At 47.1% G+C, this 72,089-nt stretch overlaps 1 pseudogene; it reads left to right on the top strand.

Annotated features, from left to right (window-relative positions):
• Window positions 1-18,805: 18,805 nt before the first annotated feature.
• On the top strand, window positions 18,806-61,602 carry LOC146188288 (uncharacterized; annotated as a pseudogene).
• The last annotated feature ends 10,487 nt before the right edge of the window (window positions 61,603-72,089 follow it).

Genomic DNA, 72,089 nt, shown 5'->3' with positions numbered 1-72,089 from the left:
GCCGTGGCTCTCGTTCGCGCATCATCAGCGCTTCGATGTCGTTCCAGCACAAATATGCTTGGCAGTACGGGGATGAAAGAAGGCCGGTACGCACCATGACGGCTGTACAAGATAAAAAATTCAACGCGCAGTACAACGGTACAACTACAGTGCGTACAACCAAACTGCCGCAGCAAAGAAACTGGCTAAAGTGCGACTTGGCTAGTTTTGGCTTCCGTGTAAAAAAAAAGCCTGAAAGTGTTTTTTAATTTTAAATCTAGATGTCGCCACCGTAGTTAGCGTTCGCGCTTTCGTACGGCTAACTAAAAGCGCCGATGCAACGCACGGAATAACGTCCCATAATTTGCTGGCGTTTATCGTACGAAACCGTCCGTACGCTGTACAAAAGTCTCTAATGAGGTATAAGCTCCGCTAAACCCGCTCAGCTAAACGCATAAGCATACTATCACCAATTCATTGGTGATGGTATAGCGAAGCGGAATTGTTTTGAAACATCTCCATCATAAAATTAAAAAAGACTGAGAATTTGTAATGTGGTTTTAACAGCAGGGAGCTGACACAAAATGTTGATGAAGATAAGTGTACTTACCACAGGCGCCATGGTGCAGAGTGAAGTTGCTCTGCCCCTCACTGGTATTTGTTCTAGTTGACACTGCCCAAAAGATTTGAGGAGGAGGAGGGGGGGGGGGGGATTGCAGATGTATTTGGCAGTGCAGGGAAGTACTGAAAACACTATTTCTTTGTCGAATTCCACCTTTCCAAGACAAGTTGAAACTGCTCTCTTCTAGACATTTTTCCTTCCCAATCAGATAGAACAAAAGGAAGGACGAAAACGCAGAGGAAAAAAGTACAAGTCAAGTCACACGTTTCCCATTGAAAACTGGCTCTTCCTCTCGAATAACTAACTCGGCATGCAATATGTCAAATTCATGTAACAAGTCTGCAGTCCGGAGCACCAGAGCTTCCTGGACCCGGTATATTTGTGCACTTCTCCCTTGCATGGTAAGCACTTGCACTCGCATTATTTGAAGGAGTGAGCAGCGGTAAACTTCCCTTTCTAAGTAAACTCTCGAATGTGAAGTTGACTTCAAGATGTCTCCTTGAGACATGTCAAAAAGGTACTATGGTTGAATACCACTCATTCATAAGTAAAAAAGAGGATGAAAGGGGTGGAGATTGTCCAGGGCCTTGCTGCACCAGTGTGACTGGTTTCGGCCCATTCCTCGCGCTCCCTTACTGTCTCACTTTCGCGAATCGACAGCATGAATGCGCCATTGAAAGGCTTCTGCCATTTTTCGTTTCAACAAAGACTGCGAGAGTGGAGTCTGGGAACAAGACCTTTTGGTTGGAAAACAAGTCTTGGAAAACAAACTCCCTCCCCCTACGTAAAAGCTACAATTGACATTATTGCAGTAGCGCAACTGTTTTGCGACCGCCAAGAAGATTATGCTTGACAGGACGGGTTACAGAGAAAATGCGCACAAATTCGTTTTCCAAGCAGTGGTTGAGTGCAGGGCCTCCAAAAAGTTTGCGGAGGGGGCTCGCAGTGGTGATGGAAACGCTGAACACAATTTCCAAAATTCATTGCCTGTCGAAACAACTTCTTTTGGTAGCAGATCCGGTTTCAAACACTCCACAGAGGAAGAATTTTGACAACTCTCTCACATGATGTAGAGACTACAATTCATGATCTAGAGGAAAGCAGAGAGTGTCAGTGGAGTGAAAGGAATGAATGAACACCTGGAAGCCCCACTCGATCGAGGACGTGGTGCGAAAAGCCCGAGATACCACTGATACTTAGCACAAGAAGACCATCTACTCAAAAGCGAAAACACAAACAGTCCATTAGGGAAGGACGGCGGAGTGAAAGTTCTTTTAGGTGATAAGACATGACACGCACGCTGCGTGCACGTGTTTTGCGCGCATACACTGTGGTTTATGCGGGGGCTATTCTCGCGCACGAAGATCCTGAACCGCATCACCCTTTGCACCTCTGCATTGTGTGCGAACACTGGACGCTAGCCTGCAGTGCTAAGCCGCTAAACTTCACGCGCACTCTCTGGGGAGCTTCGCGCCGTTTTGTGCTTTCCTGAATATACTTCTGGCCCTGTACTTTCTCTCTCAAGCATTCATATTTCGCTATCAGGCTCGGATAGCAAGTGACACGGCTAGCAAAAACCAAACAGAATACGCAGAATCTTCCGGTAAATTTACAAGAGTCGGGTGTGCTTTTCGGCTGGCGACAGAGGTGCAAATTTAACAAAATCAAGACATGCCTTGACAGATTGCAGATTGCTTCCTCGAGGTTCTTCATCCGTGCGCGTGCTTGGTAGCCAGTGGTATTTCTCGCAAAATCTAGACATTATGTGTTTGACAGCGAGTGCTACGGATGTGGTCACGTTATGCTGCATGGTGTGCTGGCAAAAGGCTTGCACGTGACATCACGATAAGCCAGCTTGCATACCACGCGTATGATCCACCGCTTAGGTGTTATGTGCGTCATGCGACTCTCAAATATTCGTTGAAAAAGGAATAGGACAGTGGGTCACAAGAAATAGTTTCGGCCAGCGGTATCGAGCTGTTGTCTCCTTCCCATCTTCGTTGGTGCGTGCTGTTTCCTAGAGCTTGCAGTGGAACACGTGCGCCTGTAACTGTCCTCTCGGATAGCACCGTTTTGAATGCAGCTTCGCAGCCGCTACAAGAAAATCGACTGCGAAAGGACGACTGCAAATGCCTAAGAAACAAAGAAAGAAAGTACAGATGAAAAAAAAGAAAAACGAGAGGACTCACGCTGCTGAACCGAATGTCGAGCGTTAGCTGAAGCGAGAATAGACAGTGTATTGGCTTATTTTCCCATTTATTTTATGCGTGCATGATGTCTCGCCCTCTTCCTAGCCAATTCCGTTTCGTGAAGTGTTCTGTCCCATGGATTAGTCGGAAGCATTGCGGCATCCACGGTCAACCACACATGCACAGGACCGAAAAGCTGGTTCGGCGTCCATTTTTTCACTAATACTAAATGCCTATAGCACCGCGTGGCCTCCGCTCTTAGCCGCAACGGCGACAGCTGTTGACGCGTGAGGAGCACTTGGTATAGTTTGTCTGGGCACGATGACGAAGATGACGATGTTTGCTGCACAGCGCGAGAGTGTGTTGAAATTTGACACAAGCTTTACCGGCGATAGCATAGCCACCGCAGAAAATATTTTGCAAATTCTAAAGCAGCACGGGGCACCCTAAAAGCAAAAGCCTTCTCCAGTGTTTGGCAGAAAACGGTTTGCATGACTTTCTTTAGTATGCTTTATGAAATTTAGCGAAATAAACAAAAAATGAGCACCCCCCTCCCCCCTTTCTCGCTGGTAATGACTGCCGAATGAGCACTGAAACATCTATAAAAAAACGATAATTGAGCAGTATGTTGTGACAGTGGGTATAAGGACGCGCCCTGGACGCCTCATGCCCACACGCAGTGACGCGGGTGAGGGTAAGTGGGTGCACATAAGCGACACGTCTCTAGTAATACGTACAGTACTCACGGATTGAAATAGGACACTCGGAGCGCGTGACCGTCGCTGCATCCAGCGCCGCCCGTGGATGCTCATGGAACCAAGGTGCTGCATTGTGGTATAGCGCGAGGGGGAGAACATCTAAAAAGCAGAACTGATCCTTCCGTTCGCCAATAAGCCGGCCTGTTGTTTACCACACTGCCTTGCATGCAGCGACGGCCACGCGCTCCGAGTGTCCTATTTCAATCCGTGAGTACTGTACGTCTCCGATACGCGAACAGAGTCCGTAATAGTATTAATAAGCAAAAATAGTTTCGATGTACATAATTAAGTCCTCATTGGTCGCTGCACCATGGGACAGGAGCAAAAATGAGAATAGGCATTCGTGTATACAAAAAAATTCTGCCATTGTACGCTCTCTTTCTCTCTCTCTCTCTCACTATTCATAGTGCGTGTGTGTTTTCTTGATTTGCAGGACTATCGGCTGAAGATTTATAGAATGACATCTTGGAAGAAGGCCGCAGAGCAGGCAACAAAACAGAAGAGGCACACACCGACACAAGTAATAGGCTGGTTGGTTGGTTGGTTTGTGGGGTTTAAAGTCCCAAAGCAACTCAGGCTATGAGAGACGCTGTAATGGAGGACTCCGGAAATTTCGACCACCTGGGGTTCTTTGACGTGCACTGACATCGCACAGCACACGGGCGCCTTGCTTTTCTCCTCCATCGAAAAGCGGCCCCGAGGCAGACACAAGGAAAACGCTACACTGGCAACTATATTGATCTCAACCCGCACATTTTAGACCAGCTAGCTCAACGTTCTAGTCTATTATTATAGAATGAAAGTATCAGGTGCTTCTTGCACGGAGATTCTGATACAGGGCTTTGGACATTCGAGGATTGTGGCACCGGGAAATCGTTACGGAGGCATTGCGAAGCTGATATAACAACGTGGGGTGTTGTGGACGGGTGTCTTCCATATGGGGCATTCGTGGTACAACAACCAGTATTTGTGTTCTAATTTCTTAAGAGTGGTTTCATACAGGTCCTTTTATTGACACTGCAACACACGGCGAAAGCGTGAGAAAAAAAAGGCGCATGGAATTGTGCGTAGAGGTTATGAGCGCTGCTCCTGATATGTGCCCCAGAATTGTCCATGCCGTCGTGATAAAAGGGTTCTCGCTCTGCAAACTAACAGACTACCACTTTCGAATTTTGGTAGACGGCCCAATGAGCAAGTAAATATAACCGCCAAAGATACTTTTCTTTTGGTGTTTAATTGAATCACTAGTCATGTATAAAAGACGTATCTCCGCTTGAAACAGGTGAGCCGAATGGAGTACACAGCCGTGCGAGGTGACGCGCTCAGCTACCGAACAAGCGAGGGCATTGAGACACGCTATAGCGCACCGAGTGCCAGTGCGCCCCCAGAGACGCATCTACTAGGAGTAAATTGAAAATGCTATGACCTTTTGTATCCGGTAGAGCACAGAGTGCAAACAGGAGCGGTCAATATTGGCATGCATACCGCGTACCGTTCTCATGTGCTCGTTCTGGATAAGGTGGTAATTATGCTTTGCTTCCGCTGTAGACGGTTACTCAAAAGCGTTTGAGAGGAGGGAGCATGACACAGCACACGTGTATTCATAAAAATACTTAGTCTGAATTCACATAACGATTAAAAACGAAAGGTTTGAGCAACATGCGGAAGTGAAAAATGAACTTGTACGCATACGTCCGGTGAACGTTATCGGGTACTGGAACGCCTATTAGTACGTGCTGAAAAGCCCGACCCGACACACGGTAGAGAGAAATATTGAAGTAAATAAACGAAACACAAACGTGCGTGTTTCGTGGTGCGCACCCACAGGACAAGCATTCTTGTATTTTTTTTCACTGCCTGCATGCCATGTCAATTGTAGAACGGTTTATTGTAGCCTAAGTTTTCAAAAACATTATTCGCTGAACGAAAGCGCAACATCAATTTCTTCAATCGCTGTTTTTTTTTTTTTTTTTTGGGGGGGGGGGGAGGCACTGCTTTTGCATATGGTTATGAACGGTATAAAATCCGTTCTCAGCAGATCATCAGAAGTGCCGGAATTCGCTTTTCTTATTTTTATTTTGATCACTTACAACGCTCAGCTTCTATGGTCAACTTTGCAGAAATGCTGCCGTGGACCGTACTGCACTGCGTGGAAATAACAGTTTCGAATGCAGACAACATAACATAAGCAAAGCGACGCCGCTGAGAGAACAGCTGGGAGCATTTCAGTGCGATAATAAAAAGACAGCATAGCAGAGAAGCGCTTGCCTAGAAGTAAACAGAATTACCGGATTCCTTCGGCCCACATGCAGTGGCAGTGATGGGGCTGTGTGTGTGTGTGTATGTGTGTTTGGGAAGGGGGGAGGGGGGGTTGATGTATGCAAGGAAATCGAGCAGCAAAGTACGTAGCGAGTACAGCTTCTCGGACTTCAGTTGTAAGACTTTTGAGTCACTTCGATTCTTTTTGTGAAAAAGCTGCTGTCATATTGACCATTTCCTATCACGCGCATGCTCAAGAAATTTTCAGCTCCCATACTTGCTCACCATTCGAGACGAGAGTGGAGAAGTTCGCTTCAAGAGCTTTTTACGAAATGTTTCCTTGATCATCGCGCTGACAAGTTGCTGGAGAATAATTAGGTGCACCGAAAGCCCATTCCAGGCTTTCAGAAATGTACATCGGGTCTCTCCGCCTGTACTTCTCAAGACTGAATGCCTGGTCAGGTTTGCCAGTGTCCTTTTGTGCCAGAATAACATATAGCGCGAAAGTGCTCTAAGGTGGTCCGCAGATATCTCACATGCCTGTGCGCACTCTAAATACTGGCTGGCAGGTTTTCGTGCCTCTGCAGCTGAAGGCAGGCAGGCGAAGGGAGACATGCCTTTGTCACACTGCCGTGGGATGCATTGTTTGGAGTAGGGGTCGGGTGGGGTGAAAGGGGGACTTGAATGAGGAGAACCAGTCAGAAAAGGAGGAAGAGAAGAGATGTACACCAGGATGACTGAGGTAGCCCATTGTCCACGGGCAAGGACTGAGGCCAATGACCTTCGCCAAGCCCACCGCCCCTTTGTAAATGAATTTTCGCCAAGGTGAGCTTGGGCAATACAGCCGGGCAAGCGGAATTTGTAGTGTGTTTTATTGACTAGTCTATCCACCTCAGGAGCAAAGTGATGCTCCGAAGCAAAATCTTCCCGAGGCAGTATAAGCAGATCAACAAAATTACTCATCATCATCATGACTATAAACAATACACAGTAAAAGTCTCTGATATCCTTCAGACATAATAATTTGCCATCTGCATCAAAACGAGGGTGCATAGCCCTCAGGACGAAGCGGCAGTTTGAGCCAGTTGGTAATACAAATGAAAACAGGACGTAATAGGAACACAGTGCTTGTCTTGTGTGCCTTTCATACCCTTGTTCCTTTTGAGCTAAAACTCTCTCTAAACATAATTCATCAAGCAGGCATGTTTAGCCGCATTCGTGCTACAAAATGTGTCAAAACGCGCTCTAAGAAATATCATTGTTTTTGTGAGTTGACAAACTTCTAATAATTACGAGCTGATCTGCTTGTGTACGCGACTGCTCCCTCCAAAATCTGCCACCTGTGGCAGGCTGAGATAAAACTTATGTATATGCATGTAATGTTTCGTTTTTTCTTTCTTATTTTTTGCAGTTCGAAGGCAAAACATTCATAATTCAACCTTACAGAACCGCGCACCATGTACACGTACCGCGCAGTGGTCGCCGATAGCCTACATAATGTCCTTGTTTTCGGTAAAAGGAGCCCCGCAAACTGTAAATTTCTTGCTTGTTTTGGTACGGTATGTCCACACCACTAACCAGGCCGGCTTACTCTTTTTCAACTCTGTCCAGGAGACGGTCACAGGCGCTAAGGCTAACGCAGGCACGCCTCGGGGCGTTTTTCCGTGCTTTTGTTGTGCAAGGTTTTACTGAGTTCTATCAGAAAATCCTTTTCCGTTGTTTGAAAGAGTACTGAACAAGGGTAGAGGGTTAGCCTCAGTTCGCAAGAGCAGCCAATGTTTCCACAGGTAGACTCGTGCAAAAAATCATTGGTACTTTACACATTTTTTTTTTCATAAGGATAGGAGCAGTGCCTTTCCCAATGGTGCAAATCTTTTGTTAGTATAAGTATAGTATACAAGGGCCACATAAATATTTTCCATCATATCGCACCTTTCCATTTTTGGTATCCACTTGAGCTATCGTGAATGTATGTCGACGACGTATCATCAACTCGCTCAAGCTTCCACTCTATCAAGAACAGTGAACAACAATAAAACGAGGTGACGATCAAGGTACTTTTCATTGATGTTACGCACATGCGGTCATGGCCGAATCGAGCGGCGGCGGTCCGCGTCGCTGCTCAAGGTCATCCCTGGTAAGGGAAGCTAGCACCCCGCAATCCTGCTATCTGCTGTAGTCAAGCTAAGAACAGGTGAACCCTTCCCCCTGCGCACGCGGGGAGAAGAATGGGGTTTTGAAAACCCACCCTCCAACAAAAGAAAGTTTCTCTACAAAGCAAAGCTTTGGTCGCTCGGCCAACTGGGGGCAAGGCCGGTAGGCACATTCTCAGTCCTGAAGCAGTGGCATAGCCTGGTGATGGGATTTGAACAAATACCACGATGGCCGCCGTGGGACCCCCGCCTTAACCCACGGCCGGTCACGAGAAAGAGCGCGCTCTCTCCCTCGAGACCGGCCGTGCTTAAGGCGGGGGTCCCACGGTGGCCATCTTGGAATTAGTTCAAATTCTGCCACCAGGCTACGCCACTGATTCAGGACTGAGAAAGTGCCTATCGGCCTTGCCCCCAGTTGGCCGAGGGCCCAACCATTGCTTTGTAGAGAAGCTTTCTTTTGTTGGAGGGTGGGTTTTCAAAGCCCCATTCTCCCCGCCGTGCGCAGGGGGAAGCGTTCACCTGTTCTTAGCTTGACTACTGCGGATAGCAGGACTGCGGGGTGCTAGCTTGCCTTACCACGGCTGAACTTGAGCGGCGACGCGGACCGCCGCCGCTCGATTCGGCCATGACCGAATGTGCGTAACGTAAATGAAAAGTACCACCTCGTTTTGTTGTTCACTGTTCTGGATAGAGTGGAAGCTTGAGCGAGTTGATGATACATCGTCGATATATGTTCAGGATAGCTCAAGTGTATACCAAAAATGGAAAAGTGCGATATGATGGAAGATATTTATGTGGCCTTTGTATACTATACTTTGACTCACAAGAGATTTGCACCACTGCTAAAGGCAGGGGCTCCCTGGCCCATTCAAATGCGCACTGTAATAGGTAATTGTGCTCCGACGCACCCCTCGAATCGGCAAGGGCGACAGTGGGAGCACAATTGCCTATTGTAGGTGGTGTGGATAGTGGTTATTCAAACAAAACGAAGAAAAAGAGTGCTGCCGGCCCCTTCAACTGCTATCTAAAATCTGAAGCGGCCAAGCTGCAGCCGGCGGGAAAGCAAAATGATGGGGAGAGGAAAGCGAGGGGAAGTGCAGAGGGGAGCTATAACAAGAAATTACAGGGGGAGCTTTGTACATTAGTTACAAAGTACAAAAAAAAAAAGGGAAACGCGTTTGCCTCGCTCGCGCGCATGTGTCCAAGTGCTCTTGGTCCATGGCGCCCCGGCCTTTCACAGTACTAAAAACATTTTGTGAGACGAAGTATACATCTTTGGTGGTTTCGTCATGAACTCTGGCTGAAATCGACACCTGTATTGTCTTTCCTTTGATACCCATCTTTTGAGCTGTTATCGCTTTTGAAGTTATGGCATTTATAGTAGGATATTCTTGCGAGCTCTCTGGTGCAGAACTACTTTTATCAAACGTTATTGCACATAATAAAATTGCAATAAAATCGGTTTCAATCAACAGTAATCATTTTCCTTTTTTTTTTTTAGTTCGGGCTTTTCTAACCATAGAAACTGACGTTGGTAACCTAATGAGCTGAGAAAAGGCCGATGGCCAATTTCATTTTACCTTAGAGAGGACAGTCGGCATTGCGAAATAGGTGTGAAATACCTACCAAAAGGGTAAGCACCACGCAGCTGCCGCAATGCATTCAGGCTAAATTTTGGGGGAAATGAATTGGAGAGGGGAGGGTAGCAGACAGTTATGAGGCAACGTCGCCAGTAGAAGCGGGTTAGTTTCGCAAGCGCGTTAGACCGCTCCTTCTCGACCCTTCCCCTTTGAATCTCCTCTGTACTCTTCATTGGTTAGATGTACGTCTTTGCTGCATTGCGAATCCAGTGTACTTTCTATATATTTATTTACTTATTTATTTATTCACTACCAGCGTCACCTGCTTTCATAACAAGCATAGAACGGCAATCACTCGTGCTAACCACGGTAAAATGCATAACTGGCTGCCACTGAGGCATTCTTTGGAGTGAAAGGATTTGTTTCTGTCCTTGTATGTGCAACAAAAGAATAATGCAAGACGCCCTTCGGTTACTTACTGCCCCTAGAATTTGTCCGGACATGTACTTCCTCGCGCTGCCCTGATGTGGCCATTTGGCGTGCTGAACAGCTTTCTTTTGTATTTTTTTTTTTTAGAGCCCAGCTCTTTGGCGCCCGTTCCTGCGTTTCGCGTCGCCGTCTGCGTTGTCCCTCGTAACCAGCTCCGCAGCCAGGGCAGCGCACGCTCCTGCCACCATTCGCCGCTGCGTGTCCCCCCCCCCCCCCCCCACCTTTTTCCTTTGTGGCGGCGACGGTGTTTTCCGGTGTAAGTGGATCGCGGTGCATACATCCTAAGCCGAAACGCAGAGCCACGTTGACTTGACTCGCTAGCGGCGTCAGCGGCATCAGTCAGTCGGTGCTATCTCTTCTCTGCGCAACGCTCCTACAGGTCCATACGCTGCATTACGCGAACTCCTGATCCACAAAGCTTCCTTCATGACAGTCAAGAACTGTTAGTGGAGTGTTTCTTGAAGAAATACGTGTGAAAAATAAAATAAAAAAGTTGTCTTTGCCTCAATCTATCGAAAAGCTGGAACAGCCAATGAGATATGCTCAAATTTCGCATTAGGAAGTAACGTAATCGTCGGTAATTTTTCTGTTGTAATAAAAGTAGAGAAAAAAAAACGCGCGCGCTGATATATGTGGGTGTGCGTACTTTCCTTTTCATAACGCGCTGACCGCTTTCTTTTTTCCCTGGTGGGGGTGGGGGGGTGGGGGGGGAGGCATTTCCATTGAAACACACGAGGCTATATAGTGTTGACGGTAAGCTAACCGCTCCTCCCCCTCCCCCATTTTTGTTTTTATTTAGAATAGCAGCTTGGGCGTGTTGCTTATGCATCTTGAGGTGACAGCGCGGAACGTGGACGGGAGCACAAGGTCAGAAGACGACACAACGAATAGATTGATGTTTTAGATTGAGCTCCTTGTGCTATATACAGCAACATGAGCAGGTGGGCTGAAGGCGAATGCACCAGCGCTGGTAGTAAGCGTACATTGGTAATGGTACTCCAGCTACAATAACTACCGCGAGCTCTAGTTTCAAGTCAGTCTGCGCTCTTGTTGCGACATTTTTAGCTATAAGGTGCATTGAGAAAGCGGACTGCCATACTAGCAGCACTCGAGAGCGTGAGTGCAACATATTTCTGAAATATATTCAAAATATATGTAATGCCTCACTGAAGGGTAATGTAAATAAAATAAATAAATAAACATATTCTGAGCAATAAGACGACCAGAAAAGTGCGACATCACGAGCAGTTATCTAAATATGCGCCGCTTTGCAACTAGCACATGTGTTTCTTGACAATGATTTCATAATTTGAAATTTGCCAGCCCCGGAATTCTTTTGACATGTCTGGGGATCGTACAATAAGATACCCTTTTTGGTTCATCTGCGGTTCCAATGAAGAAGAGGGGGGGGGGGGGGTGGGGGGGGGGGGGGGGATCGCCCCATTTAGACAAGTACTGGCGAAGCTACACCGTTTGCAAACATTGTCCCCACGAATGTGTGAAGGGTTTGTTTCATCATTGATGGAAAAAAGAAAAACAGCCCGAGGAAACAGTACGGAAAATCGAAGAACTGACAAACATGGCTGTCAATCCTCACATTCCTTCTGTAGGTAAACCCTCGTAACTGCCATAAATAAAGCGGGTACTCCAAAGCACTTTCCATGCGCCGCGACGTCAACGCCGCCGTCACGGCAGGCGTCGCAAAAGGGGAATGCACCTGCATGTTCGTGGTGCTGGCTCGCTCACCCTCTCGCGCGGACTGAGAAAATTTGAAAACCGTGAAGAAAACTATTCTGTGAAGAAAAGAAGCAGGGGAGCTAAGTGGACTTCAGGACGAGAAAACGGAGTAGGGGACAGCCGCGCGGTCCCAACCCCTCGCTAGTTTTCGACGCGTGTAGCACGCGCCAGATATCTGGCAAGGACAGATCACAGCATCAGAGCTCGCGATGCACGCAGGCGCTGCGCGCATGCGCAGACCGGCTTTGGCTGACGCGTGCGACGACGTTAGCGCGGCAGTGCATGACGCATGTGTGTTTGGAGTCGGGGCTTATGTATTCCAGTAGTTCCCTTCACCCCACGCCACTTCTACCCCCAACATGACGCAATTTTGGATGTACTTTGGGGAAGTGGTATGCCTTTATACTTTCTTCAATAGCCACACTGAGAGAAAAAACTTGACGAATGCTAAGCAGCAGAGGCATCGGAATGTATTCATTTTCATGTTAGGCAAAACATTTTCCCAGTGCATGCCCAGATTATTTTGGTCAATTTTGGTCAATCTAGTCTGAATTTACTAGCTTTTGTAGGCTTACAAAAAGCGGCTATGAGCTTTAGGCGCACTATCTCTCTGCAATGCTGTTTCTTGGGCTAGTTGGTGGAGTTTGCTCATTTTGACAAAGCGCAAAAAAGAGGCAGGGGTGGTCGAGAGACATGGGACAAAGCGCTTTGCCTGTCCCTCGTGCCTGTATATTTTTAGCCCTTGCCCAAAATGACCAGTCCCTGTCCTTCTCTCTTCCTCTATCATGAGATCAATCATGGTGGCAATTCGTTGACCTCACCCCAATGTTTTGTTGTTTCACTATGCCATGCAGCGTTTCAGCAGGATTAGAGTTGAACAATGGCAGAGCTGGTTCAGGGCCACTTGTTGCCCCTAACCCTTATCCTCCTGCTTTTTTTGTCCACACAAGAACTCCTTAGAATGACTTTCCAATCAGTCGGCTGAAGTATGCTCGCGAACGCTCAAGATGCAAGTTGATAGACCCTTGAAGCAATTTCTCTAAACCAAGAAAATGGCAGATGCTGCGAATATTTATGCAGTTTCTTCTGCGGCGATGCTGTTTCAAGTCATTTTGTTTTTTCAACATTATGTTTCCATTCCCTCCCATTTATTTCCGATTTTATCATTGCAAAGGAGTGGAAATTTGTTTTCCTATCACTAAAAAAAAAAAGTAGTCTGCAAGGCGTGGTCGCCATTTGTTATCTGTGCACAGCAAAAATGGGTGATGTTCGCTACACGTGGGAACGAAGCTATAGCGATAACTCGACGCGGTCAACTGTGGGTTTCACCGCAAGGTCTCGACATATAGCTGTCTACATCGAATTGACGTGGTATTGTTATCAAAAATCATTTCGAAACGGATTGAACAGGTTCAGCCCAGTTCGTGAATGCACCTTCGTGCAAGACTCAGGCTCCTATCTCCTGAGGGAAGCAACAACTGCTGCCTTGGTAGATATTGCCGCGTGTCTTCTGCGTGTTTGCTTGGAATTGCTTTCGCACTGCTAGCTGTGCTACTATGCTTATATTTCTGAATCTTTTTGAGTAAGACCACGTGGCTCCTTGATGCTAAGCAGTAAGGATTACAACTAGCGTTAGTCTTTCGTTTTATTTTCTTTTACTGCTTTGCATGTTTGTTATCGGAAATGCTTTCAGTAAAAAAAGAAAAATGCCGCTGGTGACCTCGACGTCAAAACTGCGCGCCGAATCAGACTGTCATGTGATTTCCGCTCCACACATCGTCGCATATTTCATTTCGGTGGTGTCAATCGATATTCAGCCATTCGGAGGCAAAAATTCTGAGCCTCCTCTACTTACTTTACTAAAACTAACTGACGTGTTCGAAGGTATGAAGAAAACGATGTCCATGTCAAAACCAAACGCGACGTTTATTTACTTTTTTTTTTTTCGGTACAAAACCGAAATGAGGTGCAAGAAACACCCAAAAAGCTTGGAATTTCACCGCGATGACTAATCGGGGATGACCATGTGCGCTCGTAAAGGGAGGCTGTCATTGTGCTAATAAATACGTTCGATTTTTATCATTGCGGCAGTCTAAAAACAGTGGCGATGTGCGTGTGCCGCTGTGGATAACAGTACTCTCTTCTGCACGACCGCTGGATACAGACACGCGCTTCATTCCGTCAACCCACCACATGCACTAAATGTCCGCGAAAGCGTTTACGGTGCATTGCATAATAATAATAATAATAATAATAATAATAATAATAATAATAATAATAATAATAATAATAATAATAATAATAATAATAATAATAATAATAATAATAATAATAATAATAATAATAATAATAATAATGATAATAATAATAATAATAATAATAATAATAATAATAATAATAATAATAATAATAATAATAATAATAATAATAATAATAATAATAAGTAATAATAATAATAATATTGGTATTATTATTATTATTATCATCATCATCATCATTATTATTATTATTATTATTATTATTATTATTATTATTATTATTATTATTATTATTATTATTATTATTATTATTATTATTATTATTATTAAAACAGACCCCTGGCCTTGAAACATGAATCCACGGCTTCGAGGCTTACTATTTTGAGCATAGCGTAGACGCACAGAGAAGTAGAGAGTGCCGGCTGCGCGCGCGCATTAGCCCTACTTGGCCCCACTAATGCCACTGCGTGTGCGCCGAAGGAATCCGGTAATTCGGTTTACATGTAGGCAAGCACTTTTCTCTTGTCACAGTGAAATGCGCCCAGCTGCCCTCTCGGTGTCACTTTGTTTATGTTACGCTGTCTGCAGTTGAAACTTCTCTCTTTCCACGCAGCGTCCCACCTTTGCGAAGATGTCCATATACGCTTCGTAAGTGACCAAATACAATTAGACAGACGTACAACGGCTGTTACGTTTCATTATCGTTTCATTACGGTGATTATCGGTGATGACGTCTGGTTTTTGATTATCTATGAGTACATATTTGTAATGTTTATAAGCATGAAAAGCACTGAACCAAAACAGTGTACATTCTCACTTCAGCTAACGCTCGACATTCGGTTCAGCAGCGTCGAATTCCTTCGTTTCTTTTTTTTTTTTTTTTTTTCATCTGTACTCCGTATGCGACGTCGTCCTTTTGCAGTTGTATTTCTTGTAGCGGCTGCGAAGCTACATTCAAAACGGTGCTTTCCGAGAGGACAGCTGCACCTAAGCACACGTGTGCCACTGAAAGCTCTAGGGAACAGAGCACGCACCAACGGAGATGTGAAGGAGACAACCACTCGATACCGCCGGCCGAAACTATTTATTTTGGTCTACTGTCCTATTCCTTTTTCGACCAATATTTGAGAGTCGCATGACGCACATAGCATCTAAACGGTGGATCATACGCGTGGTATGCCAGCTGGCGTATCGTGATGTCACGTGCGAGCATTTTGCCAGCACACCATGCAGCATAACGTGGCGATATCCGTAGCACTCGCTGTCAAACACATAATGTCTACATTTTGCGAGAAATACCACTGGACCAACTGCGCGCACGGATGAAGAACCTCGTCCAAGCAACCTGCAATCTGTCAAGGCATGTCTTAATTTTGATAAATTTGCACTTTTGTCGCCAGCCGAAAAGGAAGCCCGATACATGTAAATTTACCGGAAGATTCTGCGCATTCTGTTTGGATTTTGCTAGCCGTGTCACTTGCTATCCGAGCCTGAAGCGCCTGGCGAAATACGAATGCGTGAGGGAAAAAGTACAGGGCCAGAAGCATATTCAGAAAAGCACAAAATAGCGCAAAGCCCCTCAGCGATTGGGCGTGAAGGTTAGCGGCTTAGCACTGCAGGCGAGCGTCCACTGTTCGCACACAATGCAGGGGTGCAAAGGGTGATGCGGTGACCATGTGCAGGTTCTTCGTGGGAGCGAATAGCCCCCGCATAAACCACAGTGTATGCGCGCAAAACATGTGCACGCACGTAGTGTGCGTGTCATGTCTTGTCACCTAAAAAAAACTTTCACTCCGCGGTCCTTCCCTAATGAACTGTTTGTGTTTCCACTTTGAGTAGATGCGTCTCCTTGTGCTAAGAACCAGCGGTGTCTCGCACCACGTTCTCAATCGAGTGGTGCCTCCAGGTATCCATTCATTCCTTTCACTCCACTGACACTCCCTGCTTTCCTCTATATCATGAATTGTAGCCTCTGCATCAGGTGAGAGAGTTGTCGAAATTCTTCCTCTATGGGATGTTTGAAACCGGATCTGCTGCAGAAAGAAGTTGTTTCGACAGGCAATGAATTTTTGAAAAGTGTGACACTCACCTCACAAACAGCAATGCAAATAGCAACAAGCAAAACACTTCACAGCACAAAAGTAGTATAGGTGGGTTGCTGAAACCTAGAAGTCAGCAGAGCAAAACCCCTTCACCATGGCAGCAAAACCTGTTTTGAGGGCAGAAGTTGGGTGCAGCGCAGAATACATCTATGTCCAGCCTGATGTCATGCGCGAGCGTGTTGAGCAGAATTCCTTCACTATTGAGAGCCTGGAGGAGGTAGGGGCAGGGGAGGTGTTATGAATGGCACTCACAAACGGAGGGGTTCTTAATCCCATAATTGCGACAAGAAGAGGGGTGCAGGAAATGTACGTGGCCATTATTACCACAATAGACGTCTCCTGCACTGCACCTGTTTTGTGCCCCCAAAACAGGTTTGGCGGCCATGGTGAAGGGGTTTTTGCACTGCAGAGAAGCTGACTTCTAGGTTTCTTGTCTAGCTTCAGTACTTTGAAGGATTGTAGTCACGCGCGCTTCTCCTGGCAATTGAATGAACTCACACTTTTGCTACTTTTACCTAGATGGCGCTAGTAGTAAAAAACCTTTAATGACCGAATGCAGGTGCAAATACTAATTATCACCTTGGTTTGTGCTTCTTATTTTAACTTTATTTTACAGTAATACAATATTAAAAAAAAGCCAACTCAAACAAGGCTCACGTTGTTGAGTATGACGGCCTTCTCGATTGAATGTCGTGTACGAAAAATTGATTATATTTGAAGGCTCAGTATAATCGTGCTAATTGTATAAAGCGCAATTTGCGATCATGGTTCACAAATAACGACTATTCTAGTTTCGCCATGCATGATTCCTAGGCTGTAGAATGAGCGGTTTTTCTGGTCAAGCTATGCGATGTGAGGCAGTATTACGGAAATCTTCAAATTGGAAAGGTAATTAGAAACGAACTAGCGAATAAATTTCGATGAAACTTCGTACACTCAACTATTATAATGTGCGCCCGAAGTGGTAAAAATTTTACTGCTGTGCACGTTGATAAAACGCAGATATTCGTGCCCAAAATAGCCAAGCTTTACCATGTTTAAAAGGCTGCCGATCAAATACTGATTAAATAAAACTAATTACGCTTCACGTTTCATAATATAAGTACCCATTCTATGTGTAGGCCAAAGGAAACTGTTCTAAGTGCAGCAGTTTCTTCAGCAAACTAATCCGAAGTAGGGTATATCAATGACGCTAGCGAATTTGTCATCTGCAACACCACCTCTCATGCAGTTGATAACGTTGACACACTAAAGCAGCGCACATCATTTGACAGAAAGTATATTAAGCTTTCGAATGATGCCTACATTGTGATGTTCGAAAAAGAACAACGCGCAGAATGCTCACGCAAACATTGCCTAAAATGGCACATTCGCGCTGCCGGAGTGGGACCCCCGCCTTAACCATGCTACTTGACAAGCTGTGTTCCGCCGAGGACCTTCTTTACGCTCTGCTTCCCTCCGTCTTCCCCACTCCTCCGTCCCCTCCCAACCCCTCAGCAGCAGAAGTACAGGGGATGCGGCACGCCGGAAGTTCCGCTCGGACGAATGGACAGAAGCCGATGGGTGGATTTCGCGCAGTCTGCGCAAGGATCTGAGAGTGCTGGGATGCCTGTGCAGTGCGATGCTCGTCGAATTGGTGCCATTTGTTGCTCGACGTGCGCCGTGGACTCCGTCGCCGATACACGTGCGTTCGCTGTCGGAGCCGTAAAGTGATGACCTGGCGCAGCAGCTAATGCCTCCTACGGAACACAGAGGATTTCGCCGTGCTCCCGTGACTCTGCGGCATCTTCCTACGCTCTCCTCACGTGAGTGACGACACTTTTGGGCAGGCTCATTTGTCCGTGCCAAGCGGTAATATCATTTCGAATGTTTTATTTTATAGCCCGAGAATTATTTTTCGCTCGTGCTATGCGAGCGCCCTTTCCATGTTGTTCTTTTTTCGTTTGTTTAGTACGTGTGCGGATTTGGCTTCTCGCAACCAGATCATAGGGCGAAAATCCAAATGGAGCCGTATATATGATCCTGAAAACAGCGTCAGCCAGAGATAAGCAGGTTGGAATTCACCCAAACCTTCTCCGCTTCGCTATAAGACGCAGCATGATATTTTTCTGAGGACACTCCTGAATTAATGATTGCTTACGCACGACGTATAAAACTGAGAGCTTGTCCACGCACTACGTTGTTGGCAGCACTGGCGTGCACTCGCGCGTTTACGGGATACAGTTTTCAGACATTGTTCCGCCAAAACAAGATTCCAGTGACGTTAGAAGACATCTAACATAGGAGGTCCTAACCTTTACGTCCCCTTTTTCATATTTTTTTGTCTTATCATCTTCGGAAGAGGCACGTTCACTTTGGGCCAGTGTGGCGATTTATTCGTACTCTGGCACGTGTTCCCTTTTTGCAAGGGTGTCTGTCGGGTCGTCTTAACCCTCATCCTCGCGACGTTCATCATGTTTTCCGTATATGATGTCCGTGCTTTCATTACAAGCACAGAAGAAGCGCCTATTAAGAATGGCTGCCGTAACACTGCTGACGGCGTGTCCACCTTCGCGTCATCTTTTTATTATTTTCGAGCGCTTACCTTGCGACAATGCGGGACAGTGTACTCCTAGCATTTTCTTTGCTATAGTAGCAATCCTAGATTCGAAAAAAACTGTCCACGTGGTGATTTTCTACATGCCTGTGCGAAAGCTTGCGTCAGGTATGTTTCCAGGGGCCGTATTACGGGCCGTTCTACAACTGAGAGCGCTATAAAACGCCCGCTCCTGTTGGTCGCAGTCGTCATCTTGAAAAGTTGCGTCACGGGATGCTGCGATTGCGTCGCGAAGGCGAAAAAACAGATGACGTTGCGCATCTAATTATGCCGTGGTTTTAGACTAGAGTGCGCGTGGTATAGAGCGCGATGAGGCGGCGATAAACGCTTTAGAGCGAAAATGGCGGCGTCGTCCGCAATGTAGTGGTGTGAGTGGTAGCTGCGGCGCTGAAGCGGCAACGAAGGTGCGAACAACGACGAAGGGCGGCGTGTGAGAATGTGTTCTACTTGTTCGGCGAGTTGTTTCGACGCCTATTTCGACTTGAAAATGCGAAAGCAGAATGGTGGTGCGACGAATGCACCGGTGAACTGTGATGAAGCTCGCAGTCGACCCCTCTGTCGGTGGGTCTGCCATGCGTGCTCCGATATTTTTTTTTTTTGCCTCCGGAGGATTTCAAGTGTCTGAAGGTAATCGGCCTCTGATAACTGACGGTGATCAAGTGCGTTTATGAAATGGCTGAACTCAACTGCTGTAAAGTTGGCGCTGAAGGGTGGTTGGTCTCCGCAGTGCACCAAAAGCAAGAGGTGGGAGCGAAGGCGACATACAGTACACAACGAATGAAAACGAGCGAGGTTGGTAGTGTACGCTCAACCGCGTTGCTTTTCCCCGTGTTCGTTCTGACTGAACCATTTGTGTGTGAGACGTTCGTGTGGACAAGAAAGTTTATCTTGCCTGTGCTCCGCGGTCGATCTTTCTTTTGTTTCTGTTTCTTAAAGAAAAATAAACAAAGCCACGATTACACTGCCTTCGATATGATTTCTCCATGCATTTAGGACCATCACACAGTACCTTGACTTCAGACGATGTGCAAAAGTCGGCACTAGCCGTGGAATCAGCTGTTTTACTGAAAAGAGCCATATGCACGGTTTGTTTACCTCTGCCAGCGCGCCCTCGCTGCAACAAAAGCTACCCGCGAGAGCGTTTAAATGCAAAACTGTAGCTGCTTCTTGATTTTTTTGCATGGCGTTGAACTTAAAATGCGGCTTCTTGAAAAAATAAAGCTTTAGTTCATTTATTCACATGCTATATGCATATAAAGTTAGCAAACGGCTCCTTGACATGCGAATAAACCTCTTGCCGTGAAAATAAGCGGCCTGGGGCGGCACCCTGGCGATCATTGGTTGACTCCAATTCTCGTCACGGCGTTGTCATTTTGACGTCACGCTCTAAAACTTTAAAGCGAGTCCCGTAATTCGGCCCCAGGTCACTTTTGTTCATGCTCATCTGACGCCCTTCATTTTATTCATTGGGCACGAAAGTCTTGTCTGTGCAACAAGCTAGAGTAAACTCTACACCAACCATTCCAACCGGTCACAACGCTACATTGTCGTCGCGAAGAGAGCTTTCGAATTTTTTCATTAACTGTAAACTAACATTCCTGAAGAAAGAGGAATGCGGATATGCGCTTGCACCTATGCTGCGTTCCACCCCTGACCATGGGGGTCATACTGAGGAAAGTATTGTTCGCACCTGGCGCTTAGGTACAACAGGAAAATGATTTGAGACAAGAGAAAGTGGAGATAAGGACGATGCTCCGCCAAGGGGAAAGGAGACGGAAGAGCGTTCTCGAGGGGGGAGGGGGTTGCTGTCAGCCGCCCAACCGGTGCGGTAGGCAGCCGCCTGCAGTCCAAGCTCAGAAATGCTGCTTACTTTCCCGGGGGTCGATTGTGGCGGCGTCTTCAAAAGACGAAGTCTGTCTATAGGGACCGGGCGCCCGTTGTATGGCGCCACCGTCAATGATGATGATGCTGATGATGCGTTGTGGCTGCACCCTTTGTATCGGGTGGGCTCAGTAATGTGCCCTAGCCGGGTGAAATAGAAAAACTGAGAAAGAGAGAGAGAAATGAGAAGGGATAGGGTAGAGCTGCTATGAACACCATCAGCGTCTAGCTATTGTCCACCACATACGAAGCCGGGCTTTCGTCGTCCGGATGGCGCCACTGTGCTGTCCGCGTTCGGCAGATTCAAAACCCAGAGCGCGCGGTAGCGTGGTGTCCTCTGCCGGTTGGAGCCATAGTTTCGCGCAACGGAGAATGATGTGCTCCGCCGTCTCGTCAGCGCTCCCACATGCTCTGCAAATCGCCGCCTGCGCTTCTGGGGAGGTGTCAAAGTGCGGAGTGTAAAGTGCCCATGCTTCGAACAGGAGCGTGCTACCGACGTTGTTGTCGTAGAGCGGCTCCATCGATATTGTTTCTTTGTGCTCTAGGTACAGCGTTAGTGTCGTCTTCTTCTGTGCTGAGGCATTCCACATGGTGTTCTCCGCTTGGCGTACTTGCGTCCGAACGGCAGTTTTGTACTCAGTGGCCTCCGCTGTACCGTTCGACCAGAAGCCGTATTTCCGGCGCAGGGACTGTACACGGGTACACCATCGCGTGCGGATGCCCTTTAGGTGTACATAGCGGAACACCTTCCGTGCCCAGCGGATGTCCTTCATGGTGCGTAGGCGCGCCTCATAATGAGAATTTGCTGTGCGCTTCGCGGGCTTCAAAGGTCGACCATCCCATGTCGCCCTGGATCGCCTCAAAAGCAACTCGACCGTGACAGCCAAGCGCTATCCGGCCCACTTCGCGCTGTCCGCGCTCGAGCCAATCTCTTGTGGGGGCGGAGAGGCACACGATGGCGTTAGCAAAGGTCAGGCCTAGCACATGCACCCCCTTCCACAGGTCACGCACCAACACATATCGGTTGCAGCCCCACAGGCATTGTCGGCGTAGGATGCTAGTTACACGGGTGGATTTCAGCTTTAGGTGTTTTTCATGCGCTACGTATATGTCACATTCCGTGCACAGCTGTACTCCCAGGTACCAATATTGGGTTGCTTGCGGTATGTTGTCTCCGTCTCCGTTGGGCAGTAATTGCAACAATAGTCCTACACTTTACAGGCATCTGTAGCAAGTGCCAACAGGAAGGTACAGTCGTGAGCAAAAGTGGTATACAACACTCGGCCGGTGGCAGAGCTCGAGAAAACTGCATCCCAACTTTATCTAGCAACAACTATCTAAGATCGAGACAACAGTGGCGGTGCCTCATCTTATCCACATGCATGTGCCGATGTAGCTGTCCCTGCAACTGTCGCTAGATGACATTTCGATGCAGCTTTCCCGGGCTCTGTCACTGACTGAGTGTTGTATACCACTTGTGCTCATGACTACGTGCATAGTATGCATTCGAAATTTAAGTTAAAATTGCCTTATATTTCCTTAACAAGTTGAGCCATTTCTTTCTGCATTGTTCAGGTGTGGTTCCCCACAACTACGGTTCCTCGATGATTAGACTAAGAAACAGTAAAAATTTGCTGGTAGATGATGCAGGAAAGTACTGAAACTTCATGCTTAGACTTTTCTGTTCAGTGGAAGCAGTAAAACTTCGCAGGTAGATGATGGCAACATGCAAACAAAGTGATTCTGAAAAAAACAACTTTCAGTATAGGCTGTGCTGCTTCATGGAATACATAACAAAAATGGATTTGCTGTCAACTACCTTTCATTGGGCCAAGTTTCTCACACCATGATTGCTGTGCATGCAGGCGGGAAATTTGCGATATACGGAAAGGCAAGAATACATGGACAACAGCAAAAGGCAAGACAAAGGTTCAATATATACAAAAAACATGCACATATCAAATTCATTCTTAGGCTACGCTACTTAACTAACAGGGCTGCAGTCATGCTACGCACACACGCGATTGCTTTCTTGAAGAACACTTAGAGCCAGGCTTGTTTGGAAGAATTTCTTTTCTCGGTAAATGCCGCCTCTATTTCAAAGCGCTTCACAATAAAACGCCTTCTTTGTTCCATTTAGACTACGGCAAGGGGAAAAACATGAATCCGATAAAGAACAGCTTCCGCTTTCGACATTAGGAGAAAGGTAAACCCAATAAAATAGTTTTAATGTTATACAGAACAAAAGCCCGCATGTTCAATCGCCACCTCTTGGCCAAGACAAACCCGTACGATTACTTCCCGCATTATTCACGTCCGAATAGTCGCTAGTACGTATAAAAATTAACCTAAAGGAATGACTTGCATTTGAAAGCTGACGATTCTCCGTGTTCCGGCGCGCGTGGTGAGCCGACGACATTACCCTGTGGGCGGCAGGCGGCACCGACGCCAGCATTGAGCAGCAGCTCTAGGAGGCTGTTACTGCCATCGAGCAACACCTTGACGGCACAGGCCTAGAGTCCTCACCCGAAAAATCCGAGCTGTTCGTCCTCACACCATTACAACCGGGACGGAAACGCGCTCCCCCTCGAGAGTGCGATCGTGACTGCATCGGGGCAGCGCATCCCCGAAGTTCCCAAGATCAGGGTCTTGGACCTGCTACTAAACAAGAACGGCGGCAACGACGAGACCACCAACAAGATTAACACCTAGGCAATGGACGCTGTCCGGCTCAAACACCGAGTCTCGACACGACGGGAAGGCATGCGTGAAGACAGCCTTCTGCGCCTCGTCCAGTCGTTCGTGATCAGTCACATCGCCTACGTTGCGGCCTACCTCAACTGGCAGGTCACTGACAGGACAAAGATAAACACGCTGATCAGACGGGTTTACAAGACGGCGCTGGGATTAATAGGGACCACGAGTACGGCTCGGCTCGTGCAGCTCGGCGTCCACAACAACTCAGAAGAAATAGTCGAGGCGCAGCTCACTGCTCAAATGGAGCGCCTCTCTACCACCAAGACAGGCCGCAGTATACTAACGTCCCTGGGTTACAATTCCCAAACTCCCAGTCGGCCATCGTGCGAGATCAGCGATGAGGCGTTGGCCCACATGCACGTGGACCCCATCCCGAAAAACATGCACCCCGAGTACAACCAAGAACGGCGGCAGGCGCTGCCAAAGTCTTCGTCGAGCAACACTCCCAGAACCCGCACACCCGGTTCGTGGACGCAGAGGAAAGCAAGCGAGAAGGATTAGTGGCAGTGGCCGTTGAGGCGGCTACCGGCATCAAGACAACAGCAGTGAGCGTGCGGTTCACGGACGCCCCAGACGCCGAGTAGGTTGCCATTGCTCTGGCGATCTCGGAGCCCGAGTGTCGCACCGTGCTCAGCGACTCGAGGAACGCTGTGCGCAACTTTGCCTAAAGGGCGAGTGTGCGCGCCGGCGGCCGCCATCAACAGTAAGCTCCAGCTCCAAGACCTCGGCAACACTATCCCCATCAAGTGGTTCCCGGCGCACGCGGGAGATTGTGCATCCTCACCGAATCACAACGAGACGGCCCATTCGGCGGCGCGATCGCTTACCTTCTGTGCCTCCGAAGGGGACCGTTCCGAGTGGTGGTTCGAAACAAAAGACCGATTGACCAGTTACGAGGAAGTGACTAAATTTTACCGTCTAGCTCGACGGACAATGCCGTCGCCTCACACGGGACTTAGTCGGGAGGAGGCGGTCATCCTAAGGCAAATGCAAATCGGGTCACTTCTTGCCCCGGCAGTGCTTCTACACGAGTGATATGTGCTCTGTATGTTAATTGGGTCCGGCGGACCAATGGCACATCATGTGGGATTGTGCCATATTCCCGACCGAAGCTGCATCCAGGACATACCCGCCGGAATTTCAAAGTGCTGTGCAAAATACAGACAAGGACATTCAACTATGGGCCGTCCAGCAGGCCCGGGGTGCGCTCGAAAAGCACAAGCCTCACAACCCACCACAAACGGGCAAAATGAGGTAGTGCAGAGTAGGACATAACACCGGGTCGAAGCTTCGCCAGCGTCACGACGCTTTAACCTGTCGTTTGCCGGCTCCTTAATAAAGTTATACATACATACATACATACGTAGAACGAATGATAGCGGAAATGTTTTCGACTCACCAGTGCACCCGAGGGACGCTGCAACGCGGCGCCAAACGGCAGTCGTGCGTGGTGTGGACTTGTAGTACGTGTAACTCAAGTCCCACAGCACCCTTTCTTTTATTTCATCAGTGAGTCGTTCAGTGAATTTCTGAGAAGGCGCCATCGCTGCCATTGTCAGTTGCGCGTCGGCTGCTGCTCCGATGAAAGCGCGCCAAAAAAAAAAAAAGGTTCTCGTGCCCAAAACGGATCGGAAGTTACGTGCCCCCAACGCCACCGCCCATTGGCTAGTCTCGCAAAGCACTTCCGGGCGACGCGCGAAATCTTCTACAAACTAGAACCTAAGCGACAGCGGCGGGCGGCAAAGCGGTTAGTGCTTAATGGTGCCTGTGTATACACCTGTGTTGAAGATGGGGTATATTTTAGAGTACCTGTGCTAAACGAGTTAGAGCGATGTTATAGAGGATGGTGAGAGGACAGCCATGCGGTGTCGCAGTTGGTTATGTTGATGGTCGGGGATGTGCAGGAGTCGAGTGGGATGCCGGCCGCGCGTTCGGACAGGAAAGCGATCACTTAGTGCAAGAGGCATATTCTACATTTAAGAGTAGACAGAATGTGGTCGTGGGTTATGTTGTAAAGTGCCCTATTGTATAATAATACCAAGTATGGCTGGTGCGGCCTGCACGGCGAAGTCGTTGTTGAGGACAGTCTTTCTCAGGGGTAGAGATACGGGTGGAAGCCGAATTGAGTGTGAGGATAAAAGCCGGTAGATTCGTGTTAAGGTTTACATGTTCGTAGGGTTTGTCGAAACAGCTTGTCAGACAGATGGGTCGTCGTAAAGAGGCTTTCCGGGCGTTAGAATGAATTTGATCGTGGCGTGCTTCCACGATGCCGGTGAGGTTCCTTCCCTCCAATGTTGGTGTAGTATGCTCGTAGTATTTGCGAGAGTGACGTATCGTTGCGGTTTCGAAGGAGTTTACATGTAGTTATGTAATTTAGTCAGTCCCGGGTGCGGTGCTACGAGTGATGTGGGTGAGGGTGGCCCATACTTCTGCACTGGTTACGTCTTCATCCAGTCTCGGGTTAGTTGAGGTAGTTTCTTGTTGTGCCGTTCGGTACAAAACTAGCATTTGGACCACAGAATAAACAACTGAAGTCCCGTGCGCAAAAAGGAGCGAAGATGCAAATATCCTTACGATTTTATCCCAAAAGACATGGAGTGCCGATAGAGTATGTTTACTCCGACTATAGCGGTCGATAACCTTTAAAAGAACGGTTAACTACCTAGGGTTCGCGGCGCCGTTCAGGCGCTGGTCCCGCGAGGCCACTCGATGCCATGTATCCGGTTCTCCGTGGAGCGGGTAGAAACACGACTGCTCCCGGCGAGCGAAGAAAGAAGACTCCCCCTGTTTATTCGTTCCTCTCGGGTGCATGATACGAACAGTAAACACGCCTGAATCCTGCTGGCTGCGGCACGCAGCACACATAGAGGGGTCCCAGCACAGAATGGATCTAATGTGTATAGTTAAGCCCGAAAATCCACTTTAACAGCTCTGGACCATGTATATCATTCCGGCTTAAGAATTTCTTTGGGCGCATGCAGAACATCGGTAATAGAGGGCGCATACGGGGAATGCTATGAACCATTTTTGAAATCACGAAAACGTTACTCAACATTGACATGCGCATAAAAGGTATTTTCGCTCTCGGATCACGCATGCAAACCTATCTTTCAACACAAACGTATGATCCCTCCCTTCCGGAACAAGCCAAACCGTATACCGACGATAAGAACTAGGCTAAACCAGATAGGAAGATAAAATGAAATTGATGTTCCTCTAAACCCGTGTTTTTGTACGAAAAGGACGTTGCTGCACGGATGAAAACATCTCTTCAATGTAATTTTACACTTGCGAAATACAATAACAGCTTCGCGTCGTCAGCAATAATCCAAAGCGAATTAATGGAAGTAAAAAATAATACACTCATTTCACAAATTTCTACGTAGATCACTCCAAAACACATCACCGCGGTATAGCAGCAGCCCTACGGAAAGATTCAGCCGGCTATGTCATCACCATTAACCCAAAAGGAAGTGTGTACCAGGCTAAGCTGTACGGTATGTTAAAGACGCTAGAAAAGATGAGTAATGAATACAATAAAAATACCGTAATTTATAAATTGTTGAAGTGCTATGACATCAATTAAATCAATGTTAAGAAACAAAACCCTTTCAGTGTATGTAATTCAAACAATTCATCAGCTTGCGATACGCGGTTCTACTGTGCCCTTTTGCTGGGTTCCATGTCCTGTAGGGGGTGTAGCACGCTTCCCCGTGTGGCGGTTTCCGCGTGTCGGAGGCAATGGGTCATCTTCCCGCAGTGCCGAAATCCCGTGAAGTAAGTGCCACGCGTGTGTTTCCCCGTGTGTCGGCTCCCCCTGCTCACAATCCCCTCTCACCCCACCCTTCTTGTCGGCAGTCGAAAAAGCCGGAAAGCAGGGGCGCCTTACCGCCCCCCACAGAAGTTGATGGTTTTTAGCGGGCGTCTTGGCGACGAGCTTGTGGGCGTTTCCTTCTTCTTCTTTCTTTTTGTGAAGGGCGCAACTGGGTTATGCGAAAAGGAGGAAAATGGCCTTTTCTTCCCCATTCTTTCTTCGAGTGTTGTAGAAATAATTTCTATGCTTAAGAAACAGCAAAGCCCTTGATTTTGACAACATTTTTTTCTATGTAGGAAACAGCAGCTGGTGATTGTTAACCGACAAAGTGCATTAAGTAGTGGCGGTCCATGGCGTGTGAACACTGTAACAGAAGATACGTGAACATGTCATACGGCTACTACAGGTGTCTAATAAGCCTCCCGGCGTGTCAAAGTTCAACGTGCTTTTTTTTTTTGAGAGAGTGCAACTGGATAAAAAACAAAATAGAAAAGCTCAAGGTTTTTGTCTAATCTTAGCGGCACTGCCCACTGTAATGAATAGAAGCTGTCTTGAAACCAATTAAGAGGTTTCTTTTTTGTTTCTAAAAGAGCCAAATGCACCTTGGGGGAAAGAAAGCAAAATGCAGTTTAATTTTTTTTTTATCCACAGCAACACATTGGAAGGCTATAAGTGACAGCTTTGAAGATCTTTGAGCAAACAAAAGTTACAGCTGAACTTCACCTAATCCGGTGCCCAGATCTGGCTTTTTCAGGGAAAAACAAATGCGCTCTTAGTAGGGTCTTTCTATTTTTTTCCTTGCTTTTCTTCGCGCTTTAAAATTACAGACAACTCGCTTTGCGAACACTTTTGCTTGAGAACAAAACTGTGTATCTTAGGAAATGACAATTATATACGAATCGCATATTTGACGATTCACATTCCCTGAACATTGGATTAAAGCGCTTTTTGAAAAGTAGCTGCCGCTTTCTTGAGTGGCATGGACACCAGGCCATCATACAGCCGCAAGAATGGGCGCTCCCGGCTCTCCTCCGCGAGCGCTCTACGGCCGCGTGGCCGAAAACAAACTAACCAACACTAACAAAAAGCAAAAAAGAGTAGCACGCCCTCCTTACCCTCCCTCCCAACCCTCTCCAATGTTCCAAGGCGTGAGGAGGGGTGCGTCGTCAAGAGGGGTTGTCCGCAGTGGGAGAAGGAGAAAGGGATTCTAAACGCGCAGGGACTCGAAGGCGGGGGAGATAACGCATTTACAATACTGCATGGGAATAGTGACCTGGGTTTCGACACTTTCTTTTTCGTGCACACCCCCCTGTGGGTATTGTAGGAAACAAGCTTGCTGCTCCACAACAGGAAACGCCGCCGTGAGCGACGTGCGCAAAACGAAATTTCTCTATCAAGACTAAACAATCAAACTTGTGCTGACGTCCAAATTGCACCTCAAATCGAACCGCCAATGAGATAACAAACTGAATTTAGTCAGACACCAATAAAAGAACGGAATGATTGCCATCAAAAAATCGTTTTATTAGTGATACACCCGTGACTACGAATTGGGAGCACACATCTTGCACACAAGTACTTGCATTAGGAACACAGCCACCGCAATGTGACAACTGTAGTGGCCTACTTTCAGTGCCCATGTTCAGATTACGTGTCCATTTTAACAGTACATCGTCGCTGCCATTTTAGAAGCTTTTGCGAACATCATGCACCATTTCATCCTTCACTTTTATTACGAGATGTGCCATTCGACGGCGTCGTGTACTATTTGCATAACATCGGAATTTTAAAGAGTATATATTGTTTTCATCCTTCGATGTTACAATAATTTGCAACCTGGCACCGAGCAGGATCGCGTCGTAACCAAGCGCGGTAGGAGGAAACTCCTCGCTTTCTTGCTCGTGCCAAAAAAACCTGGGCCAGGGGACGCTGCGCCGCTCTGTGCGTCAGCGCCCTCCATGGAGACCCCGTCAAAACCTCCGCGCAGTGCGGCCGCGTCATCTGCTCCCCGCCGCATAGAAAAGCATGCTGTCGTCTGCTCCGCGCCTCTTTCCAGCACGTGTTTGCGCGCGCGCGCTCGCTTGTTTCTTTCCTCCTCCGGCCGCATTCTGGCCGCCGTCGCACTCGAACAAAGGGGGCAAGAAAAAAAAACTGGAATGAAAAAGTGACAGCGCGCTTTTTCGCAAAACTCTTAAAGTGTTTTTCTCTCTTCTCGCTTTCGTGTTGAAACGATGAATGTCGGTTTTTTTTTTAGGTATCTCGTACCGCTCGTATCTCGCACCTCTGTTGGTAACTGGCGGTGCCGCAGCAGCCATCGCGGAACCAAGTCGGCCTCAAGAAACAGATATATGTCATTAATGCCATCACTCGGAGCTTATAAAGGGAGAACACATGCGTTAATCGTTCTATCCTCATACGCGATCCTGCTTCGGAAGCTCAAAACTGCGCATTCGCTAGAGGAGATAACTGAACTAGGGATTGCACAGCGTAGCTGTGGAATTGAGAAGACAAACTTGGAGAGATGTCCCCGCCTGCATGAAAAGTCGTCAGGCATTTCCTCGCTCTTCGTCTCGCGGAGAGAGGAAACTGCCGAAAAAATGGCATGCCTCGGCTTTTCGTCAGTGACCCAGGTCGTTAAGAAACCTCTCACCGTTAAAGGTAGATAAGTCATTGCTTTCGGATGGCAGCGCCACAGCAGCGAACTCCCCCTGGCCGCTGTGAGCAGGAACCAAAGGGTAAGGCGGCATGCTTGATGCCTTCGTAGGGAATGCGTCCTAAACGCGCCGAAAGCAGGCACCAGGGCCGGCAGCATCGCCTAAAACGTCTGTCGCCAAAGAGTTGAATAGGCCCCTTTCAAGTGAACAGTCACAAATGGAAAGGAAGCTCCCCAACCAGCGCCCGGAGCACTCGTCGCTGTGTACACGCGTATAAATTCTCAACGAGAAGGCTGGACCCCTCATTCTCTGAACAACATGGAAGAGACATCAAGAGGTGCCGCCTCAAGTCCTTCAAAATACCTGTCGCTTGCCTCTGCCTTCGAGTACCGAATTTGCGCTCATGTTTTTTTCTTTTTTTTTGTCCGAGCCTGCCAACAAGCGCTCTTTGAAAACAATGTCCGCGGCGATCAATTAATCATAATTTCTCACTTTCGAAAGCACCGATAAAAAGCGTGCCTCCAGCCAGCCTCTATGTCAGCCGGGGCACAGAAAAAAGCAAAAATAAGAAAAACCACTGGCAAAGAGCGCCGGCTTTGCGCGCACAGACGCACGACCATCCCCCCTCGTCCTCACTCTCCTTCTCCCGCTCCGCGTGCACGTGCGGCTTCCTGTAGCACGCGCACCCGAGCGAGCGGGCTGCGCAGACTCCGCAGACAGGCGCGCGCAGCGCGGGCGCGGATGCGCGTAGGTTTTGTAGTTCCTCTCCGCTCCGCTGGAAACCGAGCGCTGGCGTCGGGGAGCAAACTCCAGCTTTGGTTCAATATTAGCTTCGATTCACATTTTACAATAAAACGAAGACAAGCTAGTTGGTACATATGTACTAAAAGGAATGTAATAGGAAGGGCACGAAGAATATCAACAGCTGGCTTCCTTTTCTAAGGAGACGGCCGCTATCTACCGCCGCTTCTGAACGGCCATCGATCGTGAGCAACTGGCCGGTGACCGCTGCTGGCAGTGAGCCGGAAGGCACGCGATGTAAAGGAAAACATACCTCTCCCCGTTTTCGTGCGCTTCTCTCTTTTTTGATTTCCTTCACCCCGTACGTGGTAGAGACACTCCTCGCTGTGATGCGGTTGCTGTGAGTGTCGCCGTACGTTATTGCTCGAGGTCAATAAAGTCAGCTACTAAACTTAGCTGAACTAAAGTCCGATAGAAACCTTTTGAGGCGGTTCGAACACAGCCCGAGGCCGGGGTTAGTGCGACAAAATTCATATTTTTGAAATAGGATGCAAATATAGAAAAACAGAAGTAGGAGTTGAGGCACTTTGACGAGCGTCCCTTCTGAAGCCCAGTTTGAGCGCGGTATCCTGCTGTATCTGCGGTAGCCAGGTATCTGGTACTCCTGCTGAATGCTACCCTGGTGTGCAATAGTTGTCGGAATTTCACTGAAGCTCGCTAGTAGCTACATTTTTCCCACTTAGTCACGTGGTTAGCTGCTTTACATCGCGTCTATCGGCTGCTTTGTCAGCTCAGAAAAATGTGTTTATCCTTTCTGCTTTGTTTTTCTTCGGCGATTTATCTGCCCCTCTGCCAGCAAGCGTATGACTCTTCGATTGGGCCCACAGTTTCAGCATGCTTCAGGTTGTTGGCACTGAAGTCAGTAAGTAATGACACAAATTATCTAACTCAAATTATACGTGTTGGGTGGTGCAATGGTTAGGGCGCTCGGCTACTGTGCCCAAGGATGTGGGATCGAATCCAGGCCTCGGCGGTCGTTAGTGCGATGTTGCCGCAATTTCTTGAGCTCTCCGTTAGGGCATCGTCATAGACTGAGTCGCTTTTAAAAGTTGAATCTCACAAGCAAAACCAACCAAATTATTACAATAAAAAACACTGCCACCAAAAACTGTCACCTATGCGACATCTTACTCAATGTCGCACCCGAAAGAGTATCTGGGTTGACGATGATAATTCCAAGGCACTCGGTTTCCCTCAAACTACACGTAAACCAGTGGCTGCCTTAACAACAGGTTAACTTGTGACAGGTTAAGTCACTTGCTCCAGACAGTATGCAATCATATGCACACATTGTCTGCAAGCACGAACAGTTTCACTGAGCACGGGCAGTTTTATTCCACTTTTGCGTTCGCCGTCACTTTGAGTCAACGTAGGTCTCTACCAGTGCTGTTTGAATTTATTTCAATTTTCTGGCTTTATGATGTCTGCACAGGAGAATGTCTGCTATGCAATAGATTTCCATTCTTGCTCTCCTAGGCCTCTGAAGAGCAATATGCCGTGCAAAACATCCTTTCTACCTTTCCATATGAAGCAGGTAATGGACAGAAAGATTTCTGCGACCTGGCTTAGTACTGGCAATCTGCAGGCAAGTTTCGTCACAGATATGTCATTCTAAACTTCGCATGTGTGATGGTTCCCCCTTTTTGCCATCTTGCTGCAGGTTGCTGAAGATACCACTGGGTGTGTTCTGACGTGGTCATCTGCGCGCAAGAAATCATAATTCGTCTACTAATGAAAAATGAACGCATCTAAAAACAATAACACACAGGTAGCGCGCCGGTGTGGGTCGCAAAAGTCGCACGAATAATATAATCCACCACGCGTGCGCGCGTGTGTGTTATGCATAATTTTCGTGATTTTCACTAAAATAATACAAGCAGTGGGGCGTGTAAGAAACTGACTACAGGAATGCACGACATTTGAATCCGCCTTCTCTTTTCCCCCACGAGCCTTCTAGCCACCATGTATGAGCAGCGTGCCAGACCTTCAGGACATATCGCTGCAGGTTGGACTGCTTTAACTCGATTTTGGGATCCAGCGTGGAAGCTGCTATATATAGAGACTCTACGAATGCAGGACCAAATATGTCATGCATGTGTCAGAAGGTGCTTTGTTAGGCTCATAAAGGGCCTGTCCTCTTTAGTCTGGATGCTTTTGCAGGTTGAAAACGTGAAAGAAAGAAAAAAGAACATTAAAGGAGCATTATGCATGACAGCCGGGTGCAATTACTAAACGTCTTCGGAGACTATAATGGGTAGAAGAAGTGGCAGGTGTTTGGCATTCATCTGTGACGAGCGGGACAAGTGATGACGTCACGCCGCTTCCTTGAAGGACGTCAGTGGCTTCCCCCAGTGGTTTCAGATATTCCTGAGACACTTTTGGTTCCTTTCTGTAGGGCGAGGGCTCACAAACACATTTGTTTGTCTCGTCAATTCTGTGCTGCAGAGTCTCTACAATTGCAGTGAATATCCTCAAGTTTGCTAAAAAGACATGTTGAAATAAGTGCACACCTATATTAGAACCACGGTCTGTATAAAAGTATTATTTTAACTTGCCTCTTACAGGCGCTCTGCAGCGTGAATGAACGAATTCCACCGTGTGACAGAGGACATCACCAGATTGTTTTTGCATTTTTTGTTCCGCGCGGCTGTCCAAAAGGACGACCGCTTACAAGTCTACTATGGTGGCAATGCCTTTCACGCCGTCCAAGGCATCACTGTAAAAACGTAATGCGGTATTTATATCGTGATTAGAAGTCTATGCGAAAACAGGACAGGTACTCCAATTTTGAAGCGGGCGCCGAAACCAGCATCAAACTCGCGATCGCTTTCGTCGCTAGAGCTTGCGTTGTCTTCCTCTTGGTACGCGGCTCTGTTTTTCTGCAAAACACTATTCGATTCCGCTGTTTCATTGTGTAGATTGCGCACCTTGACAGCCTGGATTATATTAGCGGCGTTGTCAGCCATAACATAGCCAACCTTTCCTTCGTTCATAGCGGTAGCCTTTAACACTTGTCCAACTTTTTTCTCCATTTTCTCACCTGAATGCAATTGTAAAAGTAGCCAGAGCAGCCAACGTAGGTTGGAAGGTACATTTAATCATAGTGACGCGGCAAGGCTGCCTGGAGCTCGAGCGAGGAAGACGAAGAACGCCGGGCTCACTAGCCAGCTAAAACGACCAGTAATGCCGTCCGGCTGCGTGACGGTGCTACAAGAGTGATTAGAAATGCGGCATTAGTCCAAATCTTTCAAAGGGGACGTCCTCGGCGCTAACCGTGGGCGATCCGAGCAACAAGGAGCATCTGTAGTGTCGGGTGGCTGGGGCGAACGAGCGGGTACAGGGCGTTGTAAGGCTTCATTTGTGCGACGTGTACCACTTCGGAGGTTGGCCGTCGAGAGGAACGAACAGTCCCCTGGGGAAGAACTTCATAGTTCACCTCGCTCAGTTGGCGGACTACCTCATATGGGCCAAACTATCGCCGAAGAAGCTTTTCAGACCACCCTCTCATTCGGTTTGGGCTCCACACCCAAACTCGTTGCCCGAGCTCGTAACTTGCATTTCTGTGGCGTAGATTATACCGATGAGCGTCTTTTGCTTGCTGGCGCAGGACACACTGTCGAGCAAGTTGGCAGGTGGCCTCGGCAAGCACAACCAATTCATCAGAACCGATCACTGCGAGATTAGCACTATCAGGAAGCAGTATTGTGTCCAGCGTAGTCATGGCTTCGCGGCCGCGGACTAAACGAAACGTAGTGAATGTTTCGTTTCTTGCAGCGCAGTATTATACGCGAAGGTGACATAGGGAGGTTTCGATGGTCCTCGTCGACATACATTGAAAGCATATCAGCGATTGTCTTATTAAGCCGAATTCGGTGAGTCCATTTGTTTGCGGGTGATAAGCTGTTGTTCTTCGGTGACTTGTGCCACTGAGGCGCATAACCTCCTGTATAAGTGTAGAGGTGAAAGCTGTTCCCCTGCCAGTTATAGCGAATGCGGGCGCGCTGTGACGAAACACAATGCTCTGCGTAAAAAAGGTCGCTATTTCAGCATCTGTTCCACGCGGAAGAGCTTTAATTTCACAGTATCAGTTGAAAATAGTCTGACGGCTCTGGGACTTGTGCAGCCGCATGCAGGTTTACCAATCCCGAAAGTTGTGTTGCACATAAAAGTTCATTCACTGTATTAATTTTGTTTATAACGTTTAAAAGAATATTTATCAACTACTACAAACATACTTCGGGTACCACACAGCCACTTTTATCAATTTATGCTAAAAATAGAAAGACGTGTATTATTTTTCTTTCATTTTTCTAAAAAAATTCTTATCCAACGAAGGCAGCCACCACGTCACACTCATAAAATCCTCTCATTCATGCTCTATGGGCCATACATGCACGAGCGCCGGCAACACATAGCATACGTGCTGAAGACGAAAGAAACATACTGTTTCCAAGACATCCCCGACATATCAGCCGCAATGCTGTTGATCGTGTAAACAAACGTAATACTCGTGCATGGCACAACCGCGGTCGAACCGACGGCCGAGATTACCGGCAACGCTGGGTTATTCAGCTGATTTCGAATCACTGCCTATGCAGGCCTGCGCGTACATAGGTAATTTTCCGAAAAGAAAGACTAGCATGGCACATACGCAAGACAGCGAGCGCACTTCATTCGTTCGTATTGTACTGAGTTCCGTATTCATCTGTTGTAGAACATTCTCCCACGCAAACTAGTAAACCGCGGGGTGGTCGATGTTTTCGATAAGTGATTTATCATCTGAACATGCGCTCATTATCTGGGCGAAGTGCGAAGCAATGGATCACTGAGCAGAGCAGAGGCAGCCATTGCGCCCATCACGATGAAAACAACGCAAGTTTCTGCTTCAGCCGACTGCCAGTTTTCTCTGATTCGAGAAAATGCATTCAATTCACATGTTAAATTACCTACTAAAAAAAAAGCCCGCGTCACAAGGATGTTTTTGCCAGCGTTTTAACAAGCAGGTACTGCAGGACACATATCCAGGACAGTAATACGAAACACAGTTGTACTACGTATTTTTTTCATGTTCTCGTTTTTCTTTTTTTTTTCACCCAGTTCAAACTCGGCTTCCATTGAAAGCGACATCGGCACATTCGCCAAAGCAAATGGTTCCGTTCGTTTGATATGCATGTAAGAGTTCGCGCGATTCATTTGCTGAAATCGAATCATAACTCGCTTTATACTCGGCACCCAGCCGGAAAAAACTACAGGAAATTTTCTGATGTTACGACAAAATTTCTGTGCGGTTTTTGACGGGAAACCTGTTGTGACAACAGAAAGTTCTGTATTAACATCAGAAATTTCTGTAGTTACAACAGAAAAGTGCTATAGAACTACAGACAACAGAAATATTCTACAAAAAACTACAGAACTACAGAAAAGTACTACAGAACTACAAAAAAATCTGATGGTTACGAAAGAACTACACGATATTTTGTCGTATTTTTGACACAGTTCTGTAGTTTTTTTTTCGACTGGGATGTGCGTAGCCCTCGAGCCGATAGCACCATTTCGAAATAAACCACGTGGTGAGCCCTACAATTTCTGTTTTTATCTGCTTCACTGCTCTAGCGATCCGCAACAACACCTCTTTCATTTTTTATAAGAATAGAGGAGGCATTGTTCCCAAAAAGGCTACTTGAGCTCGTCCTTTGTGTGCATGCTCATCACAATACTTGAAAGAAACTTACCTTATTTACTCGATCCTAAGTACCCGCCCCTCAATTATTTTTTCAGGCTTGAGTTGTTCAGCACCATGACAGAGAGAGCGAGAGCCAAACAATTTATTAGTCACAAGTAACCTCCTTGGTCACAAGGCGGCAGCCGACTAGTTTTCTTGCACTTCCGATATGGTCACCCATGTCCATCAATTCAATTCTCGCGTTCAAGGGGTCGCTTACTCCCTTCATACGCTATATCAACTGAGGAACACGTCAACTGTTTCCCTACCAGGAATAGGTAAGAGAAGGTAATTTCCCAGGCCAGGAATCACACTCCAAAATTTATACTTTCTCACGCGCGGTTGGTCATTAAACGCTGCACATCAATAAACGAAAAGCTGAGCAGAGATTTTACTTTGCATACTTTTTGCGTCTTCACGTAAAAAGAAAAAATAATGGTAGGAAAGGCAAGAGCACAAAGTAAGACCCTTAAGTAAATACCCCTCATGGGTCTTTAAGGTAATAAAATGAAATGAAATGCAAAGTAACTCCCCCACTTACTGAACGCCGCGACAAATCCGTGAGCGAAAACAAAGCGAGGTACCGTAGTGGACAGCGCCGGAATAATCGCGCAGCGAGAGCGTCCGTTTTATCAGCAATGAAACGAGGCCGCAGGACGGGTACGATGGCTTGGAGGAAAAAAATGCCAAGACGGGAGAAGTAGCAGCTAGTATTCTCGCGAAACACGCACGCGCGCTTTCTCCGGTGCTCTCGATCACAATGTCCTTACTAGCGCTCACGTGTTGTGAGTAACGAGTGTTAAGAGGAGAGAGATTCGTCGAATTGAGGCCACTAGGTAGCCAACTGCACGCCATGGCCCTTCGTAGGGCAGTATGTCTTAAAAACCCGCTGTGCATAACCGAGTTGTCTCGGGTGTGCAAAAGCGGCTGTGATTTGTATCTGAAACATAATATCTGCATCACATTTCGAAGTCGCCATGCATGAGGAGTCAGTATGTAAGAAATCACATGATCAATATATACTGTTCCGAGTTATATAAAAATGGCGCAGTGCATCGCAATTTATCGGCCATTATCGCGTCTTATACAAATGTCTGAAGAATAGCACGGAGACTCGAAACAAAGGAAAAACAATATTAGCACGCGGCAAATCCAATAAAGATCACTCTGAGAAAAAAGAACTAAAAGGGGTAGTGAGGTTAGTCTTTTTGGGAGCCAACTGTTTTGCCACAAACATTAATCCTTTTGGGGACCAACTGCAAGGGGATAAACATTTAGTCTCCAAAGGATGAACTGTAGGAGGAGGAACGGTTGCTTCTTGCAGATGCTCCCCAATAGACTAATATTTGACACTTTTTCGTTTTTTTTTTTTACTGGCACACTTCGGACTGTTGGCACTGGTGGCTCGGACAAAAAAAAAAAGGCCACAGATAAAAAGTAAAAGCTAGAAAGTAACGAAGCACCTAAAATACATTAAAATAATCTAAAACGTGGAAAAAACAACAACTAGGAGTAAAATAAATAAGAAAAGTCTGCAATAGCGCTCTTCGAACTCGGTAGCTCATACTTAGTAGCTTGCTACGCGAACCAATCGGTCATGCCGAGAATTTTGTTTATTCAGCATGGTATTTATTACATGTCTTTAAATTAAGCATAGAGCTATATACATTATTTACAAAGTAATCAGCCTGTAGGCGAAAATTCCAATTGAAGCATACAGCACAGCACCACACAGCTAGAATACGACTTAGCACAACTTCACTAAAACGGTGGCAAGGAAAGACAACACATCAACAATGGCAGCCAGTCCGGTTGATAGTGACTATCTTCGTTCTTTCTCTAAGCTCGTGCACCATTTGGCCAAAATGAGTAACGGGGGAGACGAGAGGCTCAAAATTCCGATCCAACATACGCGTTTTCCAGAGGCTGTGCAGTCCAAGGAGGAAAATCATGTCATAGGGTTTGTTGTTATGTTCGATGGGCATCAAGTAGCGCACACTGTGGAAATTCAAAATAAAGTCTTTCTTCAATGTTCTTTGCAGAACGTTCCAAAATAATATTGCATCTTTGCAGGCAATGAAACAGTGTTCGATGGTTTTAGGTGTATCACATAACCAAGACTGAATGCAGGTGGCATGTCGCGGTGCGCCTGCGGGGGCGCGTCAAGGCGCGTGCTCGTGCGAGAGAAAGCGCACGGCGCACACCGTGAACGCAGCGAGCTGAGCCGGCAGCGTCCAGTGTGCGCCCGCGCAACAAAGCAGCGCGAGACGTCTGCACGTGCGCGGAAGCGAGCGAGCGAAAGGAGAAAACTTGGACGGGATGCCTAGGTGGTACCACCGCGTGTATCCCCAGTTTCTATTTTTCTGTCAGAGATGGCGCTCGCTGTCAGGAGCAGCAGCGCCACTCGACGGTGCTTTAGAAGCCTATTTCTTGCAGAGCGTGTAAACAAACGTAATACTCGTGCATGACACAACCGCGGTCTAACCGACGGCCGAGATTACCGCCAACGCTGGGTCATTCAGCTGGTTTCGAATCACTGCCTATGCAGGCGTGCGCTTTCATAGGTAATTTTCCGAAAAGAAAGATTAGCATGGCACATACGCAAGACAGCGAGCGCACTTCATTCGTTCGTATTGTACTGAGTTCCGTATTCATCTGTTGTAGAACATTCTCCCACGCAAACTAGTAAACCGCGTGGTGGTCGATGTTTTCGATAAGTGATTTATCACCTGAACATGCGCTCATTATCTGGGCGAAGGGCGACGCAATGGATCACTGAGCAGAGCAGAGGCGGCCATTGCACCAATCACGTTGAAAACAAAGCAAGTTTCTACCTCAGCCGACTGCCAGTTTTCTCCGACTCGGGAAAATGCAGTCAAATCACACGTTAAATTACCTACCAAAAAAAAGAAAGCCCGCGTCACAAGGATGTTTTTGCCAGCGTTTTAACAAGCAGGTATTCCAGGACACATATCCAGGACAGTAATACGAAACACAGTTGTACAACATATTTCTTTCATGTTCTCGTTTTTCTTTTTTTTTTCACCCAGTTCAAAATCGGCTCCCATTGAAAGCGACATTGGCACATTCGCCAAAACAAATGGTTCCGTTCGTTTGATATGCATGTAAGAGTTTGCGCGATTCATTTGCTGAAATCGAATCGAAACTCGCTATATACCAGGCATCTGCGTAGCCCTCGAGCCGACAGCACCATTTCGAAATCAAACCACGTGGTGTGCCGTACAATTTCTGTTTTTATCTGCTTCAGTGCTCTAGCGATCCGCACCAACACCTCTTTCATTTTTTGTGAGAATAGAGGAGGCATTGTTCCCAAAAAGGCTACGTGAGCTCGTCCCATGTGTGCATGCTCATCACACTACTTGAAAAAAACTTACCTTATTTACTTGATCCTAAGCACCCCCCCCCCCCCCCATTATATTTTCATGCTTGAGCTTTGTTCAGCACCATGATAGAGAGAGCAAGAGCAAAACTATTTATTAGTCACAAGTAACCTCCTTGATCAAAAGGCGACAGCCCACTAGTTCTCTTGCATTTCCTGATTGTCTGCTTTTTTTTTTGTTTATCAGTTCAATTCTCTCGTTCAAGGGGTCGCTTACTCCCTTCATACGCTGTACCAACTGCTTGAGGAACACGCCAACTGTTTCCCTACCTGGAATAGGTAAGAAAAGGTAATTTCCCAGGTTAGGAATCACACTTCAAAAATTTCTACTTTCTCACGCGCGGTTCGTGCGTCGTATTTATTTATTCATTTATTTCAAAATACTGCAGGCCAATATTTTGGCCCAGGCAGGAGTGGATATACAAGGCATTAAAACAACAAATAAAAATAAAAATCAAAACACGGGATTAGAGTAAATGAACAAGTCAACAAAATACAACACTGTATCATTAAAAAAAATGTAACTCTAGAGCTTTAATGAAATTACCGCCGAGCAGCTGTAAATGCATAATATGCATTACTGCAGTCATTAAACGCTGCACATCAATAAACCAAAAGCTGAGCAGAGTTTTTACTTTGCATACCTTTTGCGTCTTCACGTAAAAAGAAACAAGAATGCCATAGGAAAGGGAAGAGCACAAAGTAAGACCCTTAAGTAAATACCCCTCATGGGTCTTTAAGGTAATAAAATGAAATGAAAAGCAAAGTAACTCCCCCACTTACTGAACGCCGCGACAAATCCGTGAGCGAAAACAAAGCGAGGTACCGTAGTGGACAGCGCCGAAATAATCGCGCAGCGCGAGCGTCTGTTTTATCAGCAATGAAACGAGGCCGCGGGACGGGTACGATGGCTTGGAGGAAAAAAATGCCAAGACGGGAGAAGTATACAGCTAGTATTCTCACGAAACACGCACGCGCGCTTTCTCCGGTGCTCTCAATCACAATGTCCTGACTAGCGCTCACGTGTTGTGCATCACGAGTGTTAAGAGGAGAGAGATTCGTCGAATTGAGGCCGCTAGGTAGCCAGCTGCACGCCGTGGCCCTTCGTAGGGCAGTATGTCTTAAAAACCCGCTGTGCATAACCGAGTTGTCTCGGGTGTGCAAAAGCGGCTGTGATTTGTATCTGAAACATAATATCTGCATCACATTTCGAAGTCGCCATGCACGAGGAGTAAGCATGTAAGAAATCACATGATCAATATATACTGTTCCGAGTTACATAAAAATGGCACAGTGCATCGCAATTTATCGGCCATTATCGCGTCTTATACAAATGTCTGAAGAATAGCACGGAGACTCGAAACAAAGGAAAAACAATATTAGCACGCGGCAAATCCAATAAAGCATCACTCCAAGAAAAAAGAACTAAAAGGGGTAGTGAGGTTAGTCTTTTTGGGAGCAAACTGGTTTGCCACAAACATTAATACTTTTGGGGACCAACTGCAAAGGGATCAACATTTAGTCTCCAAAGGATGAACTGTAGGAGGAGGAACGGTTGCTTCTTGCAGATGCTACCCAAGAGACTAATATTTGACCCTTTTTCGTTTTTTTTTGTTTTTACTGGCACACTTCGCACTGTTGACACTGGTGGCTCGGACAAAAAAAAAAGGCCACAGATAAAAAGTAAAAGCTAGAAAGTAACGAAGCACCTAAAATACATTAAAATAATCTGAAACGTGGAAAAAACAACAACTAGGGGACAAAAAAAAAAAAAAAGAAAAGTCTGCAATAGCGCTCCTCGAACTCGGTACCTCATACTTAGTAGCTTGCCACGCTAACCAATCGGTCATGCCGAGAATTTTGTTTCTTCAGCATGGTATTTATTACATGTCTTTAAATTAAGCATAGGGCTATATACATTATTTACAAAGTAATCAGCCTGTAGGCGAAAATTCCAATTGAAGCATACAGCACAGCACCACACAGCGTGAATACGACTTAGCACAACCTCACTAAAATGGTGGCAAGGAAAGACAACACATCAACAATGGCAGCCAGTCCGGTTGATAGTCACTATCTTCGTTCTTATCTTCGTTCTTTCTCTAAGATCGTGCACCATTTTGCCAAAATGAGTAACGGGGGAGACGAGAGGCTCGAAATTCCGATCCGGCATACGCGTTTTCCACAGGCTGTGCAGTCCAAGGAGGAAAATCATGTCATAGGGTTTGTGGTTATGTTCGATGGGCATCAAGTAGCGCACACTGTGGAAATTCAAAATAAAGTCTTTCTTCAATGTTCTTTGCAGAACGTCCCAAAATAATATTGCATCTTTGCCTGCAATGAAACAGTGTTCGATGGTTTTAGGTGTATCACATAACCAAGACTGAATGCAGGTGGCATGTCGCGGTGCGCCTGCGGGGGCGCGTCAAGGCGCGTGCTCGTGCGAGAGAAAGCGCACGGCGTACACCGTAAACGTAGCGAGCTGAGCCGGCAGCGTCCAGTGTGCGCCCGCGCAACAAAGCAGCGCGAGACGTCTGCACCTGCGCGGAAGCGAGCGAGCGAAAGGAGAAAACTTGGACAGGATGCCTAGGTGGTACCACCGCGTGTATCCCCAGTTTCTATTTTTCTGTCAGAGATGGCGCTCGCTGTCAGGAGCAGCAGCGCCACTCGACGGTGCTTTAGAAGCCTATTTCTTGCAGAGCGTGTAAACAAACATAATACTCGTGCTTGACACAACCGCGGTCTAACCGACGGCCGAGATTACCGGCAACGCTGGGTCATTCAGCTGGTTTCGAATCACTGCCTATGCAGGCGTGCGCTTTCATAGGTAATTTTCCGAAAAGAAAGATTAGCATGGCACATACGCAAGACAGCGAGCGCACTTCATTCGTTCGTATTGTACTGAGTTCCGTATTCATCTGTTGTAGAACATTCTCCCACGCAAACTAGTAAACCGCGTGGTGGTCGATGTTTTCGATAAGTGATTTATCACCTGAACATGCGCTCATTATCTGGGCGAAGTGCGACGCAATGGATCACTGAGCAGAGCAGAGGCGGCCATTGCGCCCATCACGTTGAAAACAAAGCAAGTTTCTACCTCAGCCGACTGCCAGTTTTCTTTGATTCGGGAAGTTGCAGTCAAATCACATGTTAAATTACCTACCAAAAAAAAAGCCCGCGTCACAAGGATGTTTTTGCCAGCGTTTTAACAAGCAGGTACTGCAGGACACATATCCAGGACAGTAATACGAAACACAGTTGTACTACGTATTTCTTTTATGTTCTCGTTTTTCTTTTTCTTTTTTTTTCACCCAGTTCAAACTCGGCTGCCATTGAAAGCGACATCGGCAGATTCGCCAAAACAAATGGTTCCGTTCGTTTGATATGCATGTAAGAGTTCGCGCGATTCATTTGCTGAAATCGAATCAAAATTCGCTATATACCAGGCATCTGCGTAGCCCTCGAGACGACAGCACCATTTCGAAATCAAACCACGTGGTGTGCCATACAATTTCTGTTTTTATCTGCTTCAGTGCTCTAGCGATCCGCACCAACACCTCTTTCATTTTTTGTAAGAATAGAGGAGGCATTGTTCCCAAAAACGCTAGGTGAGCTCGTCCCATGTGTGCATGCTCATCACACTACTTGAAAAAGGTTTACCTTATTTACTTGATCCTAAGCATCCGCCCCCCAATTATATTTTCATGCTTGAGCTTTGTTCAGCACCATGACAGAGAGAGCGAGAGCAAAGCTATTTATTAGTCACAAGTAACCTCCTTGATCAAAAGGCGGCAGCCCACTAGTTCTCTTGCATTTCCTGATTGGCTGCTTTTTTTTGTCCATCAGATCAATTCTCTCGTTCAAGGGGTCGCTTAATCCCTTCATACGCTGTACCAACTGCTTGAGGAACACGCCAACTGTTTCCGTACCTGGAATAGGTAAGAAAAGGTAATTTCCCAGGTTAGGAATCACACTTCAAAAATTTCTACTTTCTCACGCGCGGTTCGTGCGTCGTATTTATTTATTTCAAAATACTGCAGGCCAATATTTCGGCCCAGGCAGGAGTGAATATACAAGGCATTAAAACAACAAATAAAAATAAAAATCTAAACACGGGATTAGAGTAAACGAACAAGTCAACAAAATACAACACTGTATCATTAAAAAAAAATGTAACTCTAGAGCTTTAATGAAATTACCGCCGAGCAGCAGTAAATGCATAATATGCATTACTGCAGTCATTAAACGCTGCACATCAATAAACCAAAAGCTGAGCAGAGTTTTTACTCTGCATACCTTTTGCGTCTTCACGTAAAAAGAAACAAGAATGGTAGGAAAGGGAAGAGCACAAAGTAAGACCCTTAAGTAAATACCCCTCAAGGGTCTTTAAGGGAATAAAATGAAATGAAAAGCAAACTAACTCCCCCACTTACTGAACGCCGCGACAAATCCGTGAGCGAAAACAAAGCGAGGTACCGTAGTGGACAGCGCCGGAATAATCGCGCAGCGCGAGCGTCTGTTTTATCAGTAATGAAACGAGGCCGCAGGACGGGTACGATGGCTTGGAGGAAAAAAATGCCAAGACGGGAGAAGTAGCAGCTAGTACTCTCGCGAAACACGCACGCGCGCTTTCTCCGGTGCTCTCGATCACAATGTCCTGACTAGCGCTCACGTGTTGTGAATCACGAGTGTTAAGAGGAGAGAGATTCGTCGAATTGAGGCCGCTAGGTAGCCAGCTGCACGCCGTGGCCCTTCGTAGGGCAGTATGTCTTAAAAACCCGCTGTGCATAACCGAGTTGTCTCGGGTGTGCAAAAGCGGCTGTGATTTGTATCTGAAACATAATATCTGCATCACATTTCGAAGTCGCCATGCATGAGGAGTAAGCATGTAAGAAATCACATGATAAATATATTGTTACGTGGAAGATTTACAGTCCCAAAGCTGTCCGCACAACTAACGTTGATGAGGGCACCGATTTCACAACACTCAGTGTCGTCGTCTTCTCGGAGTCTGTTGCACTTCTTCATCCTCATCACGAACAGCGAATACAGCTAAGTAACACTACCCCCCCGCGGGAAAAGCACAGTCCCGGTGCGGTCTATGTTAGCGAAATAGAACGTTGATGATAGGGCTTCAGACGGGACACATGCACTATTTCGGAGGTTGGAGCTGTGGACGTGGACTTCGGAACCACAGATTCAACTTCGTAGGTGACGTCGGTCACGGGGAGCAAAACACGGTAAGGGCCAGTGTAACGGGGCAAAAGTTTTTCACACAAGCCCACTCGACGGCACGGGAGCCACAGCAAAACGAGAGATCCAGGAGTGTAGTGGACATCACGGTGGCGGCTGTCGTACCGGATCTTTTGAGAGTCTTGGGATGCAGAGAGCCTGGCATGAGCTAACCGGCGGGCATCATGAGCACGGGTGACGGCATCACTGGTGTAAGTACTGGTGGCGTCTGCCGCGGGTAGAGAGGTGTCGAAGGGTAGTAACGGGTGTCGGCCAAATAATAAATAAAATGGGGAGTATCCAGCGGTAGAATGGACAGATGAATTGTAGGCGAATGTGACAAAGGGGAGATGAACGTCCCAATCTCGATGGTCGTCAGACACATACATGGCCAGCATGTCTGTGAGGGTACGGTTTAGACGTTCCGTGAGGCCGTTGGTCTGGGGGTGATATGCGGTGATGAATTTGTGGCGGACGGAGCACGAACGGAGAATTTCGTCAACCACTCGCGACAGGAAACAGCGGCCACGGTCAGTTAGTAGTTCGCGAGGAGCACCATGATGAAGAATTACGTTTTCTAGAAGGAAGTCAGCGACGTCTGTGGCGCAGCTGGTCGGGATGGCTCGGGTAATAGCGTACCGAGTAGCGTAATCGGTGGCGACGGCGATCCATTTGTTGCCCGAGGTGGAAACTGGAAAGGGGCCAAGGAGGTCAACGCCTATACGGGAAAATGGGTCAGTTGGTATGGGTATTGGCTGCATATGACCTGAAGGCAAAATTGTGGGCTTCTTCCGACGCTGACACAGTTCACACGCGGCAATGTACTGCTGGACAGAGCGGTAGAGCCCCGGCCAGTAGAAACGTCGGCGCAGGCTGTCGTATGTTCGAGAGACACCCAAGTGGCCAGCCGTGGGAGCATCATGGAACTGTTCAAGGAGGGTGGAACGCAGGTGTTGTGGAACGACGAGCAAAAGGTCTGTGCCATCTGGTCGCATATTACGTCGGTATAGGGTGTTCTGGTGGAGCACACATAAGGCGAGAGATGGGTCAGGGCGGTCGGAGGTAAGACGGAGGATAATGGAATGCAGAGAAGGATCTAAGTGCTGTTCCTTGGTAATGTTGGCAAAGGCGGAGACAGATAAGACATATGCATCATCGTCAGAGTCTGTAGGACTAGGGGAGTCGACGGGATGACGTGACAAACAGTCGGCATCTTGGTGAAGCCGACCGGACTTGTAGACGACGGAAAAGGTGTATACTTGTAATCGTAGCGCCCAGCGCCCCAAACGGCCAGTAGGATCTTTGAGAGAGGAAAGCCAGCACAAGGCATGATGGTCTGTTATCACAGTAAAATGGCGGCCAAACAAATAAGGGCGGAATTTCGTAATAGCCCAGACAAGCGCCAGGCACTCTCGCTCTGTAATAGAATAATTTTGTTCGGGCGTTGACAGGAGGCGGCTGGCATACGCAATCACCCTTGTACGGCCGTGTTGTTGCTGAGCGAGAATAGCTCCTATTCCATGGCCACTTGCGTCGGTACGGAGTTCAGTATTGGCGAAAGGGTTGAAGTGGGCCAAGACTGGTGGAGTAGTAAGAGCAGCAATAAGCTTTGAGAAAGCTGCAACTTGTTCAGGCCCCCAATAGAATGAAACGTCTTTCTTGAGGAGTTGGGTGAGCGGACGAGCAAGGACTGCGAAGTTCGGGACGAATCGTCGGAAATAGGAACATAGGCCAATAAAGCTTCGGACATCGCTGGATGAACGCGGAGTGGGAAAATCTGTGACGGCATGTATCTTGTCAGGGTCAGGCTGAACACCGGAAGAATTAACCAAGTGACCAAGCACTTTGATTTCCCGATGGCCGAAACAGCATTTCTTTGAGTTGAGTTGAAGGCCGGCGCGGCGGAATAGCTCGAGAATGGTAGAAAGGCGAGAGAGGTGGCTGTCAAAAGTGGACGAGAAAACAATGACGTCGTCTAAGTAACAAAGACAAGTCGTCCACTTGAAGCCGCGCAGCAATGAGTACATCATCCGTTCGAAAGTTGCAGGGGCGTTACATAGGCCAAAAGGCATGACTTTAAATTGATAGAGGCCGTCAGGGGTGATGAACGCTGTCTTTTCACGGTCTCTCTCGTCGACAGAAATCTGCCAGTAGCCGGAACGAAGGTCGATGGATGAAAAGTAGCTGGCTCCGTGCAAACTATCAAGCGCGTCGTCGATGCGCGGAAGAGGATATACATCTTTTTTGGTTATCTTATTCAAATGACGGTAGTCAACGCAGAATCTCCAACTGTTATCCTTCTTCTTGACCAGCACGACAGGGGATGCCCAGGGGCTACTGGAAGGCTCGATTATGTCGTTCGTTAACATCTTTTCGACCTCCGTTTGAATGACGCGTCGCTCGGCAAGCGAAACACGATAGGGCCGCCTGTGGATCGGACTGGCGTCCCCGGTGTCAATGCAGTGGGTTACAACTGTCGTTTGACCCAATGGGCGGGTGCCGAAGTCAAAAAGGTCACTGTAGGTAAACAAAAGCTTGTGTAAATCAGCGGCGAATTCAGGTTGCAGATCAGCTGATATCATGCTGTCAAGCGGATCAGGGCGCGATGTGGACGACGAGGGGGTGTTGGCAGGGACGGCAGTTGTATGATCTGTAGACAGAGCTGAAATGGCACAATCGGTCATCGGGGACAGCGAAGCTAATGAAATTCCCTCGGGCAGAACTTGAGTTGAAAAGCTGAAGTTGAGGACTGGGAGAGTGGTGCGGTTTTGGGAGATGTGCACAATTAGATGAGGAAGGATGACGTGCCGCTGCAGCATGACATCAGTAATAGGACAAGCGAGATAGTCGCCATCTGGGACGGGTGGGAATGGCGACATAGGGATGTAAACGGCAGTTTCTGGAGGAAGGCGGCTAAACTGTGCTGATCGAAGTCGGGGTGAGCAGGAGGGGTCTTCAGAGCAGAGCGGGAGGTCCAAGCGAAGTAGGCCACTAGAGCAGTCGATAAGGGCAGAGTGGGCTGTTAAGAAATCAATGCCAAGGATAACGTCGTGGGGGCATTCATGTAGGACGGTGAACAACACTGGGGCATGACGGTCAGCAATTGTAACTCGCGCCGTACACATGCCAACCACGGCAGCAGGGCTGCCATTGGCGACGCGAACTGTGGACGAGACGGCTGGCGTAAGGACTTTCTTGAGGCGACGACGAAATGAGGAGCTTAGAACGGACAGTTGGGCGCCTGTATCAATTAGAGCAGAAACGGGAACTCCATCCACAAGGACGTCGATACGGTTATTTTGTAGGGCAGGGGTCAACAGAGGCTTTTCAGTCCGGGTCATAAATGCAGCGTCACCTCCGGGAGCTGCATTGGCTAGTTTTCCGGTAAGTGGCCAGAGTAGGACGTTGGCGAACTGCGGCGAGGATGAGGAGAACGCGAACGTCGTGCTTGCGGGGATGGTGAACGGTTGGCAGGACGGACAGTGGAACCGGGGTCAGCAAGGGTCTGGTCGGGGCGAGGTGGGGAATAGCGAGGGGCATAGTCTCCGCGGCGGTCAACGTAGGTGTACTGACGAGATGGCGTGTACCAGCGACTACGGCAGTGGCGGGAAATGTGGCCAACGCGAGAACAAGTAAAACAGATGGGGCGATTGTCGTGGGTACGCCATTCATTTGGGTTGCGGTAACGATATCGGGGCGAGAAACCGGCGTTGGTTGAGGTGGCAGCAATTACTGGAGGGGCAGGTCCTGAATCCGTGGTGTCGGTGGTGCTGGTAGAAGGGAGGCCCATATTCGCAACCTCTTGGCGAACAACAGCCTTAATAAGTGATATGGTAGCCAGGGTGTTGTCGGGTGTATGCGACAGCGAGGCCGCGGGAGTCATTGCATCAAGCTCTTGGCGGACAATGCGTGTCAAAGTGCTGTCGTTCGCAGGCGGTCGAGGAGTCGGGATATCGATACAGGAGGAGCTAGCAGCCGTGTTCGGCAGCCGGTCGAAACGGTGATATATGCGCCTCTGCTTCGCCTGCTCGAAACGTCGGCACACCTGCAGCACAGAGTCCACTGTGGAGCAATCCCTGCACAACAGGAGGTTGAAGGCATCGTCGGCAATGCCTTTTACTATATGGCCGACTTTATCCTCCTCAGGCATGCCTTGGTCGACTTTGCGGCATAGAGACAGGACGTCTTGGATGTAAGTGAGATATGACTCCGTAGACGTTTGGGCCCGAGAGGCGAGCGCTTTTTTCGCGGCAATGTGGCGGCCAATAGGCTTTCCGAATAAGTCGTGCAGCTTTTTTTTGCAAATATCCCAAGATGTTAGCTCGTCTTCGTGGGTTTCAAACCACACCCGCGCGGTCCCAGCCAAGTAAAATATTACATTCGCGAGCATGAGTGTGGCATCCCACCTGTTGTGCTTGCTCACGCGCTCGTATAGGGCTAGCCAGTCGTCCACGTCGACGTCGTCGGTCCCGCAGAAGGTTCCGGGGTCACGGGGGTGGGCCATTACAACAGCAGGGGCGGCGGCTGTAGAGGTAGAGGCGTCGGTAGTCATCGTGGTGGTTCCGATGTGGCGGCCGCTGCGGAGATCTAGCTTGTGACAGGGGATCGAATAGATTAACCTCCACCAAGAGATGTTACGTGGAAGATTTACAGTCCCAAAGCTGTCCGCACAACTAACGTTGATGAGGGCACCGATTTCACAACACTCAGCGTCGTCGTCTTCTCGGAGTCTGTTGCACTTCTTCATCCTCATCACGAACAGCGAATACAGCTAAGTAACAATATGCAGTTCCGAGTTACATAAAAATGGCGCAGTGCATCGCAATTTATCGGCCATTATCGCGTCTTATACAAATGTCTGAAGAATAGCACGGAGACTCGAAACCAAGGAAAAACAATATTAGCACGCGGCAAATCCAATAAAGATCACTCTGAGAAAAAAGAACTAAAAGGGGTAGTGAGGTTAGTCTTTTTGGGAGCCAACTGTTTTGCCACAAACATTAATTCTTTTGGGGACCAACTGCAAGGGGATAAACATTTAGTCTCCAAAGGATGAACTGTAGGAGGAGGAACGGTTGCTTCTTGCAGATGCTACCCAAGAGACTAATATTTGACCCTTTTTCGTTCTTTTTTTTTGTTTTTACTGGCACACTTCGCACTGTTGACACTGGTGGCTCGGACAAAAAAAAAAGGGCACAGATAAAAAGTAAAAGCTAGAAAGTAACGAAGCACCTAAAATACATTAAAATAATCTGAAACGTGGAAAAAACAACAACTAGGGGACAAAAAAAAAAAGAAAAGTCTGCAATAGCGCTCCTCGAAATCGGTACCTCATACTTAGTAGCTTGCCACGCTAACCAATCGGTCATGCCGAGAATTTTGTTTCTTCAGCATGGTATTTATTACATGTCTTTAAATTAAGCATAGGGCTATATACATTATTTACAAAGTAATCAGCCTGTAGGCGAAAATTCCAATTGGAGCATACAGCACAGCACCACACAGCGTGAATACGACTTAGCACAACTTCACTAAAACGGTGGCAAGGAAAGACAACACATCAACAATGGCAGCCAGTCCGGTTCATAGTCACTATCTTCGTTCTTTCTCTAAGATCGTGCACCATTTTGCCAAAATGAGTAACGGGGGAGACGAGAGGCTCGAAATTCCGATCCAGCATACGCGTTTTCCACAGGCTGTGCAGTCCAAGGAGGAAAATCATGTCATAGGGTTTGTGGTTATGTTCGATGGGCATCAAGTAGCGCACACTGTGGAAATTCAAAATAAAGTCTTTCTTCAATGTTCTTTGCAGAACGTTCCAAAATAATATTGCATCTTTGCAGGCAATGAAACAGTGTTCGATGGTTTTAGGTGTATCACATAACCAAGACTGAATGCAGGTGGCATGTCGCGGTGCGCCTGCGGGGGCGCGTCAAGGCGCGTGCTCGTGCGAGAGAAAGCGCACGGCGCACACCGTAAACGTAGCGAGCTGAGCCGGCAGCGTCCAGTGTGCGCCCGCGCAACAAAGCAGCGCGAGACGTCTGCACCTGCGCGGAAGCGAGCGAGCGAAAGGAGAAAACTTGGACAGGATGCCTAGGTGGTACCACCGCGTGTATCCTCAGTTTCTATTTTTCTGTCAGAGATGGCGCTCGCTGTCAGGAGCAGCAGCGCCACTCGACGGTGCTTTAGAAGCCTATTTCTTGCAGAGCGTGTAAACAAACGTAATACTCGTACTTGACACAACCGCGGTCTAACCGACGGCCGAGATTACCGGCAACGCTGGGTCATTCAGCTGGTTTCGAATCACTGCCTATGCAAGCGTGCGCTTTCATAGGTAATTTTCCGAAAAGAAAGATTAGCATGGCACATACGCAAGACAGCGAGCGCACTTCATTCGTTCGTATTGTATGAGTTCCGTATCCATCTGTTGTAGAACATTCTCCCACGCAAACTAGTAAACCGCGTGGTGGTCGATGTTTTCGATAAGTGATTTATCACCTGAACATGCGCTCATTATCTGGGCGAAGTGCTACGCAATGGATCACTGAGCAGAGCAGAGGCGGCCATTGCGCCCATCACGTTGAAAACAAAGCAAGTTTCTACCTCAGCCGACTGCCAGTTTTCTCCGATTCGGGAAAATGCAGTCAAATCACATGTTAAATTACCTACCAAAAAAAAGCCCGCGTCACAAGGATGTTTTTGCCAGTGTTTTAACAAGCAGGTACTGCAGGACACATATCCAGGACAGTAATACGAAACACAGTTGTACAACGTATTTCTTTCATGTTCTCGTTTTTCTTTTTTTTTTCACCAAGTTCAAACTCGGCTCCCATTGAAAGCGACATGGCACATTCGCCAAAACAAATGGTTCCGTTCGTTTGATATGCATGTAAGAGTTCGCGCGATTCATTTGCTGAAATCGAATCAAAACTCGCTATATACCAGGCATCTGCGTAGCCCTCGAGCCGACAGCACCATTTCGAAATAAACCACGTGGTGTGCCGTACAATTTCTGTTTTTGTCTGCTTCAGTGCTCTAGCGATCCGCACCAACACCTCTTTCATTTTTTGTAAGAATAGAGGAGGCATTGTTCCCAAAAAGGCTAGGTGAGCTCGTCCCATGAGTGCATGCTGATCACACTACTTGAAAAAAACTTACCTTATTTCCTTGATCCTAAGCACCCGCCCCCCAATTATATTTTCATGCTTGAGCTTTGTTCAGCACCATGACAGAGAGAGCGAGAGCAAAGCTATTTATTAGTCACAAGTGACCTCCTTGATCAAAAGGCGGCAGCCCACTAGTTCTCTTGCATTTCCTGATTGGCTGCTTTTTTTTGTCCATCAGATCAATTCTCTCGTTCAAGGGGTCGCTTAATCCCTTCATACGCTGTACCAACTGCTTGAGGAACACGCCAACTGTTTTCCTACCTGGAATAGGTAAGAAAAGGTAATTTCCCAGGTTAGGAATCACACTTCAAAAATTTCTACTTTCTCACGCGCGGTTCGTGCGTCGTATTTATTTATTTATTTATTTCAATATACTGCAGGCCAATATTTTGGCCCAGGCAGGAGTGAATATACAAGGCATTAAAACAACAAATAAAAATAAAAATCAAAACACGGGATTAGAGTAAATGAACAAGTCAACAAAATACAACACTGTATCATTAAAAAAAATGTAACTCTAGAGCTTTATTTAAATTACCGCCGAGCAGCAGTAAATGCATGATATGCATTACTGCAGTCATTAAACGCTGCACATCAATAAACCAAAAGCTGAGCAGAGATTTTACTTTGCATACTTTTTGCGTCTTCACGTAAAAAGAAAAAATAATGGTAGGAAAGGCAAGAGCACAAAGTAAGACCCTTAAGTAAATACCCCTCATGGGTCTTTAAGGTAATAAAATGAAATGGAATGCAAAGTAACTGCCCCACTTACTGAACGCCGCGACAAATCCGTGAGCGAAAACAAAGCGAGGTACCGTAGTGGACAGCGCCGGAATAATCACGCAGCGAGAGCGTCCGTTTTATCAGCAATGAAACGAGGCCGCAGGACGGGTACGATGGCTTGGAGGAAAAAAAAATGCCAAGACGGGAGAAGTAGCAGCTAGTATTCTCGCGAAACACGCACGCGCGCTTTCTCCGGTGCTCTCGATCACAATGTGCTGACTATCACGTGTTGTGAGTAACGAGTGTTAAGAGGAGAGAGATTCGTCGAATTGAGGCCGCTAGGTAGCCAACTGCACGCCGTGGCCCTTCGTAGGGCAGTATGTCTTAAAAACCCGCTGTGCATAACCGAGTTGTCTCGGTTGTGCAAAATCGGCTGTGATTTGTACCTGAAACATAATATCAGCATCCCATTTCGAAGTCGCCATGCATGAGGAGTAAGCATGTATGAAATCACATGATAAATATATGCTGTTCCGAGTTACATAAAAATGGCGCAGTGCATCGCAATTTATCGGCCATTATCGCGTCTTATACAAATGTCTGAAGAATAGCACGGAGACTCGAAACAAAGGAAAAACAATATTAGCACGCGGCAAATCCAATAAAGATCACTCTGAGAAAAAAGAACTAAAAGGGGTAGTGAGGTTAGTCTTTTTGGGAGCCAACTGTTTTGCCACAAACATTAATTCTTTTGGGGACCAACTGCAAGGGGATAAACATTTAGTCTCCAAAGGATGAACTGTAGGAGGAGGAACGGTTGCTTCTTGCAGATGCTCCCCAAGAGACTAATATTTGACACTTTTTCGTTTTTTTTTTTGTTTTTACTGGCACACTTCGCACTGTTGACACTGGGGGCTCGGACAAAAAAAAAGGCCACAGATAAAAAGTAAAAGCTATAAAGTAACGAAGCACCTAAAATACATTAAAATAATCTGAAACGTGGAAAAAACAACAAATAGGGGACAAAAAAAAAAAGAAAGGTCTGCAACAGCGCTCCTCGAACTCGGTAGCTATTACTTAGTAGCTTGCTACGCTAACCAATCGGTCATGCCGAGAATTTTGTTTCTTCAGCATGGTATTTATTACATGTCTTTAAATTAAGCATAGAGCTGTATACATTATTTACAAAGTAATCAGCCTGTAGGCGAAAATTCCAATTGAAGCATACAACACAGCATCACACAGCTAGAATACGACTTAGCACAACTTCACTAAAACGGTGGCAAGGGAAGACAACACATCAACAATGGCAGCCAGTTCGGTTGATAGTCACTATCTTCGTTCTTTCTCTAAGCTCGTGCACCATTTGGCCAAAATGTGTAACGGGGGAGACGAGAGGCTCAAAATTCCGATCCAACATACGCGTTTTCCAGAGGCTGTGCAGTCCAAGGAGGGAAATCATGTCATAGGGTTTGTGGTCATGTTCGATGGGCATCAAGTAACGCACACTGTGGGAATTCAAAATAAAGCCTTTTTTCAATGTTCTTTGCAGAACGTCCCAAAATAATATTGCATCTTTGCAGGCAATGAAACAGTGTTCGATGGTTTTAGGTGTATCACATAACCAACAATTAACAGAAGAAACGAAAATATTTTTTTGTGAAGGCACACTTTAACTGGAAAAACTTCGGCATGAAATTTAAAGAAAAACGGTTTACTAGAAGGCGAGACTGGCATTTTGCGCACCCTTTTTAAAACATCATGCCCCCATACAGTTAGAATAGAGTGAACGATATAAGGGAGGGGGGAAAAACATAGATATCAATTCTTTGTGTACATGTTTCCTTGAACAGAGAATGAGTGCTCATAAGAGAAGCGAACTGCGAGAAAACGCACTGAATCGTAAACTTCTTTCATAAAACGAAATAATAATGGCCGATCGGTAAAATTGGAAGAGACCACTAAGTTTGGAAGAAGGTTCACAAGGTTAGTTTGCAGGGATGCTCTGGTAATTGGATGGTAGGAGTTGAGTTTCCCCTTCAGGTAGCGAGGTGAGGAAACACTTGACGATATCGATGTTGTTATAAATTGAAGATTCGGACTCGCAACAATCACGTTACTTGAGGGCACGACGGAAAGATTAACTATTTATTTACTCATAAATAAAACGAGGAGACGCAAGTGAGGAGAAAACTATTTACATGACTTACCCGTTGGTAGGACGAAATCAGCCCTGGTTTAATCCAGAGCGCTTACTTTTAAGCCATATGTCTCCGCCCTTAGCGGGGACAGCCACCAATAACCAATAAGGCAACTTTTCTCACCAATCAAAGACTTGGGAAAGGATATTAACTAATGTAGGGGTGTGTTTATTCGGTGAACCCAGATGATTCCAGCCGCTCAGGGGAGACTCGCAGCGAAGCGTCAGGCGTGGCGAAAGAGCAAGGCAGCGAACAACTTCTTCGTCCTTGAGAGCGGCAGCACGCGACGCATGTCAGTGGTTATATCGATGAAGATTACCACACTACAGTTTCCCCCCGGGCAGAGAAGGAGCCATCCTGGCGACTCATGGTGCCGAAAGGACAGACGGATCGTAGTAGGGCTTGATTCGGTCCACATGAACTATTTCGCGTCCACGGCGACGCAAGTCCGCAGATGGCGTAACGGGCTCAACTACGTAGTTCACAGGAGATGTTTTTTGAAGGACTCGGTATGGACCGTGATACCGAGCAAGAAGCTTCTTTGACAGGCCGGCGGTTGTGGCAGGAACCCAGAGCCACACCAGGGAGTTGGGCGCATATGAAGGCGCCTCACCAGTGTCACGATGGTGTTTTTGTTGCCACTGATTTTCCTTTGTAAGCGAACGAGCGAGCTGACGGCATTCTTCTGCGTACTGGGCGGCGTCCGAGAGTGGCGTCGATTCAGAAACATCAGGGCGGTAGGGAAAAAGCGCGTCCATTGTGCAGGTTGGCTCGCGCCCGTAAAGAAGAAAAAAGGGAGAGAATCCAGTGGTGGTCTGTATCGCAGTGTTGTACGCGTAGGTTACGAAGGGAAGAACGTGGTCCCAGTTGGAATGAGCGTCGTTGACGTACATGGCCAGCATGTCACTCAGAGTACGGTTGAAGCGTTCTGTCAGGCCATTCGTCTGAGGGTGGTAAGAAGTAGCGGTGCGATGAATGATGCGACATTCTTTCAGTAGGGCCTCGAGAGCGTCGCACAAGAAAACGCGTCCGCGGTCACTGAGCAGTTCCTTCGGAGTCCCGTGGCGAAGAATCAAGTTGTTGAGAATGAACAAAGCAACGTCTCTTGCAGAGGCAGAGGGTAACGGTGATGTTTCAGTGTAGCGAGTCAGATGGTCTACTGCCACAATAATCCACCGGTTTCCAGCAGGAGTAGTCGGAAGAGGGCCATAGAGATCTATGCCAACGCGGTCAAACGGACGAGCAGGGCAGGGTAATGGCTGCAACGAAACAGAGGACTTCTGAGGAGTTTTTCGGCGTTGACAAGATTCGCAAGCGCGCACGAAATGTCTAACGAAGCGGTACATTCCACGCCAGTAAAATCGCAGACGTAGGCGCGTGTAGGTTTTCAATACGCCACCGTGAGCACATTGTGGGTCACCATGGTACGCAGCACAAATGTCGGCGCGGAGATGACGCGGGATGACTAGAAGCCACTTCCGTCCATCAAGCAAATAATTGCGGCGATAGAGAAGACCGTCACGAATGGAGAAGTGGTGTGCTTGGCGGACGAGCGCTTTGGATGAATGACCGGCAGTAGGACTTGAGAGAAAATTCAAAAGTGCATTGATCCAGGGGTCATTCCGCTGCTCGGTAGCCATGTCGATAGTTGTAAGAGTCGACAAATCGTAGGCACAGACGTGGTCAGACGAATTATCTCTAGGCAATGGCGAGCGGGAAAGAGCATCCGCGTCCGTATGCTTCAGGCCTGATCGATAAATGACATGAATGTCAAACTCCTGGAGACGAAGAGCCCAGCGAGCAAGGCGACCGGATGGGTCTTTCAGAGAGGCAAGCCAGCACAAAGCGTGGTGATCGGTCACAACGTAAAACGGTCGACCATACACATAAGGACGAAATTTTCCGATAGCCCAAATAATGGCCAAACATTCCCTTTCTGTGACTGAATAATTAGATTCTGCCTTTGTCAATGTTCGGCTGGCGTATGCCACAACATACTCGCTGTAACCAGGCTTACGTTGGGTAAGGACGGCACCAAGCCCAATACCGCTGGCATCAGTGTGGATCTCCGTAGGCGCAGCCGGATCGAAGTGGCGTAGAATGGGCGGCGAAACCAAAAGGCGGCGAAGAGTGTCGAAGGCTTTATCGCAGGCTGGAGTCCAGGCGGAAAGGTCGGAGCTGCCGGCAAGGAGCTGGGTCAGAGGAGCGATGATAGAGGCGAAGTTCAAGATGAAACGTCGAAAGTAGGAGCAGAGGCCGATAAAGCTCCGAAGCTGCTTCAGGGAGGTTGGCTTCGGGAACTCTGCAACTGCGCGAAGTTTGGTGGGGTCGGGAAGAATGCCGTCCTTAGAAACTACGTGGCCTAAAATTGTGAGTTTTCGAGCGGCAAAGTGGCACTTCTTCAAATTCAACTGAAGCCCAGCGCCGGCGAGACACGTGAGGACATCCTTTAGGCGGAGAAGGTGAGAAGAAAAGTCGGCAGAAAAAACTACGATGTCGTCCAGATAACAAAGACAGGTCTGCCACTTGAGTCCACGAAGAACAGTGTCCATCAGGCGCTCGAAAGTAGCCGGGGCATTGCAGAGGCCAAAGGGCATAACGTTGAACTCGTATAATCCATCCGGTGTTATAAAGGCAGTTTTCGAGCGGTCATTATCAGCCATCGGTACCTGCCAGTAGCCGGAGCGCAAATCCAAAGAGGAGAAATACTCGGCTCCCTGTAAACAGTCCAAGGCGTCGTCGATTCGCGGCAAAGGATAGACATCTTTGCGCGTGATTTTGTTAAGCCTACGGTAATCGACGCAAAACCGGATGGAACCATCTTTCTTGGTGACCAAAACAACCGGAGAAGCCCATGGACTGTTAGATGGCTGTATGACGCCCCGGCGAAGCATGTCGTCCACGTTGTCAGCAATGACTTGGCGCTCAGAGGCCGACACGCGATAAGGACGCTGTCGTAAAGGTGCGTTTGTACCAGTGTCGATTGCGTGCGTAACGACAGACGTGCGACCCAGAACGTGCGACCGCTCAGGGGAGACTCGCAGCGAAGCGTCAGGCGTGGCGAAAGAGCAAGGCAGCGAACAACTTCTTCGTCCTTGAGAGCGGCAGCACGCGACGCATGTCAGTGGTTATATCGATGAAGATTACCACACTACACTAACAACACTTGGGAAAGGAGAGGTCCCACGCAAACATATGAACGGCATCACCACATTCCAAACCTCTGCCTTCCCTTGTTTTCTTTTGCACACGTACATGCGGGACCAATGTTTGCCGTGTGAACAACAGCTTAAGTTCTTATAAAAAAAAACAGAAAGCTGTCACTGAGGGGTAAAACGCCATGTGGAAACTCCCAATTGAGCAAGGGCTTCTTCTGAACAACTGTGGCTCAATCACCCCCCAAGACCAGGCCGCCCGTCCAACGACTGGCGCCGACACCACACACCATGCATAGATGCATAGAGTTACACGACAGGGATGGAAATCGCATACCCACGGTCGATAAAATACGAATTCTAGGACTAATCATCCAAAGCAACGGGTCCAACTGGGCGATGCTTGAAAGCATCACGATCAAGATTGCAAACGCGATCCGGATCTTTCGGCGCATCATGAATAGGCACAGGGGACTGAGCGAGGACAACGCTATTCAAATGGTCCATGCTTTTGTACTCTGTCACATCACATACGTGGCTGCAATGCTCAACTGGAAAAAGGAACATCAGAGAAGGCTTGAGGTACACATACGCCGAGCTTTCAAGACAGCGTTGGGGCTCCCCGATAATGCCTCCACTGAACTACTCTTACAGCTAGGAGTGCACAATACCCTTGCCGAAATCATCGAGGCACAGCACACGGCACAGATTGCACGCCTATCAAGCACCAAAGCGGACAGAGAGATTCTCGTTAGGCTCGGCCTGAACACCATAGTAGAAAATGACAACGTCCAGCAGTTACCTAAAGTCGTGCGAGAAGCGATCAAAGTGTCCCCCTTCCCAAGAAACGTACACCCGATCCACAATCAAGGAAGAAGGCTCGCCCGCGCCAAAGCCCTCGCTGCGGACGCGGCACAGTTCCCCGACCAGACAGCTTTCGTGGATGCAGCGTACATACCGGGAAAGCATGTCTACTCGGTAGTAGTAGTCGACGGACACGGGCGTACGCGCAACTCACTCACACTTTACACCAAGAAGCCAGAGGTAGCTGAACAAGCAGCGATAGCACTAGCCCTAAAAGACTCGGACTTCACAACTGTATACAGCGACTCTAGAGCAGCCACTCGAGCTTTCGCCAAGGGCGGGATAGACAAGACGACGCTACGGATCTTAGGCGGAAGTAACATCACCGATCACTCCATCGTATGGTTCCCGGCACATATGGGCAGCTTAGGGGGCGGCCTGCGGAATCTCCATGAGATCGCACACGAGGCGGCGCGAGGACTCATCGACCGCGTCCCTCCGGTTTCCCCTGCTACTCCACATATCAATTATTCCAGATCAATTATTCACGTACAACGAGCTCACTAAGCACTTTTATCTAGGCCGACGAGCATTTCCCCTCCCGGATAAGAAATTAACCCGCAGCCAATCAGTCACGTTACGCCTGCTCCAAACGAACTCATACCCCAACCCCTGGCGCATGAAGCACATTGACCCAGACTACGACGGACAACATGTGTGTGAACGGTGCAGTGACCGTGTAGACTTAAACCATATGCTGTGTGGTTGTGCATCGAGCGACGCCTACGCCAAGAACAAGGAACGTTGGGACAAAGTTTTAAAAAGTGCTTCACTACATGATCAGCTTCGGGCTGTCCAGGAGGCCCGCGTGGCGGCGGAGAGCTTCGGGCTCTCTGTTCCGACGTGGGAGCTGCCCTCTACACCTGGCGCCTAGCCGAGTGTCCTCCAGGACCCCTACTGTGGGAAATAAAGTTTTGCCAAACCAAACCAATGACCCATTGCGCCTCATCGCGCGCTGGTCAGCGACCGCACACCTGCTACCCCACAAAGGTTGTATGCACATGAGCAGAGGAAAAGACGCGTACAATAGAGCTGTCACCGCACCTTGGTCATGCATGTGTGGTTCCACCAATTTAGTAACCCTTCAACACGGGCAGGTGCACATCTTAAGAGGGCTCACCAGCTGCAAGGCAACTCAGATTTGAACTTTTTTTGTCGATAGATGGCAGCACTTAAGCACCACAAAAGGGAGGAAAGTTCTATTCTCCGTCCAGGTAAATTACACCGTGACACGAAAGTGTTACTTCTTCCGCGTACAAAAAGTAGAGCCGAGAACTTTCAGTTGATATGCGGCCAAACCTGGGGGACCGGAGTGGGGGCCAGAGAATGGTCCTTTTCTCCAGTAGCGCACAATTGTAGCGTTTTCCAGTTTGGGTCGCCAATGCCCCCTCCCATCTTTTGTGCGAAGGAAGAGAAGGAAAATGAGGAGGAAAGGCAGGGAGGTTAACTCGTAAAAGAAACCGGTTTACTACTCTTTACAGTGGTAGGGTGAGGATTATTTGCAGGCAGTACTAAGCAGGGCTGGTTTCGACTAGGGAGAGAGAAAGGTGTGAATCATCTTTTGACAGAGTTGAAAAGGCGTGAAGGGAACCTTCCCCCATATTAGCCTTTGGTTACTGGAAAACAATCCATTGTGTTGGGGACACTAGTATTCAGCCCCCAGATAAAAGGAAAGAAAGGAACTCCTAGTGCACAAAATCTTGTCTGCTTCCCTTTCCAGCATTGCCTCGGTTACATAGCCACAGAGAGGTGTCCGCGAGTGTATGACGGTTTACTTTGCCTAGTTGCCTGGCAGCGTTCACGTCGCCGAACACATATATCTTCCGCTCCTTCGTACCAACAAGACATGTGTGTTTCGTTCAATCCTTGATCCTGTGTAAAATGAAAGCAACGACGGGATGTGGGCGGACAGTTGGCGATATCCTGTACAAAGAAATCACATCTGAAGCTATAAGGTACGGAAAGGACCACGAGTGCTTAGCACTAAAGCAAATCGAGAAGGAATGCAACGTTGTGGTAAAAGAGTGCGGCCTGTTTGTTGACCAGGAAAACCCCTTTCTTGGCGCTTCCCCTGACGGACTCATTGGGGAGGACATCCCTGTCGAAGTCAAGTGTCCGTACTCAGCGAGGGACATTACTCCACTAGAAGGAGTTCGCGCCAAAAAAATAACCTGCTGTGTCGAAAACAAGGACGGAAGATTGCAGCTGAAGACTAACAGCAATTATTGGTACCAAGTACAAGGCCAGCTCAATATTGCTCGCCGTCAGAAGTGCTTGTTTGTAGTCTGGACCAAAAATGGCATGAGTATTGAGGTGATTTCCAGGCATGAATCGTTTTGGGAGGACGAGATGTTGCCACGTCTCAAAAGTTTTATATGCACTGTTTGCTGCCAGAACTCGTGGACCCAAGAAGAAGCTGTGGCCTTCCAATTCGCGAACCTCATTACATTGTCGAAGCACAGATGACTCGCTCACTCAAGCGACCTTTGAGTGCAAAAACTAAAAATTAAGACAGCCTAGAAATCGTCTAGGACACCCTTCCTGACTACAGAGCATCTTTCCCCTTTTCTTTTGTCACTGTCACGATCATGTATTGGAACAGGTTTCTTGCTACTGGTTTATTTTGTTCAAATAAAAAAAATGCGATCTAAACAGAAGGAAAGAGGGGTGGTGGCCACGCCACCCTCGTATGATCTTTTGCACGCAAAATCGGGGCAGCAACCCTAAAAGGAAATCTTCCAACCAATTGCGACTGGTTTGCAAGCTGAAATTCCTTACCTCATATGATTTCCAAGGAAGGCTTAGTAGGCGCCCTACTTCGAGTTGCATTTTTTTTTGTCGCTGTGTATTTTGCAGCGTGGTGCAGGAGGTCCTGCTAGCTGCGGCGCATACCGAGCCGGCTCTAAATGGGAGAATAAAGGCAGTGGTCGAACGCTTGACTTAGCGAAACCGGTTCAGAAGTGGAACTAAATGATTTTGCCTGCCAGGCTACTCACCTTTGAGGTCATGTTATTTACACGACGGACCGGTTCGACCAGTTCTCATGAGCTCGGAGCTACAGTACAGCAGAGGCTAGACAAGAAAAGGAACGAAATGGTTATTTCACCCCTTGCCTTGGGGAGATGTCAGCGTGTATACACCTTTCCAACCTGATTGAAGCCATAGGTACCATAGGGCTCCCTGGATTGATTTTTCAGCTGGCGCTACCAACCGATCCGTGGGCAATGCAGCAGAGGTTAGGCAGGAAAAGGAAGGAGACAGGATTTTGTCCCCTTGCTGTGGGGAGTGGATGTTCGCTTTTCATGCGGAGGTGTGAAGGGGGAGGTTGGAGAAAGGGTGCGAGGTGATTAGAGCTCAAGAGCCCACTTCCCACATCATGGGCACAAAAGCCAACAAAGGGTCATCTCCTTTGCTTTCCTGTCGCGCCTCTTCTACATCCACAATGGATAGGTGCCAAGGATGTTTGCTCCTGCCTTCACTTGTATCCTACAATAGGTCGCCTGAACCACTGCACAGCTTTGTTGGGGTGGGAACAATGCTGTTCACCCACATAAATGGCCCTGTAAGTCACTTATGCTTTGGTGCAAAAAATGTTATATCCTCGGGCAGCGGAGGAGGGGTTCTTCTTGACTGCACTTGGCATCTCACTTCACAGCCCAAGCAAGAAAAAAGGACAGAAAGAAGTCAAGTTGGTCAAAATTTCAAGAAAAACATGCGCGCACTAACACTGACAAGCAAGAGGTTGGTGGTAGAGTGTAGTATTGTCTAAACAGTTTGACACCAGATGGAGCCACGACGCAAATAGTTAAATTTGGCGCGAACTTCAATTCCCGCAGAAAATACATTCACAACTTTCAGAACCTGTAAAACGCTAACAATAGGTTCGATATGGATAAAAATTGCAGATTAACAATCAAGAAAGAAAAGGGGAGGAAATGTTGCGGAGGAAATTTTGATGTCTAGCCTAGTTTTTTTATGAGATGACAAGGAAGACCGACATATCTAAAAACGCAATTTTTAGGAATATTTGTCTATGATTTGAAATAAAATGAAGCCTTAAAAATAAAATCTGCCCGCAACATTTCCTCTATTCTCTAAAGACGAAAACGCTGCCACAAACCCCATGAAAATTTAACCGCAATTGGACACGCTAGAGCTTCTGCAAGTTACCATGTATTTTCTATGGACGTTGGCACTGGTGAGCCCTCTTAACCTATATACCTCGGGTCGTAAGCTCTGTGCGAGAAACCGATTGGCCCGAAACTTCACCGAACTTCACAGTAGGTACTACGGAAAAAAGAAACAAGAAACTGTCTGACATAGAGATGTGTCAAACCTAGTACGCCAGCAGAAAGAGGCCTGAATAAGTTATCGCGCGGTATCGGCTCAAAACTGGACTGCCATATGAACGTCTCAAACATTCGGTGAAAACTTTGGATGTAATTCTTTGCGCAATGGATTACCTGTAAAACATAACAAATTTTTGTAGCCAGAAACATTTTGCAAGCCTGTTCTTGGCCAAAAAATGGATAGGCGGTGAGAAACAAAAGTCTGAGCATAGCTTTGGAGAGAAAAGAGACATAAAAAACGACCATATAAGGCTGACGATTCCAAATTAGCCAGCCATGTAGGGAAACTGACAGAAGCACACCAAACAATAAGCAATGAGCATGATTTATGCGACCTTTTCGCTCTATCTGTAGCAAAAAGACTAAGAAGGCTATCGGCGGCAGAACAAATCCGCATCCTGGAACTGTTCCAGGACCTGTCCCAATAAAAAGTGGGCATATAGATACGCATTCCCACATATGAGTGAATGAGTTTTGCTTGAACATTTAACTGACTTTTCATCTGATACACAGAATATGAAAAAAGCACGAATAGCTGCTTTGTTTCTGTGAAAAAAATCAATTATCTCTAGTGCAAAGGCAGCACTAATATGGCTAAAACCATTAGAAGTGTTTCAAGAAACATAAATGCATTAAAATCCCTACACAAGCTTGCAGGAACGCCATGATGCAAAACAACAGTCCATGAAAGTAACATGCTAAATACGTGTACACAGTTAAAGCAGCCAGCCCCAATGTGCCCTTAACAGATAACTTTAATGGTGCTAAGAGCAATGCTAATTTCCAAGAATAATTTCCTCTTCTTTTGTAAAAGACATGGCATGCAAACAAAGAGCATACTTTCAATCAATAAATCTAAATTGGATGGCAATTCTCATCCTGCCCAACTTTTTCATGCGGAGCATTTATTGCTTTTTTTAAGCCATGCATGCATGCATGCAAACTTCATCAACCCAAAGCTTTTCTGGCCTGCTCAAAACTTTGGCCCTACTATGCTCATGGATTCCTGCTACTTCACTTCCTGTCAGCTTATTGCAATAGAAACACAATATACATGAATATTCAAGCACTTAAGCCTGACAGGAACTTGTTACCTGGTTTAGGGAAAATCCATAGCCTATCAGCTTTGCTTGCTGTACACGAAGCTATCGAAGATTTTTGTCACAGAGAAATAGGTACTGCACATAGGGAACCTGAACTGCATAGAAAGCACTGCAATTGTCCTGAAGCGTGACTCAAAAATGCTGCTGTTAGCAATTTGGTTCGCGACAAACGACCGAGCATGATCAGCAGCATTATAGATACGCGTTTGACAGATAACGTCCTTGCCGAGACCTCTGGATCTAGTGCAGTTATCCGACACACGCCACGCAAAGCTTCGACAGAGCGTGCATTATTATCCTGCAAGCTCGTGCAGGCGGCGTGAAAATGCCCCAAAATGCTAAAAAGTCGCCTCATAAGTATTTGCTCTTCTCGCTAGGATATGTGTTCCGCGTGACGATCGACACAGCAAGCTTCATTGCACGTTGCTTATAGCAAAAAAAAAGAAAGATATGCGGGCTCTTTTCTCTACATTAGTACGCATAATTCGGCTGATCCTAAGGTGTTGAAGAGCCTCACGTGAAATGATATGTGCTTGGTGTGCAGTCTGCTGTGGATGCTCGAATTTCCACTAGAACCGCCAGCTTTTCCCTTTACTGGTGGCTCCAGTTGGTGTTGTCTGCTGTTAGCAATAATGCAACAAGAAATCATTGTAGTGAACAGATTTTGCTATAGGAAACAGGTAATACTTTGTAACCATAACAAAGTGGGCTCGACTGTACTACCACAACTGAGTTCCCAAATAGCAAAGCCTGTAAGTAGAAGGCACAAGTTAGAGTAGTACATCTTTATATGCTTAAGCATGTTACCTTTGTTAGCACGCATGAGGCTACTCGTTTGGCACTCGTTTCAATGCAGCATCCATCGAGACTCCTGGTTGTTGCCACTGCCAGGAGACTTCGCCAACAGCGCTGTAGAAGTAGGCAGCAAGCAAATCTTTGGCTGCAGCGGCATCAGAATGGTGGTTTCTGGCATGGGTTGGAGCAAGTGAGAAGTTCCGGGGCTGCGAACCACCCCCAAATGCCCCTTGGATGCGTTCCCAAATGCGTCCTCTCTGTCTGTGAACAAGTACGCTCGAGGGTGTCTCACAGTTAGGAAGTTGTGCAATACACAAGCGGCTTTGACAACATAGTCAACATTCTCGAGGCGCCGTGGGATAGCCCGCAATAGTACTCGCCACCTTGCCGCAGTTATGCTGAAAGCATTTTCAGCACACCTTCTCAAAAAAAGAAGACCAATTCAGCCCATAGTACAGTGAAAAGCTTACCATGTTCAGCAAACATATATTTAAATACATGCAGACAGGCGTATACAGATACAGTCAAGGGAATATGATACTATAAAAATACATTTATTCGAACTTCTGGCTTCTAACCCACTGGCAAGAGCCAGCACCAGTGGTGCCAGCGTCCTGGTGCTATACCTTAAAAAAAGGCTGTTCTTTTGTAGTTTTTTGTTCTGCTGTTTCAACTTGGCTGGTGCAAGGGCATGCTCACTAATGTGAAGGTCTTGTTGGAAGCCTGTGGTTTCTTATGAAAGTCCAACTTTCCGACCTAAATGCTCGAAAGGAAGCTGTCTTCATTCTTTATCCAGGTGTGCAATGAGTTCGAACAATGCTTACCGAGACCACATTATTCATTTTACATATGTCTAGGCTTCCAGTTTCAAACCTTCGAACCATTTCCAAAATGATACTAGGACAAGCGTGGCTCCAGCATGTGCACGCTGCTTTGCCAGCATTTTCTATCAGTGTCCGATTTCTAGCATCCCCAGCCAAAAGCAGTGTGAAAACCATACTGGCTTCACACTGGAAGGTGCTGGAGGACACTGGTTTTTACAATAATTATTCTAATTACTTTTGCACAGATGCTTGGGGACTAACCATGGATACTATTGAAAAATATCTAATTTCAAGTTTTGATAAAGTGAGAAATTTGCAAATTACACCTCTTTCTATAACCTGATTACAATTATGCTTCATAAAGTAAGATCAAACAATGCTAATTTATACCTTGCTCTGTTAATTCTGTAATTGAAGATCCGCTTCTGCTAATTTAGGCACCTTGACGGGTACGGCCGCATGAAATTAATGGGCAGCTGGAATGCCTCGTCACCGACGAAGGCATGCGGTGCAACTGTTCATGACTTGGGCAGTTTCCCAAACCTAGGGATGTAAGAATGCCATCATTAAGGTCGCGACCAAAGTCACATTTCTTAAAGTTCCACCATCACAGAGCCGGCCTTCTGCACCGACATCAACGAGGATGTACTTTTAGTGCTGTCAACAACTGCCATGAGCACCATTGAGTATGTGCCCTAAATTGGAAAGCATAGCACATATTGAACTAAAATCCTGGGCAAGTGACAGCATACAATGCAATATAAATGTAATATTTCAAAGGCCAAATTCAACTGCATTAAATAGTATAGCAATCCATGCATCTAAAGCTCTATACTAATGAACAAAACTTTTGTGCCAATCGTGTGAAATGCACTGTCGAAGCAACTGTAGCTTTCGAGGTGAGGCATAAGTCACAATGAGGTATAAGCTACCTTGATAAAAACCTGCTGTAATAATTTACATTGTGGCATGATGACATAAGCAGACATGCTAAGACTCGATGTGAAGAATTTTTGCACATGTCGAAATGCACCTTACCAAGCGCATGTCACAAAGGCGGGTGTCCCACTCTGGCAGCGCGAATGTGCCATCTAAGGCAATGCTTGCGTGAGCATTGTGTGAGCGTGAGCTTGCGCTGTTCTTTTTCGAACATCACAATGGTAGGCAACATTCGGAAGCTTAATATGCGCTCTGTCAAATGATGTGCGCTGCTTTAGTGTGCCAACGTTATCAACTGTATGAGAGATGGTATTGCAGATGACAAATTCGCTATCGTCGTTGATATACCCTACTTCGGATTAATTTGCTGAAGAACCTGCTGCACTTAGAACAGTTTCCTTTGGCCTACACATAGAATGGGTATTTATCTCAGCTTTTATGAAGCAAAATTCTTTTAATTTAATCAGTATTTGATCGGCAGCCTTTTAAATATGGTAAACTTTGGCTATTTTGAGCACGAATATCTGTGCTTTATCAACGTGCACAGCAGTAAAATGTTTGCCACTTCGGGCGCACATTATAATAGTTCAGTGTACGAAGTTTCATCGAAATTTATTCGCTAGTTCGTTTTTTATTACCTTTCCAATTTGAAGATTTCCGTAATACTGCCTTACATCGCATACCTTGACCAGAAAAACCGCTCATTCTACAGCCTAGGAATCATGCATGGCGAAACTAGAATAGTAGTTCTTGGTCCATATAAGCGTGAATTGCGCTTTATACAATTAGCACGATTATACTGAGCCTTCAAATATAATCAATTTTTCCTATACGACATTCAGTCGACAAGGCCGTCATACTCAACAACATGAGCCTTGTTTGAGTTGACTTTTTTTATATATTGTATTACTGTAAAATAAAGTTAAAATAAGAAGCACAAACCATGGTGATAATTAGTATTTGCACCTGTATTCGGTCATTAAAGGTTTTTTACTGCTAGCGCCTTCTAGGTAAAAGCAACAAAAGTGTGAGTTCATTCAATTGCCAGGAGAGGCGCGCGTGACTACACTCCTTCAAAGTATTGAAGCCAGTCATCTCTCCGCGGTATAACTACTTTTGTGCTGTGAAGCGTTTTTCATTTGCATTTTGCTTGTTGACATTTGCATTGTTGTTTGTGAGGTGAGTGTTAGTGCGAGGTGCGGTGAGTATTGTCGCCTGGCTTGAATCACTACGACGGCAGTATTATTGTAAAACCATGAGTGGGAGTCGCCAACCGGCTTGCAGAACATCGCGGAAGCAACGGGCGCACCTCAGATCTGTGCGCTAGAGCCGTATGAGGTAAGCCTGCTTTTTCATTCTTCGTCCCATTTTGTAGTGTTGTTATCTTCATGCACGTACCGTAATTACTCGCATACTTTACTTACTCGCATAATGAACCCACTCGCATAATGAACCCGCAGTTTCGCTCCGTCCGCTTTGCTTTTATTGTAGATTATTCTAGATTTTGCTTTTATTCTAGATTGCAAGGCAGCATATGTTCAGTATCTTATGTTGTGTTTTTTATTCCAAACGAGCTGAATTGTGTTTGACACGAGGTCCTCTTTTTACATGCCCATTATTTTCTTGTTTTCTCTCCCATCCTTTGAGAGTGGCCAGCTTGTTGCATACGCCTTGGAAATCATATTCATCTAATAGCACTATAATTTGCTCACCATGCCTTTTTTGTTATCGCTGCATATTCATTAGGATTCACCTGTTTGCAGTCAAGTTCTCTCATGGCAAACTGATGACACATTGAAGCAAGCATTGCATCATTGCCCCCCACATTCCTTTGTTTCACCATGCATGGTGTGCTTTCTTGTAATGTGGCAGCACAGAATACTAGTCTATCACCTCACCTTTACAGTGGAAGATTGGATTTTTTCATACGCCAATGGCTCTTGAGTTGTACATTTTATGCATCTGCAACATTACTGCCCACGCTCATTTCAGCATCAGACGGATTTTCATGTCTTACTTAGTCTGTTTACGTTGTCGGGTCACTTCGCCTACATAATGTAACGAGAATGATTGAGAAGTACGGAGAGCAGATAAATGTATTTGTGTGCACTAGCTTTTTTTCCACTTTCTAATACAAAAATCTCGCACGTGATGTACCTGTGTCCACTTATTTCCTTGCTGGCGACCATCATGCAATGCGCAGTGGTGTCTCTTCAAGGTCGTGTTTACGAATTCAGCAGATGTTGCAATTAATGGCTTCCCCAAGTTATGTGCTATGTTTTGCTTATAGAAACAAACATTGCAGGAAGTGAATGGAGCATTCTGTTGCTGCCTCTACCGAAATATTTCATGTGAGGAGTAAGTCATTTCAGTTATGTTGTAGTAATACTAAACTCGAACCCTGATGTATGCATAACACAGAAAGAAAACAATTCACAGCTAGGTAGGAAAGGGAAGCATGTATGCCTTTGTCTCCCTGCTGATGTATGTAATGTTCGCACAAGGGGTGCAGTGGGATGAAGAGGGAGCTGAATGAGCTAGTCTGTTCTCCTTCCTGCCTAGCCCTATCATTACAGGCACAATAGAGAGATTTAGCTTGCCCAAGATGTACAAACCTAGACATGTTGGCGAGACGGCCGCTATTGTCCCCACCCCTGTGGACGAGCGAGCGCGAGCAGGAGTGGTCCGGAAAACCGGTATACGTGTACACACATCTCCTGCAAGCTACATTTCTGATGTCCGCGAGTATTGGCGAATCTAGCCCAGCGAAACATACCCATCGGCCTATCGTAAAGGATATTTTTTCATCTGTACTCCTTGTGCGACGTCGTCCTTTTGCAGTCGAGTTTCTTGTAGCGGCTGAGAAGCTATATTCAAAACGGTGCTCTTCGAACAGGCGCACGTGTGCCACTGCAAGCTCTAGGGAACCTAGCACGCACCAACAAAGATGTGAACGAGACAACCGCTGGATACCGCCGGCCGAAACTAACTATTTCCTGTGGTCCACTGGCGTATTCATTTTTCGACCAATATTTAAGAGTCGAATGACGCACATTACATCTAAACGATGGATCATATGTGTGATGTCCCGTGGGAGCCTTTGCCAGCCCACCATGCAGCATAACGTGGCGACATCCGTAGCACTCACTGTCAAACACATAATCTCTATATTTTGCGAGAAATGCCACTGGCTACCAGCGCGCACGGCTGAAGAACCTCACTTTATCAGCCAGAATGCAGGGCAGTGTTCTACTGTTTTACTGTACGCATCTGAGATGAGCTCGCCTGAAAGAGGTAGGTGGACTGGGAACATGTCGTCCAAGTAACCTGCAATCTGTCAAGGCATGTCTTCATTTTGATAAATTTGCACATTTGTCGCCAGCCGAAAAGCACGCCCGAGACATGTAAATTTACCCGAAGATTCTGCGTATTCGGTTCTTTTTTTGCTAGCCATGCCACTTGCTATCCGAGCCTGAAGCGCCAAGTGAAATATGAATTCGTGAGGGAGAAAGTACAGGGCCAGAAGTATATTCAGAAAAGCACAAAATGGTGCGAAGCCCCTCAGCGATTGCACGTGAAGGTTGGCCGCTTAGCACTGCAAGTGATCGTCCACTGTTAGCACACAATGCAGGGGCGCAAATGGTATGCGATGACCATGTTCAGGACCTTTGTGCGAGCGAATAGCCCCGGCATAAACGACAGTGCACCTGGGCGCAAAACACGTGCACGCATAAGCAGTGCTTGCACGAGCGTGCGTGTCATGTATTGTCACCTAAAAAAAAAAACGCTCAGAGCACTAAACACAGCAACCCTGGATGCCAGCAAGAGGGAGGAGGATGATTGAACGCATTCCTTAGTAACGCACGTGGGGCGGCACTACGCGGGACTGTCTGGCAAGGAGCAGTCGGGGCATGGAGGTCTTCTGCTCGAAATACAATCAAAGGCTCACCATCGTTCGCTCACGGGTGCACGCACTACTCCGTGGCCATAAGAACTTTGTCAGATTTTTCGGGGTTACACCAAGCGCCTTATAGACTACGAGCACTGCACTGCAATGAGAAGACCAACTTGGAACACTGCACATATTGTCACACGATATTCAGAGCTTAGCGTAGCCTAACAGTCGATCACACAGGATGACATTAATAAAGCATTGTAAAACAAATACCAACTAAATTTATTCAGGAAAAGAAGTGCAGGAATCACGACGTCATGAACTATGGCAATAGATAGCATCTGTTGCTTGATTCGCTATGTACTACGTCGACGCGTCGGCCCGTGCCAATCCATGTGCAAGAGCAAAATACTGTCTACGAGCCGCATCCCCTCCCGCTGCCGACGACCCCCCCCCCCCCCCCTTCCCCCGCCGACCGTCCTATCGCATATCCCTGTCGCGCTGGGATTGCCGGGAATACCCACTGTGATGTACAGTGTCCACATGCGCTGTGAGAAAGCGCTTGGAAAGAGCCTAGAAAATAGCCGAATGTTCAGTCGCCTCTCAAAGCGCCCTTTCTGTATTTTTATCCATTCATCGGCACACACAGACACAAGCAAAACGCTGCACTGGCAACTATATTGATCTCAACCCGCACATGTTACACCAGCTAGCTCAACGATCTACTCTATTATTATAGAATGAGAGTACCAGGTGCTTCTTGCACAGAGATTCTGATACAGGGCTTTGGACATTCGAGGATTGTGGCACCGGGAAATCGTTACGGAGGCATTGCGAAGGTGATATAACAACGTGGGGTGTTGTGGACGGGTGTCTTCCATATGGGGCATTCGTGGTACAACAACCAGTATTTGTGTTCTAATTTCTAAACAGTGGTTTCATAGAGGTCCTTTTATTGAGACTGCAACACACGGCGAAAACGTGGGAAAAAAGGCGCATGGAATTGTGCGTAGAGATTATGAGCGCTGCTCCTGATATCTGCCCCAGAATTGCCCGTGCCGTCGTGATAAAAGGGTTCTCGCTCTGCAAACT

The sequence above is a fragment of the Amblyomma maculatum genome, chromosome 5, assembly GCF_055883805.1.
Source record: "Amblyomma maculatum isolate TAMU_Amacu chromosome 5, ASM5588380v1, whole genome shotgun sequence".
NCBI classification, from domain to species: Eukaryota; Metazoa; Arthropoda; class Arachnida; order Ixodida; family Ixodidae; genus Amblyomma; species Amblyomma maculatum.
This window is presented reverse-complemented; position numbering and strand designations above follow the sequence as displayed.